General features: G+C 47.9%; 1 protein-coding gene and 1 pseudogene across 1 annotated transcript; both read right to left on the bottom strand.

Moving 5' to 3' along the window:
- Nucleotides 1–18406: 18406 nt before the first annotated feature.
- On the bottom strand, nucleotides 18407–32571 carry LOC133361298 (zinc finger protein ZFP2-like; the record flags this gene model as incomplete). Its single annotated transcript, XM_061580241.1, has 3 exons — nucleotides 18407–18578; nucleotides 24137–24615; nucleotides 32164–32571. Coding segments are annotated over 3 exons (1059 nt in total), but the record flags the coding sequence as incomplete, so codon positions are not given.
- Nucleotides 32572–38415: 5844 nt separating this feature from the next.
- The window catches only part of LOC133361319 (zinc finger protein 208-like), a 56144-nt pseudogene continuing 29824 nt past the window's right edge, over nucleotides 38416–64735 (bottom strand).

The raw sequence follows: 64735 nt of genomic DNA, 5'->3' as shown, positions 1-64735 counted from the left end.
CGACCCGGGCTCCTGCCGATCACCACCATCACCTTCCAACGCCGCCCTTGGCGTGACAAGGTCACACAACTCCGTGATGACGGTTTTTAGGGTCGCCAGTTGCTCCGCCATCCGGGTCCATCTTAAATCTTCGTCCTTCAACGCAGATGGGTCGGGCGCAGCGGCAACCTCCTCCACACCTGGGCCCTCACGGATCTCTCCCTCCGCCGAAGTGAAGCCGACCTCAGGAGGAAGATCGTCGTCGTCCGATGATGAAGCCGACGCCGGAGATGGGATATTCTTCTTCCTCAGTTGTTTCGCCATGCCGTTTCACTTCTGACTCCAGTGTAATAAAAGGACTCGAACACTTCTTTCTGTCTTCGTGTCTTTATTCAGGTTCACGTCTTTACCCACACGGCACTCTGTTATAACTCCTGTGTTTGTAGCCCCCGGCTATTCACTGCTATTATAGCTTCCTCTCCCCTCTGACTCTCTGCTTCATCTATTGTAACCTCCTCCCTGCAGACTTGCTGCTACCCCTATGTGCAGACCCTCTGGCTGTCACTGTATGCAGACCCGCTGCCCACTCTCTCTGTGCAGCCCCGCTGCTGACTGCAGCCTCCTTGCTGCTTCGGGTCGGTCACCGCTGGCCTACGGTGCCGATCCTCGCTTCCCCCGTGTTCGTGGCGATCTCGCCACACCCCGCTTCGCCCTACGTGGCCTTCCTCTGTTCCTGGCTCCCCGTCACTCCCCCTGCTCTTCCGGTTCCCCTCCTTCTATACTCAACCCCTCTCCCCCCACGTGACCTAACTCCTCCCCCCCTGACGGCACCTCAGAAGGGCCGTTTACAACCGCATTACACAATTATTTGAATAACACTTTGGTGGTATTAGGATCAAGCTGTCCACTATTCGATGAATGTTCCATCTCAATGGCATCAAATAGCAATATTCAGTATGAATATGTAAAATAATCGCAAAAACCCAATATTAGCCCGTGAAATAATGAATCGTTACAATTGTAATGACTCCAAACTCTTTTATTTAGCCTTTAACGCGGTTTCAGACCCCAGGCGTCACGATATAGCAACGACGACGACGAGACAGCAACCAGCCAACACAGCCCCAAACCTCGTTCCTCCCCCTCTCTCATTCTCGGCGTGAACCTCCGTCCACACTTGGTCTCGCCTTCCCTTCTCGAACTCTCTCTATCTTGTTGTCACCACTTGTCCCTTAGTTGACGCATTGTCTTTACATCACCCACCTCTATGACCTCTACCTGACCCCGCCATGGGCGGAGCAACTTGGGGGACATTCCCGGTGGCACCTGTAGGCAATACAACCATGCCCTGTCCCCCACTGCCCATGGAAGCACGTGTTCCCGCCGGCCCGTGTTCTTTTCATTAGCGGATTGCGCTCTGGTGGGGAAAGGTCCTCGTTATGAATCGTTTTGCAACGTTCAGGTCCAGAATACCGAAGTATACCGGGAATCACCTGTACTTAAGAACATGCAAATTGATAACACTATAAACAATAACACTAAACATTAAACGACAAAAAATATATCAACTGGTTTTATAATTTATAGCACCATAAACGGAGGTACGGTATTTAAATCTCATTATAAGTATTAAAATCGCACTCTACACATATGTATGTAAATTATCTGTTCAATCGAACCGGGGGTCGGATATGTGAACTGTGGGGGGTACAGGGCAAGAATCGCATTCAAATTTTAGAATAACAAAATGGTCGTATTGGCATTTTAATGGGCTTGAATGTATGTTATGTGCAAATGCAAATCGTTAGTCGTAAAGGCGAGGGAGGGGTTAAGAGGTGCACGTTTAATCCAGTGTTAACATTTATTTTAGTTTTTGATCAAAGGCGTTATCCCATCACGGGACACCAACATGCTGCGTATATAACAGTTACAGAAGCAACTAAAGCAGCGACTTCTGCTTCTGCTCCAATTGCTGCCCGGCTGTTTGTAGCCGGCTCTGCTCTCGTGGGACCCTGTGATTCTAATGCTTCTAATGAGATTATAATACCTTACCTCCGTTTACATGGTTATATATTTAAACTCTACTTTATATTCGTTTAATGTTTAGTATTATCGTTAATAGTGTTACAGTTTACATGTTATAGAGTATAGTTTATCCATGGTATGTTTCGGGATTAGGGACTGGTACGTTTAGAAACGATTAGCAACGGGGACCTATCCCCTCAAGGAACATGATAATGGCGGATGCTGCCGATAAAGGGCAGACTTGTGTGACGGAGATCCTCCACCTGAAACTCGCTTAAAACACGTTTTTGCAATGAACATTGTAAAATAAAAAATGGACAAACATATGTTAAAAATACGTTTTTATTCATCTGCAATCATTTTTACGTTAAAACTCGAACCGAATGTTTATGTCCTATGTTCAAACAGTTACAGTACAATGCAAACCATATCCGTTCCAGGAATACCAAAGCGTTAAAGTTTCATTCCCCATGATGTCCTTATTAGTTCACCACGTTTGTTCACTGTGCGTCTTGTTGAAGTCAAGGCCAAATATCCAACGAACGCGTCATCAATGTACATCCTAAAGTCGATTATTACCAACCAAAAAAAGCTTTATACTTGAAAATAAACCCGTTTAAAATGTTGAGTAAAGATCTAACTCGAGATGCATTCCAACTTTAGCTAAACAGAAAGACTTAAACACTACAATATTAACGGGAATTGAACCATCTCACAACCACTGCTCATCACACCACTTCATCAAGTAATCTGATAACATCACAAATCAACACCTGCACGTCAAGAAACTCTCAAACGAACTGTAAAACTAAAGGTTCAGAATTACACACAAAAGTACTCAAGGCGGCTTAATAGGTATAACCGCATGCAACATTATATTTCAGTCACCACTAGCTCTCGGATTGATCCTCGAGCCACTCCATTACATCCAGCCATTGTGGTGCCACAACGACGGGGCCGCTCTGCCGAACCAGGGAGCCGCCCGGCTTCCCCCACCGCACTGCCCCCCATCACCCGCCCCACATAAGCACACACCCGCACGCACCCCCCCCCCCCCATAGAGCTGGAAGGGAAGGTCACCTGATCGACCGGTTTTTATCCGAGAGACCCTTATCGGGATTAATTCTCACGGTTTCCGGCGATCAGGGAATTGGATGACCTCCCCGTGCTACGTGGCACCGCGGCGCTGCGGCCGGCCTTAATATGGTAGGTCGTGGCGTGGGGCATTCGGCCACCGCGGTTGAGGCGCATTTCCCCCCACACACACTCCCACGGGTCGACGGGGCGAGCAGGGGAGGCACGGGACAGCATGAATAGCGGGGTCACAGGGGCTGTTGCGCATAGTCATGGAGGGTTGGGATAATTGCGCTTGAGCGCGCAAGCCCCATTGGTAGGAAGGGTAAGGGAGTAATTAGGATTTACGCCTTGCACGCAGCACACTGATTAGCATATCAACAGCGCCTGGGGACTGCGGTGCGCGGGCTTGGGGTGCACGAGCCCATTGTTCAGCGCAGCATCCCCTTTGGGAGGTAGGGAGGATAAATAGAGGAGCGCAGAGGGGAAATCGCTCTCTTACTCCAGCGCCAGGCGACCAGACGCAGCTCGAGCCAGCGACCCGGACGTCCGTGCGACGCACCGAGGCACGCGGTTAACAGAAGGATCAGCGGACCGCCGTGGACACTTAACAGTGAGTAAGAAGGGGAATTAGAATCAGAGCCGATAAATAGGGAATAGGTACAGGTTTAGTGGAATAGGCCAGCCTCGTCGACTCACTGATTCAACATCAATTCGCAGGTGGCATATAATAAATCATTAATAGCGAAGCGTGGTCTCGCGTGATCTTGTCGTGCAGTGTGAGCGTGTGGGTGCGCTGTGTGCACAGTGGTTCGCCACGGGAGTGAGCGCTGCGCGGAGCTGAGCGCGCGGGTTGCGTGTGGGAACGCGTGTGGTACTGTGTGTGCGTAAGCTCGCGGCGTGCGTAATCGGCGTACCCCAGGTGCGCGATTGTAACGTGAGCGGCCAGCGCGGCGCAGAGAAGCGCAAGAGTGAGTGCCGTACAGAGCTGTGTGTGTGGGTGTGCGCGTACGTAATTAACCATGCCTGCTACGCGGACCCGCGGTGGAGTGGAATCCTCGGGCGACGGCTCCCACCCCATGGGTGAGGAACTTAGCAGCGGTTCGCTTAGCAGCGGGGGGGCGATTGATGATGCTAGCCCGGCCGTTAGCATTATCGAGGGAGGGATCTCGGGGGCTAGCGACCCCCACAAATTGGTGTCGGAAGCGGTACGGACCCCCGCGTTACCTCACGCTAAAATAAGACTAATATTTACCGGCCGGGGGGCCCCTTCGTGGAAGGCATTCGCCCGCAATCTCTTAGGGGCCAAGGAAATTAATGGATGGACGGACGCGCAGGCAGTACGTCAACTTAATATGAATCTTGATGGGCGGGCAGCCGATTTTGTAGAAGCGTTACCCGCGAGCGCACAGACACAGCTAGAGGAGCTGATGCGCCGACTCGATCAGCGGTTTGGCACGCGTGACGAGGAGGAAGCAAAATCGGCCTTAGAGGCGCGCCGGCGCCAACCTGGCGAAGATCTACGTGATTACGCCGAGGATGTGCGCGAGTTAACAAAGATCGCACGCCCGGGGTACGCAACTGATGTTATTGAGGAACTGGCCGCCGAGAAAATCCAGCGGTACCTGTCTCGCACGGCGTGGTGGCAGCCAGACATGAGCTGCCCACGTCTTCCCTTTAACGCCCTTGTCGAGCGCTCACGTAAGTGTGAAAGAATTCACAGCGAACGCGCGCAGCTCCGGGGGCTGGGACGAGAGCGCGCCATTGCGAGCCTGCTCTCGGAAGACGAGGAGGAGGAACAGGAGCTCGCGAGGACGGTAAGGGGCCGGGAAAGAGAGCCTCCAGTGTCCCGCGAGACAACTCCGGGATGGGTTGCCGGTATACAAACGGGTATAAAGGATGTCTCCGGCCAGGTAACCCAGATAGACAACAAGGTAAACCAAGTAGGTGAGAGGGTAACCCAGGTACGCGAGGAAACGAATAAAAATATGACCCAACTGCAATCCTCCGTTGAGACCATCCGATCCGAAATGGGGGACCTACGCGCCACGGTGGGAGGGTTATCTGGGAGGGTAGCCCGACTAGAGGCAGAGGGTGGACAGCGGCGTAATGGGGGGGGAGGGAGCGGACAGGGGACCCGCTACGGAACCGCCCCCCCTCCCCGGGCATGTTATATGTGCGATCGCCGAGGGCATCTAGTGAGAGACTGTCCTGAAATCACCCGAGCTAGGCAGGCGCGGGGGTTAAACTCCAACGCCTCCTAGTGAGCGGACCAACTAGGGGTGCAATCGACGCGGTCCCGATACAAATAGACGATAATGAGAATAATGGCGAGCGAGTGATCTCCACACAGGTTCCAGCAACAACGCCCACGGAAACGGTGACTCCTGGCGACTGGCTGCGGGAGCTGGTGGCGGGGATCACGGGGGCCACGTCGCTGGTGGAAGGGGAGGTAAACGGGGTGCGTACCCGAATCCTGCTGGACACGGGGGCGGTGGCCTCGCTCGTGAGCGCAGCGCACTGCAGCGCGATCGGGGTCGACGTGCGTCACCTGCAGGCACCGGACCGCGCGCTGCACACTGCGAGCGGAGCCGGAATGGGGCTGCTGGGGAGAGCCACCCTAGAGGTCCGCATAGGCAGTCAGGTGTGCACCCAGGAGTTCTACGTGTCGAGTGCGTTGTGTCACGAGTGTATCGCAGGTACCGACCTCTTAGAACGGCTGGGACTCAACGTGCAACCCCGCCAGCGATGCGCCACCATGGAGAGCAACGGCGAGCGGATACCATTCTTGGGACGAGAACCGACGCGCCCCCGCTTCGCACCTGTGGCCGCTATCCTGGCGACGGCAGTCACCATCGGCCCGCTCACCGAGATGCTGGTGCCGGTGGCAACATCCCCCATCGACCCCGCGCTCCGACCATCAGGAGAGGTAATGCTAACTCCTCACCCGGAGTTGGCAAAACGGTATGGGTTAGTGGGATCCGCCACATTGGTAAACGCAGATGGGGACCGATTGTTTATGCGGATGTTTAACCCCCACAATACCCCAGCGATACTGCGACGGCGCACCCCAATAGCCACCGTACACCCCCTGCACGCACGCCACTCTAACGACTCGGTGTTCGCACTCTGGGCTGAGGACCCCGGGCGTCCTGAGGGTGACCAGGACCTGGCCTGGCGAGTCGGCCCGACTCCCCGAGCCGAGGTCGTTCCCCTGCTCGACGCGTTACATGTTCCATGGGCGGATTTACCTAAGGGAGAGGCCGATCGGTTGCGCGAGTTACTGCGGGAGTATGCCGACGTGTTCAGCGAACACGACTCGGACGTGGGTCGGACCGACCTTGTTAAGCATCAAATTGACACCGGTGCAGCCCGACCCATCAAACTCCCTGCGTACCGAGTGGGCGCACCCGAACGCGTCCAAATCAAAGAGGCAGTTGGGGACATGCTTCGCGATAACATAATTCAGCCCTCGGCGAGCCCCTGGTCAGCCCCGGTGGTACTAGTAACGAAAAAGGATGGGTCAACCCGATTCTGCGTCGATTACCGTAAACTAAACGCAGTCACGCTCGGCGATGCCTTCCCCATACCTCGCATCGACGACACCTTCGACAGTCTCGCAGGAGCGCGGTATTTTTCCACCCTCGATCTGGCGTCCGGTTACTGGCAGGTGGAGATGACGGAGGAGGATCGGCCAAAAACAGCATTCACCACCCCGATGGGCCTGTTTGAGTTTCGAGTGTTGCCGTTCGGACTCACTAACGCGCCCGCGACGTTCCAGCGGTTGATGGAGTTGGTGATGCGGGGCTTGCAGTGGGAACAGTGCCTGATTTACTTGGACGATGTGATAGTGTTCAGTAGATCTTTGTCTGAGCATTGGTCCAGGCTTCGAGAGGTGTTCCAGCGGCTGCGAGCGGCTCATCTCAAGCTCAAGCCACGTAAGTGTTACATCGCACAACGCGAGGTGGGGTACCTCGGGCATCGCGTCAGCGAGGCAGGCGTGCGCACCGATCCGGAGAAGGTACGCGCCGTAGTGGAGTGGCCACGGCCAAGGAATCTGACGGAGATCAGATCATTTTTGGGGCTCGCCACCTATTATCGTCGATTTGTAAAGGGATTCAGCGAGATTGCACGCCCCCTCACCCAACTCACCTCCCCTAAGCACCCCTACCAGTGGACGGGGGCCTGCCAGACGGCCTTCACCACTCTCAAAGACCACCTCACCCACGCCCCCACCCTCGCTTTCCCCGATTTTACCACCGATTTTATTTTGGACACCGACGCCTGCAGCAGCGGGCTGGGCGCGGTGTTGTCACAGGTACAGGATGGGACGGAACGAGTCATCGCGTACGCCAGCCGGACCTTGAGTGGGGCCGAGCTGAACTATTGCGTGACCCGCCAAGAGTTGTACGCCGTGATTTTCGCATGCAAACAGTTCCGGCCGTATTTGTACGGCAGGAGATGTCGCGTACGCACTGACCATTATGCTCTGCAGTTTCTTCTTACATTCAAGGAGCCGCGGGGGCAGATGGCCCGGTGGTTGGCGCAGTTGCAGGAGTACAACCTGCAAATCGAGTATCGGGCTGGCCGGACGCATGCAAACGCGGACGCCTTATCGAGGCGACCCACGGTGTACGCCGAGACGAGGGCGGAGGAGGCCTGCCCGTGTTTCACGGCGGGACGCTGCCGGCAGGCAACGGACCCCCGAGAGGCCGCGGCCACTGACCCCCCCCCAGCGAGGGAGAGTGCAGTGTGCGCCACAGAAACCCTCACAGGTGGCACTGAGGATCCCGTCGACCGCCCGGCAAGCGCGGGACCCGCGGCTCGGGACCCGATCGGACGGATCCAGGAGGACGTCGGCTGCGCCTTCCCGGGCCTAAACGACGAGCAGCTGAGACAGACCCAGCAGCGAGATCCGGATCTGGCGGCAGTGGAGGCGGCACTGCGGGAGGAAAAGAGCGCCCTACCCGGACCCTGGAGCGGTTTGTATGCCCGGTTGTGTGTGCGGAACGGAGTGGTACGGGAGTTAACCGAGGCCGGCCAGCCGGGGGGCATCTGTGTTCCTGCCCAGGTGCGACCCCAGCTGCTACGGCTGGTGCATGACCACCCACTCGGGGGCCATGATGGGGAACGGCGCACCCGGGAGACCCTGCGTCGCCAGTATCTCTGGCCCAAATTGGCACAAGATGTGGCCGCCTGGGTGCAGGGCTGCCGGGCCTGTCAGCAGTGTGGGCAAAAGCCGGCGAGGTACCAGGTACCCCTGAGGCCGTTCCGAGTCAGTCGGACGAATCAGTTGGTCGGAATCGACCTGCAGGGGCCCTTTCCACGATCCCACCGGGGCAACCGATATATTCTCGTAGCGGTGGAATACTTCACCCGCTACCCCGTGGCGGTGGCTATCCCAGATAAAACAGCCCTTGTAGTGGCCCGGGCCTTCGTGGAAAACTATGTACTTAAGTGCGGGATCCCCGAACGAGTCATTACCGACCAGGGTAGTGAATTCGAGGCCGAATTATTTCAGGCGCTGTGCCGAGAGTTCGGGATCCAGAAGGACCGAACCACGGCGTATCACCCCCAGGCGAACGGGATGGTAGAGAGGATGAACCAGACTCTGGCCGGGAAGCTTAAACGCATGGCGGCCGCGAATCAACAGGACTGGGACGAACACCTTCCCTATGCCCTGTTCGCCTACACCACCGCCGTTCACACCTCTACAGGACAGACCCCGTTCCTAATGATGTTTGGTCGCGAGTCTCGCCTGCCCGCAGATCTGCTGTTCGGTGTTCCTCCGCCACAACGGGAGGAAGGGAGCCACCCCGTGGAGCACTTGCTGGAGACCCTGCGAGGGGCCAGGGGCCGAGCCTGCCCGCACGGAGAGGCCGCGCACCAGCGGCAAGAGCAGGGCGCCCGACCCCGTATGGAGCCCCCCTTCTACACTGCGGGCTCCGAGGTGTGGCTGTACACTCCCCGCGTCGGTGCCGGACAGGTGGGGAAGCTGACCACCTACTGGCGAGGACCCTGGATTGTGAGACGGCAGATCTCACCATGGACGGTGCTGATTCAGGGAGGAGAGAGGGGCCGGGAGATGGTGGTCAACATCCGCCGACTGAAGCCGTGGCGAGCAGCCCCCGAGGGGGGGAGCCCCGCCGTCCAAGTACCCCGAAACCCCGGGGTCCCCCCACCCCCCGTGCCCGGGGGCCTCGCGCAGTACATGGGCCCCACGGAGCCCCGGGCTCCGAGGGGCCCCGGGCGGGGCCGGGGGCGACGAGGACGGCGACCCTTAAACCCCACCGCCTCTGAGTTTGTTCCCCAGCCCGCAGGTGCCAGAGGCCGAGGGGAGCCGTTGGAATGGAGGAGGAGACCACCGCCGGAGCCCCAGGAGACGGAGCCGCCACCCCCGAGGCCAGCCACAAGGGCCGGGCGAATCCCGCGGACCCCGCGGCGATACCTCGTGGGGGCAACCCAGGCGAGGTGCTCCAGTCAACCCGGGACGGGGACTGGCACCCCGGGGGGCTATGTGGTGCCACAACGACGGGGCCGCTCTGCCGAACCAGGGAGCCGCCCGGCTTCCCCCACCGCACTGCCCCCCATCACCCGCCCCACATAAGCACACACCCGCACGCACCCCCCCCCCCCCATAGAGCTGGAAGGGAAGGTCACCTGATCGACCGGTTTTTATCCGAGAGACCCTTATCGGGATTAATTCTCACGGTTTCCGGCGATCAGGGAATTGGATGACCTCCCCGTGCTACGTGGCACCGCGGCGCTGCGGCCGGCCTTAATATGGTAGGTCGTGGCGTGGGGCATTCGGCCACCGCGGTTGAGGCGCATTTCCCCCCACACACACTCCCACGGGTCGACGGGGCCAGCAGGGGAGGCACGGGACAGCATGAATAGCGGGGTCACAGGGGCTGTTGCGCATAGTCATGGAGGGTTGGGATAATTGCGCTTGAGCGCGCAAGCCCCATTGGTAGGAAGGGTAAGGGAGTAATTAGGATTTACGCCTTGCACGCAGCACACTGATTAGCATATCAAAAGCGCCTGGGGACTGCGGTGCGCGGGCTTGGGGTGCACGAGCCCATTGTTCAGCGCAGCATCCCCTTTGGGAGGTAGGGAGGATAAATAGAGGAGCGCAGAGGGGAAATCGCTCTCTTACTCCAGCGCCAGGCGACCAGACGCAGCTCGAGCCAGCGACCCGGACGTCCGTGCGACGCACCGAGGCACGCGGTTAACAGAAGGATCAGCGGACCGCCGTGGACACTTAACAGTGAGTAAGAAGGGGAATTAGAATCAGAGCCGATAAATAGGGAATAGGTACAGGTTTAGTGGAATAGGCCAGCCTCGTCGACTCACTGATTCAACATCAATTCGCAGGTGGCATATAATAAATCATTAATAGCGAAGCGTGGTCTCGCGTGATCTTGTCGTGCAGTGTGAGCGTGTGGGTGCGCTGTGTGCACAGTGGTTCGCCACGGGAGTGAGCGCTGCGCGGAGCTGAGCGCGCGGGTTGCGTGTGGGAACGCGTGTGGTACTGTGTGTGCGTAAGCTCGCGGCGTGCGTAATCGGCGTACCCCAGGTGCGCGATTGTAACGTGAGCGGCCAGCGCGGCGCAGAGAAGCGCAAGAGTGAGTGCCGTACAGAGCTGTGTGTGTGGGTGTGCGCGTACGTAATTAACCATGCCTGCTACGCGGACCCGCGGTGGAGTGGAATCCTCGGGCGACGGCTCCCACCCCATGGGTGAGGAACTTAGCAGCGGTTCGCTTAGCAGCGGGGGGGCGATTGATGATGCTAGCCCGGCCGTTAGCATTATCGAGGGAGGGATCTCGGGGGCTAGCGACCCCCACACCATCTCTCGGGATCCAACTGCATGGGATCGAAGGTGGAAACTTCTTCAGGACTCATTGCAGCACCTTGAATTTCAGCTTTTGATTTCAGTTTCCATTCATTGTGGACCTTCTGATGCCTGTTCATGGATGATGACTGTGAAAATGCCTTCCCACACACAGGGCACAGGAATGGCTTCTCGCCCGTGTGTGTTCTCTGATGAGTTTGAAGAGTTGATGAGTCTGCAAATGCCTTCCCACACACATGGCACAGGAATGGCTTCTCGCCCGTATGTGTTCTCTGATGACTCTGAAGATGTGATGACTGTGCAAATGTCTTCCCACGCACAGAGCATATGAATGGCTTCTCGCCCGTGTGTGTTCTCTGGTGTCTCTGAAGATGTGATGGCCATGAAAAGGACTTCCCACACACAGAGCAATTTAATGGCTTCTTGCCTCCGTGTACGTGGGGCTGTGGAGAGCGTCTCTGCTCCATGTGAGCGTAGTAACAGCAGCGGTGTAATCGAGTCAAAAGTACGCTATCTGCCGCAAGGATGTTTAGCGTTGAGTTTTTGATTTTGTTAACTGCTAAAACAAGAACGACACTCGCATCTAACCGAGACGCAAAAAAATCCCGTAAATTTGACGAACACGTTTAAGAGTTTATCCGCGAAAATAGACATTTACTTGGAGATTCACGGTATATCGATGTCTGGAACCCGTCTGAAGATGTCGCCACGAACTCTCCCGACGCAAAGTCGCCTAACTGTCGACACAGCAATTGTGCTCGCCAGGCTGCGTTGTCTCGCGGTTGAAGGGCGATCAGCAGAGCGACGAGTCGAGCGTCCAACCTCATCAAGTTCCCTCTCGAAATGGCATTGAGCTCTGCTTCTGAGCCGCCTTATAACTCCCCCCCTAGGATCCAATCCTTTGTCTTTCAGGATATTTGCATTCGATTGTTAATTTTGGAAGGTACAATCCGCATGTCTATTAACATACCGAAGGGTAATGTGCCCATTGTGCTTCATGCATGAATATGTAAGTGCATCTCAGTGTGTAATTGTGCGCTTATTTTGAATAAATGGAAAAACTTTGTCCTCGATTTAAAGTGAATGCAGAGAAATTAGCATGTAACTTTAGAAAAGGAAGAGAGCGGCCTTCTCGACGAGGGAGTGAAACCCAATAGGTAATATTATTTTACAGCGTTACAATGGATAGGTTGTAGTTCATAGGTTATAATATTATGTTTCACTATGATAGAGCTTAACATGTGAGAGTCTACAATATCAGAGTTGATAAAATGCGACGATCAAGGGCGTCAATCGGGTGAGTTTGAACAGAGGCTTTAATCAAAGGCGTCATCCCATCACGGAACACCACCTCCCTGCGTTTATTACAGCAACAGAAGCAACTACAGCAGCAACAACAGCAGCAACATCACATTTCGAGGGCAACGCGGCTACTTCCGATTCTGCTGCCCAGCTGTTTGAAGTCGGGACCTGCTCTCGCAGGACCCCACACGTCTTTGGAAATGATTGCGATGATCATGTCTGAGCTGAGAATTAAGTCACTCAAGATTACTTTTTTAACCATAACTTTAGGTAGGTTAGTGTCATCGGGGCTCTGTGAATACTACTCATGAATGAAATCACACTCCTGTATGACCTACATTGTACTAATTTTGGTTGATCGAGTAGAACAAGGCACATAACATGTCCAGACGAATTCTTGTCAACAACAGTGTCCTTAAATATGATGCTAAAATAAATGTTAACACTGGATTAAACGTGCACCTCTTAACTCCTCCCTCGCATTTACGACTAACAATTTGCATTTGCACATAACATACATTCAAGTACAGTAATTTGCTAAAACGACCAAATTGTCATTCTAAAATTTGAATGCCATTCTTACCCTCGACCCCCACAGTTCACATATCCGACCGTCGGTTCGATTGAACGGACAATTAACAAACATGTGTAGAGTTCCATTATAATACTTCTAATGAAATTAAAATACCGTACCTCCGTTTATGGTGGTATAAATGATAAAACCAGTTGGTAGCTTTTTTTGTCGTTTAATGTTTAGTGTTATTGTTTATAGTGTTATCAATTTACGTGTTTTTAAGTACAGGTGATTCCCGGTATACTTCGGTATTCTGGACCTGAACGTTGCACCGTCTCTCTGGGGACCCGTGTGGTGTGTGTAGCGAGTATCACTGGGTGGGCGGTTAGTGTGGTGATAGTGGTCACGGTCGGCACCGATGCACGACCACCGCCACCACCCCTACTGGGCGGTGGACCTGCCACCACAAAGCAGCACGCGGCGGAGGAGTGAGGCGATCGCTCTCGCCACGCGAGCGAGGCCCCCTCGCTTCCTCTTCTTTTCGTGCATCTCCACCTGCACCTCTTCCATCTTCTCCTCCGTCTCGTCCTCCTCCATCCCCTCTTCTTCATCCCCCACCACCATCTTCTCCTCCACCTCCTCCTCCTCTTCCTGTGCCACCTCCATCTTCTCCATCTTCTTCTCCTCCGCTAGCACCATCTCTTCCTCCTTCATCTCCTCCTCACCTTCCGGCACCACCATCTCCACCACCGTCTTCTCTTCCTCCTCCACCACCATTGTTTCCCCTTTGTCCGTCGTCTCCATGTCCTCCACCACGACCATCTGTTCATCCTTTGTTGTCTCCTTGTCCTCCATCTCCGTATTGTCTTTCTCCTCTCCCTCCGTGTTCTCCTCCATTGTCACCATCACAATCTCGTCCTCCTTTGCCTTCTCTTCCTCCGATTTCTCCTCCTCCTCTGTCTCGACCTCATCCTCCATCATCTCCTCCTTTACCTCTTCCTTCGTCTCCTTCTCCACAACTTCTGTCTTCGCTCCGAAAGCCTGGACGAGTGAGGAGGAGGGCTGAGCTGGCTCAGATCTGTGAAGAGACAACACGACACCGTTCTAGATTTGAAGCTTTCGTGACTGCAATGATTCATATTCTTAGGTTTTTTCGGTAAAGTCACGTAGGTAAAAAAACATAAAAAAGTAAAATTAAATAACATAAAAAATAAAAATCACGACGTTTATGAGGCAACACAAGCTTCCGTCTTCAGGTGGAACCGTCACAGCCACGACATCTGTATTAGGTAAATGAGAGATTGCAGAAGCTACCACTTCGTTTATATGATGGTTGGAGAAGGTGGTGGGGCAAGGGCCGCATACTTTTATTAATATGGTAAGGTGAGGCTTAAGACTAAGAATAGACTGTGTGGTGCCACAACGACGGGGCCGCTCTGCCGAGCCAGGGAGCCGCCCGGCGTCCCCCACCGCACTGCCCCCCATCACCCGCCCCACATAAACACACACCCGCACGCATCCCCCCCCCCCCCCCATAGAGCTGGAAGGGAAGGTTACCTGATCGACCGGTTTTTATCCGAGAGACCCTTATCGGGATTAATTCTCACGGTTTCCGGCGATCAGGGAATTGGATGACCTCCCCCGTGCTACGTGGCACCGCGGCGCTGCGGCCGGCCTTAATATGGTGTGGTCGCGGCATGGGGCATTCGGCCACCGCGGTTGAGGCGCATTTCCCCCCACACACACCCCCACGAGTCGACGGGGCAAGCAGGGGAGGCACGGAACAGCATGAATAGCGGGGTCACAGGGGCTGTTGCGCATAGTCATGGAGGGTTGGGATAATTGCGCTTGAGCGCGCAGGCCCCATTGTTAGGAAGGGTAAGGGAGTAATTAGGATGTACGCCGCCAACGTCGCTCACTGATTAGCATATCAACAGCGCCCGGGAACCGCCGTGCGCGGGCTTGGGGTGCACGAGCCCATTGTTCAGAGCAGCATCCCCTTTGAGGTAGGGAGGATAAATAGAGGAGCGCAGAGGGGAAATCGCTCTCTTACTCCAGCGCCAGGCGACCAGACGCAGCTCGAGCCAGCGACCCGGACGTCCGTGCGACGCACCGAGGCACGCGGTTAGCACCAGGATCAGCGGACCGCCGTGGACACTTAACAGTGAGTAAGAAGGTGAATTAGAATCATAGCCGATAAATAGGGAATAGGTGCCGGTTTAGTGGAATAGGCCAGCCTCGTCGACTCACTGATTGAACATTAGTTACCAGGTAATAAATCATTAATAGCGAAGCGTGGTCTCGCGTGATCTTGTCGTGCAGTGTGAGCGTGTGGGAACGCGTGTGGTACTGTGTGTGCGTAAGCTCGCGGCGTGCGTAATAGGCGTACCTCAGGTGCGCGATCATAACGTAAACGGCCAGCAGACGGCGAGCGCTGCGCAGAGCGGTGCAAGAGGGGGTATCGCGTGTGGAGCTGTATGCGTGTGTGCGCGCACGTTCACTACGTGTATGATACAGGTGCGCGATCGTAACGCGAGTGGTCAGTGTTGAGTGAGTGCCGTGCAGAGCTGTGTGTGTGGGTGTGCGCGTACGTAATTAACCATGCCTGCTACGCGGACCCGCGGTGGAGGGGAATCCTCGGGCGATGGCTCCCACACCATGGGTGAGGAACTCAGCAGCGGTTCGCTTAGCAGCGGGGGGGCGATTGATGATGCTAGCCCGGCCGTTAGCATTATCGAGGGAGGGATTTCGGGGGCTAGCGACCCCCACAAATTGGTGTCAGAAGCGGTACGGACCCCCGCGTTACCTCACGCTAAAATAAGACTAATATTTACCGGCCGGGGGGCCCCGTCGTGGAAGGCATTCGCCCGCAATCTCTTAGGGGCCAAGGAAATTAATGGATGGACGGACGCGCAGGCAGTACGTCAACTTAATATGAATGTTGATGGGCGGGCAGCCGATTTTGTAGAAGCGTTACCCGCGAGCGCACAGACACAGCTAGAGGAGCTGATGCGCCGACTCGATCAGCGTTTTGGCACGCGTGACGAGGAGGAAGCAAAATCGGCCTTAGAGGCGCGCCGGCGCCAACCTGGCGAAGATCTACGTGATTACGCCGAGGATGTGCGCGAGTTAACAAAGATCGCACGCCCGGGGTACGCAACTGATGTTATTGAGGAACTGGCCGCCGAGAAAATCCAGCGGTACCTGTCTCGCACGGCATGGTGGCAGCCAGACATGAGCTGCCCACGTCTTCCCTTTAACACCCTTGTCGAGCGCGCACGTAAGTGTGAAAGAATTCACAGCGAACGCGCGCAGCTCCGGGGGCTGGGACGAGAGCGCGCCATTGCGAGCCTGCTCTCGGAAGACGAGGAGGAGGAACAGGAGCTCGCGAGGACGGTAAGGGGCCGGGAAAGAGAGCCTCCAGTGTCCCGCGAGACAACCCCGGGATGGGTTGCCGGTATACAAACGGGTATAAAGGATGTCTCCGGCCAGGTAACCCAGGTACGCGAGGAAACGAATAAAAATATGACCCAAATGCAATCCTCCGTTGAGACCATCCGATCCGAAATGGGGGACCTACGCGCGACGGTGGGAGGGTTATCTGGGAGGGTAGCCCGACTAGAGGCAGAGGGTGGACAGCGGCGTAATGGGGGGGGAGGGAGCGGACAGGGGACCCGCTACGGAACCGCCCCCCCTCCCCGGGCATGTTATATGTGCGATCGCCGAGGGCATCTAGTGAGGGATTGTCCGGAAATCACCCGAGCTAGACAGACGCGGGGGTTAAACTCCAACGCCCCCTAGAGAGCGGACCAACTAGGGGTGCAATCGACGCGGTCCCGATACAAATAGACGATAATGAGAATAATGGCGAGCGAGTGATCTCCACACAGGTTCCAGCAACAACGCCCACAGAAACGGTGACTCCTGGCGACTGGCTACGGGAGCTGGTGGCGGGGATCACGGGGGCCACGTCGCTGGTGGAAGGGGAGGTAAACGGAGTGCGTACCCGAATCCTGCTGGACACGGGGGCGGTGGCCTCGCTCGTGAGCGAAGCGCACTGCAGCGCGATCGGGGTCGACGTGCGTCACCTGCAGGCACCGGACCGCGCGCTGCACACGGCGAGCGGAGCCGGAATGGGGCTGCTGGGGAGAGCCACCCTAGAGGTCCGCATAGGCAGTCAGGTGTGCATCCAGGAGTTCTACGTGTCGAGTGCGTTGTGTCACGAGTGTATCGCAGGTACCGACCTCTTAGAACGGCTGGGACTCAACGTGCAACCCCGCCAGCGATGCGCCACCATGGAGAGCAACGGCGAGCGGATACCGTTCCTGGGACGAGAACCAACGCGCCTCCGCTTTGCACCTGTGGCCGCTATCCAGGCGACGGCAGTCACCATCGGGCCGCTCACCGAGATGCTGGTGCCGGTGGCAACATCCCCCACCGACCCCGCGCTCCTGACCATCAGGGGAGGTAATGCTAACTCCTCACCCGGAGTTGGCAAAACGGTATGGGGTCGTGGGATCCGCCACGTTGGTAAACGCAGATGGGGACCGATTGTTTATGCGGATGTTTAACCCCCACAATACCCCAGCGATACTGCGACGGCGCACCCCGATAGCCACAGTACACCCCCTGCACGCACGCCACTCTAACGACTCGGTGTTCGCACTCTGGGCTGAGGACCCCGGTCGTCCTGAGGGTGAGCAGGACCTGGCCTGGCGAGTCGGCCCGACTCCCCGAGCCGAGGTCGTTCCCTTGCTCGACGCGTTACATGTACCATGGGCGGACTTACCTAAGGGAGAGGCCGATCGGCTGCGCGAGTTACTGCGGGAGTATGCCGACGTGTTCAGTGAACACGACTCGGACGTGGATTTCCTTATTAGTTCACCACATGTGTTCACTGTGCGTCTATGTTGAAGTCAAGGCCAAATAAATCCAACGAACGCGTCATCAATGTACATCCTGAAATCGGATATCTAAAGTCGATTAATACCAATCAAAAAAAGCTATTCACTTTTTGATTTAAAGCTTTCGTGACTGCAGGGATTCATCTTCTTGGTTCTTTCGGTAAAGTCACGTAGAAGGGAAGTAATAAAATAATAAAAATAAAAGATAATAAAATTAGGTGAAAACCACCTGAGGACGGCTGCTTGCGTTGTGGCCGAAACGTCGTGAGAATAATTTTATTATGTTTTATTTTTATTATTTTATTACTTCCCTTCTACGTGACTTTACCGAAAGAACCAAGAAGAAAAAAGCTATATACTTGAAAAAAAACGTTTAATACCTCCAGACGCATTCCAACTTTAGCTCAACAGGAACACTTAACGACTACAATTGAACCCTCTCACAACCAGTGCTCATCACACCACTTCGGCAAGTAATCCGATAATATTACAAACCACCGCTGGGCACGCCATTAAACTCTCACAAAAACTGTAAAACTAAAATGGTCAAAATTACACACAAAAGTACTCGATACGGCTTAAAAGGTATAACCACATGACATAATATTTTTTCAGTCACCCCGAGCTCTCTGGTTGACTCTCGAGCCACTCCATTACATCCAGCCATCTCTCGGGATCCAACTGCATGGGATCGAAGGTGGAAACTTCTTCAGGATTCATTCCAGCACCTCGAATTTCAGCTTTTGATTTTAATTTCCTATCATTGTGGACCTTCTGATGCCTGTTCATGTTTGATGAGCGTGCAAATGCCTTCCCACACACAGGGCACAGGAATGGCTTCTCGCCCGTGTGCGTTCTCTGATGAGTTTGAAGAGATGACGATTGTGCAAATGCCTTCCCACACAGAGGGCACAAGAATGGCTTCTCGCTCGAGATTTAAATACCGTACCGCCGTTTATGGTGCCATAAATTATAAAACCAGTTGATACATTTTTTTGTCGTTTAATGTTTAGTGTTATTGTTTATAGTGTTATCAGTTTACGTGTTTTTAAGTACAGGTGATTCCCGGTATACTTCGGTATTCTGGACCTGAACGTTGCGAAACGATTCATAACGAGGAACTTTCCCCGCCAGAGCGCAAGTGGCTAATGAAAAGAACTCGGGGCAGCGGGAACACGTGCTTCCATGGGCAGGGTGGGGACAGGGCATGGTCGCTCTCTTCTCTCCAGGCCAGCGGACCAGCCGCGGCTCCAGCCAGCGACCCGGACGTCCGTGCGACGCATCGAGGTACGCTGTTAGCGCAGAGAGCAGCGAACCTCCGCGGGCACCAAACAGTGAGTGGGGAGGTGAAGTAGGGTAGCGTAAGCCGATAAATAGGGAATAGGTACAGGTTTAGTGGAATAGGCCAGCCTCGTCGACTCACTGATTCAACATCAATTCGCAGGTAGCATATAATAAATCATTAATAGCGAAGCGTGGTCTCGCGTGATCTTGTCGTGCAGTGTGAGCGTGTGGGTGCGCTGTGTGCACAGTGGTTCGCCACGTGAGTGAGCGCTGCGCGGAGCTGAGCGCGCGGGTTGCGCGTGGGTACGCAGTGATTCTGTGGTGCTGCGGCTCGCCTCGGGGGAGCGCTGCGCAGAGCGGTGCGAGAGTGGGTGTCGCGTGTGTTCACTCCGTGTGTGATACAGGTGCGCGAGTATAACGTGAGTTGAGTTGGAGTGCGCGGAGCGGCGTGTGTGTGGGCGTGCGTGCGTTCGCTCCGCGTGGGTTGCAGGCGCGCGATTAGGAAAGGGAAGTATCGTAGTAGAGAGGGGCAGAATACTAATCGGTAATTAACCATGCCCATTACGCGGACCCGCGGTGGAGGGGAATCCGCGGGCGACGGCTCCCACACCATAGGTGAGGAACTTAGCAGCGGTTCGCTTAGCAGCGGGGGGCGATTGATGATGCTAGCCCGGCCGTTAGCATTATCGAGGGAGGGATCTCGGGGGCTAGCGACCCCAACAAATTGGTGTCGGAAGCGGTACGGACCCCCGCGTTACCTCACGCTAAAATAAGACTAATATTTACCGGCCGGGGGGCCCCTTCGTGGAAGGCATTCGCCCGCAATCTCTTAGGGGCCAAGGAAATTAATGGATGGACGGACGCGCAGGCAGTACGTCAACTTAATATGAATCTTGATGGGCGGGCAGCCGATTTTGTAGAAGCGTTACCCGCGAGCGCACAGACACAGCTAGAGGAGCTGATGCGCCGACTCGATCAGCGTTTTGGCACGCGTGACGAGGAGGAAGCAAAATCGGCCTTAGAGGCGCGCCGTCGCCAACCTGGCGAAGATCTACGTGATTACGCCGAGGATGTGCGCGAGTTAACAAAGATCGCACGCCCGGGGTACGCAACTGAGGTTATTGAGGAACTGGCCGCCGAGAAAATCCAGCGGTACCTGTCTCGCACGGCGTGGTGGCAGCCAGACATGAGCTGCCCACGTCTTCCCTTTAACACCCTTGTCGAGCGCGCACGTAAGTGTGAAAGAATTCACAGCGAACGCGCGCAGCTCCGGGGGCTGGGACGAGAGCGCGCCATTGCGAGCCTGCTCTCGGAAGACAAGGAGGAGGAACAGGAGCTCGCGAGGACGGTAAGGGGCCGGGAAAGAGAGCCACAGAGACCCAGCGAGACGACCCCGGGGTGGGTAGCCGGGTTACAGGCCGGCATGGGAGATATGATAACCCAAGTAGGTGAGAGGGTAACTCAGGTACGCGAGGAAGCAAATAAAAATATGACCAAACTGCAATCCTCCGTTGAGACCATCCGATCCGAGATGGGGGAACTAGACTCCACGGTAGGAGGGCTAACTGGAAGGATAGCGCGACTAGAAGCAGAGTATGAGCAGCAGCGCACTGGGGGAGGAGGGAGTGGGCAGAGAGCCCACTACGGAGCCGCCACCCCTCCCCGGGCGTGTTATGTGTGCGATCGCCGAGGGCATCTAGTGAGGGACTGTCCTCAGGTCGCCCGAGCTAGACAAGAGCTAAGGTCAAACACTAAGGCCCCCTTAGAGAGGGGACCACCGGGGGGTGAAATCGACGTAGCCCCGACACAAACAAGGTGTGAGAATAATGGCGAGCGAGTGATCTCCACACAGGTTCCAGCAACAACGCCCACAGAAACGGTGACTCCTGGCAACTGGCTGCGGGAGCTGGTGGCGGGGATCACGGGGGCCACGTCGCTGGTGGAAGGGGAGGTAAACGGAGTGCGTACCCGCATCCTGCTGGACACGGGGGCGGTGGCCTCGCTCGTGAGCGCAGCGCACTGCAGCGCGATCGGGGTCGACGTGCGTCACCTGCAGGAACCGGACCGCGCGCTGCACACTGCGAGCGGAGCCGGAATGGGGCTGCTGGGGAGAGCCACCCTAGAGGTCCGCATAGGCAGCCAGGTGTGCACGCAGGAGTTCTACGTGTCGAGTGCGTTGTGTCACGAGTGTATCGCAGGCACCGACCTCCTAGAACGGTTGGGACTCAACGTGCAACCCCGCCAGCGATGCGCCACCATGGAGAGCAACGGCGAGCGGATCCCGTTCCTGGGACGAGAACCAACGCGCCGCCGCTTTGCACCTGTGGCCGCTATCCTGGCGACGGCAGTCACCATCGGCCCGCTCACCGAGATGCTGGTGCCGGTGGCAACATCCCCCACCGACCCCGCGCTCCGACCATCAGGGGAGGTAATGCTAACTCCTCACCCGGAGTTGGCAAAACGGTATGGGGTTGTGGGATCCGCCACGTTGGTAAACGCAGATGGGGACCGATTGTTTATGCGGATGTTTAACCCCCACAATACCCCAGCGATACTGCGACGGCGCACCCCGATAGCCACAGTACACCCCCTGCACGCACGCCACTCTAACGACTCGGTGTTCGCGCTCTGGGCTGAGGACCCCGGTCGTCCTGAGGGTGAGCAGGACCTGGCCTGGCGAGTCGGCCCGACTCCCCGAGCCGAGGTCGTTCCCTTGCTCGACGCGTTACATGTACCATGGGCGGACTTACCTAAGGGAGAGGCCGATCGGCTGCGCGAGTTACTGCGGGAGTATGCCGACGTGTTCAGCGAACACGACTCGGACGTGGGTCGGACCGACCTTGTTAAGCACCAAATTGACACCGGTGCAGCCCGACCCATCAAACTCCCTGCGTATCGAGTGGGCGCACCCGAACGCACCCAGATCAAAGAGGCGGTTGGGGACATGCTTCGCGATAACATAATTCAGCCCTCGGCGAGCCCCTGGTCAGCCCCAGTGGTACTAGTAACGAAAAAGGATGGATCAACCCGGTTCTGCGTCGATTACCGTAAACTGAACGCAGTCACGCTCGGCGACGCCTTCCCCATACCCCGCATCGACGACACTTTTGACAGCCTCGCCGGAGCGCGATATTTTTCCACCCTCGATCTCGCGTCCGGGTACTGGCAGGTGGAGATGGCGGAGGAGGATCGGCCGAAAACCGCATTCACCACCCCGATGGGATTATTCGAGTTTCGAGTACTCCCGTTCGGACTCACCAATGCGCCCGCGACGTTCCAGCGGCTGATGGAGTTGGTGATGCGGGGCTTGCAATGGGAACAGTGCCTGATTTACTTGGACGATGTGATAGTGTTCAGTAGATCTTTGTCTGAGCATTGGTCCAGGCTTCGAGAGGTGTTCCAGCGACTGCGAGCGGCTCATCTCAAGCTCAAGCCACGTAAGTGTTACATCGCACAACGCGAGGTGGGGTACCTCGGGCATCGCGTCAGCGAGGCAGGCGTGCGCACCGATCCGGAGAAGGTACGCGCCGTAGTGGAGTGGCCACGGCCAAGGAATTTGACGGAGATCAGATCATTTTTGGGGCTTGCCACCTATTATCGTCGATTTGTAAAGGGATTCAGCGAGATTGCACGCCCCCTCACCCAACTCACTTCCCCTAAGCACCCCTATCAGTGGACGGGGGCCTGCCAGACGGCCTTCACCACTCTCAAAGACCACCTCACCCACGCCCCCACCCTCGCTTTCCCCGATTTTACCACCGATTTTATTTTGGACACCGACGCCTGCAGCAGCGGGCTGGGCGCGGTGTTGTCACAGGTACAAGATGGGACGGAACGAGTCATCGCGTACGCCAGCCGGACCCTGAGTGGGGCCGAGCTGAACTATTGCGTGACCCGCCAAGAGTTGTACGCTGTGATTTTCGCATGTAAACAGTTCCGGCCGTATTTGTACGGCCGGAGATGTCGCGTACGCACTGACCATTATGCTCTTCAGTTCCTTCTTACATTCAAGGAGCCGCGGGGGAAGATGGCCCGGTGGTTGGCGCAGTTGCAGGAGTACCATTCATAATCTATAAATATATTCCGTCTTTTGTTATTCGATGACATCTAGCAGTGAAAATCGTGATTGTAATATGACCATGTTGTAATCGTAATAATTTATATCCGACCTTTGCATATGGTTATAAATTAAAACACTAGTTTATAATCGTTTAATGTTTAGTGTTATCGTTTATAGTATTACAGTTTACATGTTATAAAGTAAAGTTTATCCCCGACATACTTCGGGATTAGTGACTGGTACGTTGATGAACGATTAACTACGGGGACCTTTCCCCTCAAGGAACACGTGTTAATTGGGTAGACAGCCAAGATGCTGCCGGTTAAGGGCACACTTGTGTGATGGAGATCCTCCACCTGAAATTATCTTAACATGTTTTTGCAATGAACATTATAAAATAAAGAACGGACAAACATTTGTTAAAAATACGTTTTTATTCATCTGCAATCATTTTTAAGTCAAAACTCGAAGGGAATATTTATTATGTCCTATGTTCACACATTTCCAGTACCATGCAAACCATTTCCGTTCCAGGAATACCAAAGCGTTAAAGTATCATTTCCCATGATTTCCTTATTAGTTCACCACATTTGTTCACTGTGCGTCTATGTTGAAGTCAAGGCCATATATCCAACGAACGCGTCATCAATGTACATCCTGAAATCGGCTATCTAAAATCGATTAATAAAAAAAAATTTATAAAAAAAAAGCTCTACACTTGACACAAAATCTTTAAAATGTTGAGTAAAGATTTACCTACAGACGCATTCCAACTTTAGCTCAACAGGAACACCTAACGACTACAATGAACCCTCTCACAACCAGTGCTCACCACACCAATTCGGCAAGTAATCCGATAACATTACAAACCACCACTGTGCACGTGATTGAGGTATAGCCACATGACATAATATTTTTTCAGTCACCCCGAGTTCTCGGGTTGATCCTCGAGCCACTCCATTACATCCAACCATCTCTCGGGATCCAACTGCATGGGATCGATAGTGGAATTATCTTCAGGAATCATTGCAGCACCTTGAATTTCACCTTTTGATTTCAGCTTCCTATCATCGTGGACCTTCTGATGCCTGTTCCGTTTTGACGACTGTGCAAATGCCTTCCCACGCACAGAGCACAGGAACGGCTTATCGCCCGTGTGTGTTTTCTTATGAGTTTGAAGAGTCGATGAGTCTGCAAATGCCTTCCCACACACAGAGCACAGGAATGGCTTCTCGCCCGTGTGTGTTCTCTGATGAGTTCGAAGAGTTGATGAGTCTGCAAATGTCTTCCCACACACAGGGCACAGGAATGGCTTCTCGCCCGTGTGTGTTCTCTGATGACTCTGAAGATGTGATGATCGTGCAAATGTCTTCCCACACACAGGGCACAGGAATGGCTTCTCTCCCGTGTGTGTTCTCTGATGACTCTGAAGATGCGATGACTGTGCAAATGTCTTGCCACACACAGAGCACAGGAATTGCTTCTCGCCCGTGTGTGTTCTCTGATGAGTTTGAAGAGTTGATGCCCGTGCAAATGCCTTCTCACACACAGAGCAAAGGAAAGGCTTCTCGCCCGTGTGTGTTCTCTGGTGACTCTTAAGACTTGATTGCCGTGAATATGCCTTCCCACACACAGAGCAATTGAATGGCTTCTTGCCTCCGTGTGCGTGGGGCTGTGGAGAGCGTCTCTGCTCCATGTGAGCGTAGTAACAGCAGCTGTGTTATTGAGTCAAAAGTACGCTATCGGCCGTAAGGATGTTTAGCGTTTAGTTTTAGATTTTGTTAACTGCTAAAACAAGAACGACACTCGCGTCTAACCGAGACGCAAAAAAATCCCGCTAATTTGACGACGAACACGTTTAAGATGTTATCCGCGAAAATAGACACTTACTTGGAGATTCACGCTATATCTGTAACCCGTCTAAAGATGTCGCCACGAACTCTCCCGACGCAAAGTCGCCTAACTGTCGACACAGCAATTGTGCTCGCCAGGCTGCGTTGTCTCGCGGTTGAAGGGCGATCAGCAGAGCGACGAGTCGAGCGTCCAACCTCATCAAGTTCCCTCTCGAAATGGCATTGAGCTCTGCTTCTGAGCCGCCTTATAACTCCCCCACGAGGATCCAATCCTTTGTCTTTCAGGATATTTGCATTCGATTGTTAATTTTGGAAGGTACAATCCACATGTCTATTAACATACCGAAGGGTAATGTGCCCATTATGCTTCATGCATGAATATGTAAGTGCATCTCAGTGTGTAATTGTGCGCTTATTTTGAATAAATAGAAAAACACGTTCCCATGCCCTCCATTGTCCTCGATTTAAAGTGAATGCAGCCCCGTGGCGTTGCCAAAAATCGCCGAGCTTCGGGAGTGAGCACGTACAGACGCGTAGTGACCACACTTGCAATACAATCACTCTAACATCAGTAACCAAAATCCGATCTGGTACGTGGTCTCCGCTTGGTCTGGTTTGTATCCGTCATCACTCTGGAGACAAACAGCGAGGCATGGTTTGGCCAGCCACCACCTCGTTTGCCAAAACGACTTTAATAGCTGCTCTCAAACAACACTATCACCAATGGTTGTTTACAGGCTAGGCTGTTAAGCGGACAATCAGTCGTTTTGGGCAAGGCTTATGGGAAAATACACACCTCTGTTATCCCATAAACACAATACACAGCATCGGTAAGGCTGCCTTGTTGGGAGATGTATTTTTGGTAAGGTGCTGCAACTGGAGTTGTGACTGGGTTATCACACGGATTCCGAAAAGAAGCTTAGACGATACGATCCACTGCGCTCCATCTCCCCACATGAACGACGACATTCTGAGTTTTAAAAAAGTGGAATATATATTTGTAAATACGTTTTTTTAAATAATGTGTATTGTATCTATGTTACAATGTGTGATTGTTATACTCTTTATTTGTGTATACTGTATATACTTATATGGCTATTCGATTCCATTGATACTACACATTCATCCAACAGTGGAAAGTGTGATTCTAATACGAGTGGGATTCGAATAATTGTAATTCGATTCTAATCCTGCATATCCTACCCCCGGTTGGCATATTAACTTACCATACGTACAACCACAGTGTGATTCTAATTAGCTCAGTGCGATTCTAATGATTAGTATGCGATTATAATCCCACACCTCCAATTATGTGGTTCTGCACTATAACAGTTAATCGTATTTTAAAGCGTAACAATGGCTAGGTTGTAGTTCATAGGTTATAATATTATATTTCACTATGTTAGAGTTTAACATGTGAGAGTTTACAATGTCAGAGTTGATCAAGAGCGTCAATCTTGATCGACGCAGAAGCAAATACAGCAGCAGCAACATCACATTTCGAGGGCGACGCAGCTACTTTTGATTCTGCTGCTTCCGCTGCTCAGATATTTGTTGCCAGGCCCTGCTCTCGCGGGACCCCACACGTCTTTAGAAATGATTGAGATGAAGATGTCTGAGCTGATAATTAAATTAATAAAGAGTACTTTGTTTGTGTGTATAGGTCTGTGTCATCGGGGATCAGCGAATACTGCTTATGAATGAACTCGCACTCCTTTATGACCGACATTGAACTAATTTGGTTGATCGAGACGAACAAGGCACGTGCCATGTCCAGACGAATTGATATTAACAATATTGTCCTTAAATATAATGCTAACACTGGATTAACGTTAACACTGGATTAAACATGCACATTTTAAACCCTGCCTCGCATTTATGACTAACGATTCGCATTTGCACATAACATATATTCAAGCACAGTAAAATGCGCATACGAACATATTGTTACTAGAATAATTTTAATTCGATTCTAACCCTGCAAACCCCCATAGTTCGCATATCCGTCCCCCGATTCGATTGAACCTACACTTTACATACATATGAGCGATTAAAATGCTTCTAATGACATTCTCATACCGTAACTCCGTTTATGGTGGAATCTATTATAAAAAAAATTAAAGTCGTCGTTGAATGTTTAGTGTTATTGTTCATAGTGTTATCAGTTTACATGTTATAGAGTACAGGTGATCCCCCGTATACTTCGGGTTTCGGGACCAGAGCGTTGCGAAACGATTTCTAACGAGGAACTTTCCCTGCCAGAGCGCAAGCCGCTAATGAAAAGAACACGGGGCGGCGGGAACACGTGCTTCCATGGGCGGTCGTAGACAGGTTGTGTTGCCCAAAGGTGGCACCGGGTACGTCCCCCAAGTTGCTCCGCCCATGGCGGCGACAGGTAGAAGTCATAGAGGTAAAATGGCCGCAGTGTGTACCCATGTAGTTATGTCCGTCCCCACCCAGACAGCTCATCGCCATGTCCTGTACAGCCCAAGTCTGGTGTGTCCAACGTGGTGGGGCTCTCGGCAACGGAAACCGTACTCCAAACGAAATGTGTTGTGGCGCCCACGGTTTCTGAGGCCCGGGGTGCCTCAAGGATCCGCCACGTGCGAGGAACCGGTGCCTGGAGCCTGGTCAAATTCTTCAAAAGAAGCCAGGGACCTGCCTAATCCTTCAAGGCTGTGGTGCGAGCCCTTGACGCCCCGAAATGCACAAGATTCTACCATGGGCGCGGGACGGGCGTCGAGAACCAGGTCAAAATGCGCAAGGTTGCACTTGTAGGCTCCACGCCCAATATCAATGCTGTATATTGCTATTCGGTGCCATTGCGATGGAACATTCTACCAGCAGTGGGCAGCTTGATTCTAATACGACCATGGGGCGATTTTAAGAATTTTGATGCGATTCTAAATCTGGCACCACCCAGGCCGCATTTACGACTCCCGATGTGCATCTACATATAACATACATTCTAGCTCAGTGTTATTCGAATACTACCATAGTGATATTCTAGTCATTTTAATCCGATCATAATCCTGCACCCCCCAATTCGCATATTCGACCACCGGTTCGCATGTCCAAATGCCATAGATGCATATTACATTCGTACATACGAGCACAGTTCGCTTGCACGTACGCTATACATACATATGCGCAGAGTGTGATTCTAATACGATCACGTTGTAATTCTAATACTTGTAATGAGATTATAATACCGTACCTAATTAAACGAATTTATAGTATTTTAATGTTTCGTGTTATCGTTTATAGTGTTATAGTTCACGTGTCATAGCGTACAGGATTCCCTGTATACTTGATGATCAGGGACCGTAACGTTGTGAATCGATTCATAATAGGGACCTTCCCCTCCTGAACTACACATGTTAATGGGGAGACAGCCAACATGAAACCTGTTAAGGTCAGACTTGTGACGGAGATGCTCCACCTGAAACTCGGCTCCACACGTTTTTGCTATTAACATTTTAAAATAAAAACGGACAAGCAGTTGTTGAAAATAATATTTTATTCATCTGCAAGAATATTTACAGTACTTCAACTCGTATCAAAAGTTTATGATGTCCTATGTTCAAACAGTTACAGTACAATCTTGTTTTGAAGCTGTCGTGACTGCAGGAGTCCATACTCTTTGGTTCTTTCGTTAAAGTCACGTAGGTAGAAAAATAATAGATCACATTATTGATCTATTATTATCTATTATTTTGTCTACCTATATGACGTTACCGAAAGAACCAAAGAGTATAGCTACAGTACAATGCAAATCAAGTCACTTCCAGGAATACCAAACCAAAGTATAATTCGCCATTGATCTCCTTATTAGTTCACCACGTTTATTCACTGTGCGTCTGTGTTTAAGTCAAAGCCAAACATCCAACGAACGCGAAATCAATGTATATCCTGAAATCAGTTATCTAAAGTAGCGTATTACCATCCAAAAAAGCGATATAAAGGAAAAAAACAAGTAAAATATATCGAGTAAAGTTGTAACTACAGACTCATTCCAACAGGAACACTCGACCACGACAAGATTGTCAGGAATTGAACGGTCTCACAAACACTGCTCCTCGCACCACTTCAGCAAGTAATTCGATATTAGAAACCACTAACCGCACGTGACGAAATATTCTAACAAACAGCAAAACTCGAGTATCAAAATCACTGATACATCCATTGTAACGTATTACTTGGTCTAAAACATACACAATTGCACACAATGTGGCTTAATAGGTCTCACCAAACCTAAAATTATTGCAGTTATCCTTTGCTTTAGATTTAACTTTCGAGCGACTCCATTACATCCAGCCATCTCACGGGATCCAATTTCATGGGCTCGAAGGTTGAATCTTTTTCAGGACTCATTTCAGCACCTTTTTTGTAACCGGGCCCTGCTCTCACGGGACCCCACACGTCGTTGGAAATTATTGCGATGATCATGTCTGAGCTGAGAATTAAGTGGCTAAAGATGACTTTGTTTAACCATAACTGTGTGTGTAGTTTAGTGTTATTGGGGCTAAGTGGGTACTACTCATGAATGAACTTGCACTCCTTTATGACCGACAATTGTACTCATTTTGGTTGATCGAGTAGAACAAGGCACGTGCCACGTCCAGACAAATTATTATCAACAATAGTTGCCTAAAATATGATGCTAAAATAAACGTCAACACTGGATGCAACGTGCACCCATTAACCTCTGCCTCGTATTTACGACTAGCGATTGCACTTGTACATAACATACATGCAATCACAGAAAAATGCTAATACGACCATGTCCTGGAAACCATGGCAAGGTCATCCCATGAGGACTGCCTGGATGAAAACCAGCATGGAAGGGGCCCATTGTGGGGCCGGCTATGCTAATGACATAGTCCCGTGTGTGTGTGATGTGAGGTCTCCTGGCAGCAGTCATTCTCCGCTGTAGTCCTGGCATCTGCTGCTCAGCTTCATTCCCCAGCTGTGGTCCCAGTGGCACCGTCTCTCTGGGGAACCGTGTGGTGTGTGTAGCGAGTATCACGGGGTGGACGGGTAGTGTGGTGATAGTGGTCACGGTTGGCATCGATGCACGACCACCGCCACCACCCCTACTGGGCGGTGGACCTGCCACCACAAAGCAGCACGCGGCGGAGGAGTGAGGCGATCGCTCTCGCCACGCGAGCGAGGCCCCCTCGCTTCCTCTTCTTTCCGTGCATCTCCACCTGCACCTCTTCCGTTTTCTCCTCCGTCTCATCCTCCTCCATCTCCTCTTCTTCATCCCCCACCACCATCTTCTCCTCTACCTCCTCCTCTTCCTGCGCCACCTCCATCTTCTCCATCTTCTTCTCCTCCGCTAGCACCATCTCTTCCACCTTCATCTCCTCCTCAACTTCCGGCACCACCATCTCCACCACCGTCTTTTCTTCCTCCTCCACCACCATTGTTTCCCCTTTGTCCGTCGTCTCCATGTCCTCCACCACGACCATCTGTTCATCCTTTGTTGTCTCCTTGTCCTCCATCTCCGTATTGTCTTTCTCCTCTCCCTCCGTGTTTTCCTCCATTGTCACCATCACAATCTCGTCCTCCTTTGCCTTCTCTTCCTCCGATTTCTCCTCCTCTGTCTCTACCTCATCCTCCATCATCTCCTTCACCTCTTCCTTCGTCTTCTTCTCCACAACCTCTGTCTTCACTCCAAAGGCCTGGACGAGTGAGGAGGAGGGCTGAGCTGGCTCAGATCTGTGAAGAGACAACACGACACCGTTCTAGATTTGAAGCTTTCGTGACTGCAATGATTCATATTCTTAGGTTTTTTCGGTAAAGTCACATAGGTAAAAAACATTAAAAAGTAAAATAAAATAAAAAATAAAAATCACGACGTTTCGGAGGCAACACAAGCTTCCGTCTTCAGGTGGTACCGTCACAGCCACGACAGCTGTATCAAGTAAATGAGAGATTTCAGAAGCTACCACTCCGTTTATATAATGGTTGGAGAAGGTGGTGGGGCAAGGGCCGCATACTTTTATTAATATGGTAAGGTGAGGCTTAAGACTAAGAATAGACTGCATATTCTTAGTCTTGACTCAACCTGTAACAGGGAGACCACCACTAGACATGGTAAAACTGTGCATATCCGACCCCCGATACGAATGTCCAAATTACATACATACATACATACGAGCATCGTGTGATTCTAATATGGCCACATTATGATTCTAATCATTCTTTTGTGATTCTAATACCACTCTTCAACATATGGTGTTCTAAACTATAACACTAGTTTATAGTGTTATTTTCACAGCATTATAATGTATTGTTTATAGTTTATAGGTGATATTGTTCACAACATTAGAATAATTATAATAGACCAAAGAGTTATTCAAATAATTTTAATCCGATCCTGCACCTTCAGTTTCACATATCTTCTATATTCAAGCAGAGTAAACGCTAATACGACCATAATGTTATTCAAATAGTTTAATTCGGTAATCCCATTTATTCAAAATAAGCGCATAATTACACACTGAGATCCACTTACATATGCATGCATGAAGCACAATGGGCACATTACCCTTCGGTATGTTAAAAGACATGCGGATTGTGCCTTCAAAAATTGACAATGGAATGCAAATATCCTAAAATGCAAAGGATTGGATCCTAGGGGGGGAGTTATAAGGCGGCTCAGAAGCAGAGCTCAATGCCATTTCTAGAGGAAACTTGATGAGGTTGGACGCTCGACTCGTCGCTCTGTTGATCGCCCTTCTACCGCGATTTTGCGTCGGGAGAGTTCGTGGCGACATCTTCAGACGGGTTCCAGACATCGATATACCGTGAATCTCCAAGTAAGTGTCTATTTTCGCGGAACGTGTTCTTCGTCAAATTAGCGGGATTTTTTTGCGTCTCGGTTAGACGCGAGTGTCGTTCTTGTTTTAGCAGTTAACAAAATCTAAAACTCAACGCTAAACATCCTTGCACGTCAAAAACTGTAAATGGTCAAAATTATAACCAAAAAGTACTCGATACGGCTTAATAGGTATAACCACATGACATAATATTTTTTCAGTCACCCCGAGCTCTCTGGTTGACTCTCGAGCCACTCCATTACATCCAGCCATCTCTCGGGATCCAACTGCATGGGATCGAAGGTGGAAACTTCTTCAGGACTCATTGCAGCACCTTGAATTTCAGCTTTTGATTTCAGTTTCCTATCATTGTGGACCTTCTGATGCCTGTTCATGGTTGATGACTGTGCAAATGTCTTCCCACACACAGAGCAAAGGAATGGCTTATCGCCCGTGTGTGTTTTCTTATGAGTTTGAAGAGTTGATGACTGCAAATATCTTCCCACACATAGAGCACAGGAATGGCTTCTCGCCCGTGTGTGTTCTCTGATGAGTTTGAAGAGTTGATGAGTCTGCAAATGTCTTCCCACACACAGGGCACAGGAATGGCTTCTCGCCCGTGTGTGTTCTCTGATGACTCTGAAGATGTGATGACTGTGCAAATTTCTTCCCACACACAGGACACAGGAATGGCTTCTCGCCCGTTTGTGTTTTCTGATGGTCTTGAAGATGTGATGACTTTGCAAAAGTCTTACCACACACAGGACACAGGAATGGCTTCTCGCCCGTTTGTGTTTTCTGATGGTCTTGAAGATGTGATGACTTTGCAAAAGTCTTACCACACACAGGGCACAGGAATGGCTTCTCTCCCGTGTGTGTTCTCTGGTGTCTCTGAAGATGTGATGGCCATGAAAATGTCTTCCCACACACAGAGCAATTGAATGGCTTCTTGTCTCCGTGTGCGTGGGGCTGTGGAGAGCGTCTCTGCTCCATGTGAGCGTAGTAACAGTAGCGGTGTTATCGAGTCAAAAGTACGCTATCGGCCGCAAGGATGTTTAGCGTCGAGTTTTGGATTTTGTTAACTGCTAAAACAAGAACGACACTCGCGTCTAACCGAGATGCAAAAAAATCCCGCTTATTTGACGACGAACACGTTTAAGAGTTTGTCTGCGAAAATAAACACTTACTTGGAGATTAACGGTATATCGATGTCTGGAACCCGTCTGAAGATGTCGCCACGAACTCTCCCGACGCAAAGTCGCCTAACTGTCGACACAGCAATTGTGCTCGCCAGGCTGCGTTGTCTCGCGGTTGAAGGGCGATCAGCAGAGCGACGAGTCGAGCGTCCAACCTCATCAAGTTCCCTCTCGAAATGGCATTGAGCTCTGCTTCTCAGTCGCCTTATAACTCCCCCCCTAGGATCCAATCCTTTGTCTTTCAGGATATTTGCATTCGATTGTTAATTTTGGAAGGAACAATCCGCATGTCTATTAACATACCGAAGGGTAATGTGCCCATTGTGCTTCATGCATGAATATGTAAGTGCATCTCAGTGTGTAATTGTGCGCTTATTTTGAATAAATGGAAAAACACGTTCCCCATGCCCTCCATTGTCCTCGATTTAAAGTGAATGCAGCCCCGTGGCGTTGCCAAAAACCGCCAAGCTTCGGGAGTGAGCACGTACAGACGCGTAGTGACCACACTTGCCACACAATCACTCTAACATCAGTAACCAAAATCCGATCTGGTACATGGTCTCCGCTTGGTCTGGTTTGTATCCGTCATCACTCCGGAGACAAACAGCGAGGCATGGTTTGGCCAGCCACCACCTCGTTTGCCAAAACGACTCTAATAGCTGCTCTCACACAATACTATCACCAATGGTGGTTTACAGGCTAGGCTGTTTAGCGGACAATCAGTCGTTTTGGGCAAGACGTATAGGAAAATACACACCTTTGTTATCCCATAAACACTATAGAGCATCGGTAATGCTGCCTTGTTGGGGAGATGTAGTTTGGGTAAGGTGCTGTCACTGCAGTTAGGCGATGTGACTGGGTTATCACACGGATTCCGAAAAGCAGCTTAGACAATACGATCCACTGCGCTCCATCTCCCCACATGAACGACGACATTCTGAGTTTTAAAAAAGTGGAATATATATTTGTAAATACGTTTTTTAAATAATGTTTATTGTATCTATGTTACAATGTGTGATTGTTATACTCTTTATTTGTGTATACTGTATATACTTATATGGCTATTCGATTCCATTGATACGACACATTCATCCAACAGTGGAAAGTGTGATTCTAATACGAGTGGGATTCGAATAATTGTAATTCGATTGTAATCCTGCATATCCTACCCCCGGTTGGCATATTAACTTACCATACGTACAACCACAGTGTGATTCTAATTAGCTCAGTGCGATTCTAATGATTAGTATGCGATTATAATCCCACACCTCCAATTATGTGGTTCTGCACTATAACAGTTAATCGTATTTTCCAGCGTAACAATGGATAGGTTGTAGTTCATAGGTTATAATATTATATTTCACTATGTTAGAGTTTAACATGTGAGAGTTTACAATGTCAGAGTTGATCAAGAGCGTCAATCTTGATCGACGCAGCAGCAACATCACATTTCGAGGGCGACGCAGCTACTTCTGATTCTGCTGCTTCCGCTGCTCAGATATTTGTTGCCAGGCCCTGCTCTCGCGGGACCCCACACGTCTTTGGAAATTATTGAGATGAAGATGTATGAGCTGATAATTAATTTAATAAAGAGTACTTTGTTTGTGTGTGTAGGTCTGTGTCATCGGGGATCAGCGAATACTGCTTATGAATGAACTCGCACTCCTTTATGACCGACATTGAACTAATTTGGTTGATCGAGACGAACAAGGCACGTGCCATGTCCAGACGAATTGATATTAACAATATTGTCCTTAAAAATAATGCTAACACTGGATTAACGTTAACACTGGATTAAACATGCACATTGTAAACCCTGCCTAGCAATTATGACTAACGATTCGCATTTGCACATAACATATATTCAAGCACAGTAAAATGCGCATACGAACATATTGTTACTAGAATAATTGTAATGCGATTCTAACCCTGCAAACCCCCACAGTTCGCATATCCGTCCCCCGATTCGATTGAACCTACACTTTACATACATATGAGCGATTAGAATGCTTCTAATGACATTCTCATACCGTAACTCCGTTTATGGTGGAATCTATTATAAAAAAAAATTAAAGTCGTTGAATGTTTAGTGTTATTGTTCATAGTGTTATCAGTTTACATGTTATAGAGTACAGGTGATCACCCGTATACTTCAGGTTTCGGGACCAGAACGTTGTGAAACGATTTACAACGAGGAACTTTCACCGCCAGAGCGCAAGCCGCTAATTAAAAGAACACGGGGCGGCGGGAACACGTGCTTCCATGAGCGGTCGTAGACAGGTTGTGTTGCCCAAAGGTGACACCGGGTACGTCCACCAAGTTGCTCCGCCCACGGCGGCGACAGGTAGAAGTCATAGAGGTGACATGGCCGCAGTGTGTACGCATGTTGTTATGTCCGTCCCCACCCAGACAGCTCATCCCCATGTCCTGTACAGGCCAAGTCTGGTGTGTCCGACGTGGTGGGGCGCTCGGCAACGGAAACCGTACGCCAAAAGGAAATGTGTTGTGGCGCCCACAGTTTCTGAGCCCCTGAGGCCTGGGGTGCCTCAAGGATCCGCCACGTGCGAGGAACCGGTGCCTGGAGCCTGGTCAAATTCTCCAAAAGAAGCCAGGGACCTGCCTAATCCTTCAAGGCTGTGGTGTGAACCCTTGACGCCCCGACATGCACAAGATTCTACCATGGGCGCGGGACCGGCGGCGAGAACCAGTTCAAAATGCGCAAGGTTGCGCTTTTAGGCTCCACGCCCAATATCAATGCTGTATATTGCTATTCGGTGCCATTGCGATGGAACATTCTACCAGCAGTGGGCATCTTGATTCTAATACGACCATGGTGCGATTTTAATAATTTTGATGCGATTCTAAATCTGGTACCACCCAGGCCGCATTTACGACTCCCGATGTGCATCTACATTTAACATACATTCTAGCTCAGTGTTATTCGAATACTACCAAAGTGTTATTATAATCATTTTAATCTGATCATAATCCTGCACCCCCCAATTCGCATATCCGACCACCGGTTCGCATGTCCAAAGGCCATAGATGCATATTACATTCGTACATACGAGCACAGTTCGCTTGCACGTACGCTATACATTCATATGCGCAGAGTGTGATTTTAATACGATCACGTTGAAATTCTACTGCTTGTAATGAGATTATAATACCGTACCTCTGTTTTTGGTGTTATAAATGATGAAACTAGTTTATAGTATTTTAATGTTTCGTGTTATCGTTTATAGTGTTACAGTTCACGTGTCTTAGCGTACAGGATTCCCTGTGTACTTGATGATTAGGGACCGTAACGTTGTGAATCGATAAATAATGGGGCCCTTTCCCCTCCAGGAACACATGTTAATGGGGAGACAGCCAAGATGCTGCCGGTTAAGGGCAGATGTGTGACGAAGATCCTCCACCTGAAACTCGCTTAAAACACGTTGTTGATATGAATACATAAACGGACACACATTTGTTTAAAAAAATCGTTTTTATTCATCTGCAATCATTTTAAGTCAAAACTCGAACCGAATGTATTATGTCCTATGTTCACACATTTCCAGTACCATGCAAACCATTTCCGTTCCAGGAATACCAACGCGTTAAAGTATCATTCCCCATTATTTCCTTATTAGTTCACCACATTTGTTCACTGTGCGTCTATGTTGAAGTCAAGGTCATATATCCAACGAACGCGTCATCAATGTACATCCTGAAATCAGCTATCTAAAATCGATTAATACCAATCAAAAAAAGCCATACACATGAAAACAATCTTTAAAATGTTGAGTAAAGATGTATCTACAGACGCATTCCAACTTTAGCTCAACAGGAACACCAAACGACTACAATTGAACCCTCTCGCCACCAGTACTCATCACACAACTTCAGCAAGCAATCCGATAACATTACAAACTACCACTGTGCACGTCATTAAACTCTCAAAAATTACACACAAAAGTACTCGATACGGCTTAATAGGTATAACCACATGCAACATTATTTTTCAGTCACCCCGAGCTCTCGGTTTGATCCTCGAGCCACTCCATTACATCCAGCCATCTCTCGGGATCCAACTGCATGGGATCGAAGGTGGAAACTTCTTCAGGACTCATTGCAGCACCTTGAATTTCAGCTTTTGATTTCAGTTTCCTATCATTGTGGACCTTCTGATGCCTGTTCCTGGTTGATGAGTGTGAAAATGCCTTCCCACACACAGAGCACAGGAATGGCTTCTTGCCCGTGTGTGTTCTCTGATGACTCTGAAGATGTGATGACTGTACAAATGCCTTCCCACACACAGGGCACAGGAATGGCTTCTCTCCCGTGTGTGTTCTCTGATGGTCTTGAAGAGTTGACGAGTGTGCAAATGCCTTACCACACACAGGGCACAGGAATGGCTTTTCACCCGTGTGTGTTCTCTGGTGTCTCTGAAGATGTGATGGCCATGAAAAGGACTTCCCACACACAGAGCAATTGAATGACTTCTTGCCTCCGTGTGCGTGGGGCTGTGGAGAGCGTCTCTGCTCCATGTGAGCGTAGTAACAGCAGCGGTGTTATCGAGTCAAAAGTACGCTATCGGCCGCAAGGATGTTTAGCGTTGAGTTTTGGATTTTGTTAACTGCTAAAACAAGAACGACACTCGCGTCTAACCGAGACGCAAAAAAATCCCGCTTATTTGACGACGAACACGTTTAAGAGTTTGTCCGCGAAAAAAGACACTTACTTGGAGATTCACGGTATATCGATGTCTGGAACCCGTCTGACGATGTCGCCACGAACTCTCCCGACGCAAAGTCGCCTAACTGTCGACTCAGCAATTGTGCTCGCCAGGCTGCGTTGTCTCGCGGTTGAAGGGCGATCAGCAGAGCGACGAGTCGAGCGTCCAACCTCATCAAGTTCCCTCTCGAAATGGCATTGAGCTCTGCTTCTGAGCCGCCTTATAACTCCCCCTCTAGGATCCAATCCTTTGTCTTTCAGGATATTTGCATTCGATTGTTAATTTTGGAAGGTACAATCCGCATGTCTATTAACATACCGAAGAGTAAAGTGTCCATTGTGCTTCATGCATGAATATGTAAGTGCATCTCAGTTTGTAATTGTGCGCTTATTTTGAATAAATGGAAAAACTTTGTCCTCGATTTAAAGTGAATGCAGAGAAATTAGCATGTAACTTTAGAAAAGGAAGAGAGCGGCCTTCTCGACGAGGGAGTGAAACCCAATAGGTAATATTCTTTTACAGCGTTACAATGGATAGGTTGTAGTTCATAGGTTATAATATTATGTTTCACTATGATAGAGCTTAACATGTGAGAGTCTACAATATCAGAGTTGATCAAATGCGACGATCAAGGGCGTCAATCGGGTGAGTTTGATCAGAGGCTTTAATCAAAGGCGTCATCCCATCACGGAACACCACCTCCCTGCGTTTATTACAGCAACAGAAGCAACTACAGCAGCAACAACAGCAGCGACAACAACAGCAGCAACATCACATTTCGAGGGCGACGCTGCTACTTCTGATTCTGCTGCTTCTGCTGCCCGGCTATTTGTAGCCGGGCACTGCTCTCGCGGGACCGCACACGTCTTTGGAAATGATTGCGATGATCATGTCTGAACTGAGAATTAAGTGACTAAATATTACTTTGTTTAACCATAACTGTACGTAGGTTAGTGTCATCATGGCTCAGCGAATACTACTCATGAATGAACTCACATTGTTTAATGACATAATTTGTAATCATTTTGGCTGCCCGTGTAGGACAAGTCACCTTCCTTGTCTAGACGCATTCTAAACACAACACTGTACTTAAATATATTGCTAAAATAACGTCTACACCCGATTCAACATGCAGCTCCAACTCGGCCATGAGCAACCCACAGCACGCCCAGAGGGAGGAGAACACGAGGGAGACGGCCTCAACTTGAAGAGAAAGTTGACAAACTCACGGATGCCATCACCCAGCTGCTGCAACGCCTGTCGGATGAGACGCTGCGTCCCGCGGCACCAACCAGGCGAGTAAATGAAGAGCTGAGCCCGAATCGGAGGTCGCCATCGAAACATCAGCAGCAGTCGATAGCGTGATTCTAATAGGACCACGTTGTTATTATCATAAATTTAATGCGATCAAAACCGCGCACCTCCCATTTTGCATTTACGACTCGCGATATGCATCTACATATAACATACATTCTAGCTCAGTGTAATTATAATACGACCATAGTGTTATTGTAATAATTTTAATCCGATCCTAATCCTGCATCCCTTCAGTTCGTGCATCTCAGTGTGTAATTGTGCGCTTATTTTGAATAAATGGAAAAACTTTGTCCTCGATTTAAAGTGAATGCAGAGAAATTAGCATGTAACTTTAGAAAAGGATGAGAGCGGCCTTCTCGACGAGGGAGTGAAACCAAATAGGTAATATTCTTTTACAGCGTTACAATCAGGGGCGGTTTCTTCATTAGGGCGATTGGGCGACGCACCACCAATGTCATTCAACCACAGTCACGCTAGCCGTCACTGCAAGCCTCTGGATATAGTCCAATCAGCGTCATGCTACGTTCTGTGGAGTACCGCCTCTTTTGGGGCGATTTTACTCCGGCTGAGAATCGCCCCGAGTGGCCCCATAGACTTACATTGAAAGATGTTTTTTTTCGAACGGGGGCGCTCCAATGCATTCTCTATGGCTCCGGTTCGCATGTCCAACGGACATACATATTACATACATACGACCATAGTATGTATGTATGTAATATGCATACATATGTGCAGATTCTATTACGATCACATTGCGATTATAAAACTTCTAATGATATTCTAATATTGATTTTAAGCTTTTGTGACTGCAGGAATTAATACTCGTTGGTTCTTTCGGTAAAGTCACGTAGGTAGAAATGAAACAAGGTAAATCACGTCTCGGACGAAACACAAGCGCCCGTCTTCAGGTGAGAATCGCGATATCCGCGATGTCTGCTGCGAGCAGCGCGATGTCTGCTGCAGACATCGTTTCGGGCGCTTGTGTTGCGTCCGAAACGTCGTTATTTATTTTGTTTTATTTATACCTACGTGACTTTACCGAAATAACCAAAGAGTATAGATATTCTAATACTGTCCCTCCGTTTACGGTCTTATAAATTATATAAAATAAACTAGTTTATATTCGTTTAATGTTATCTTTAAAGCGTTACAGTTTACATGTTTTAGAGTACAAGTGATCTCCAGTATACTTCGGAATTAGGGAACGGAACGTTGCTAAACTATTTATAACGGGGACCTTTCCCCTCTAGGAACACATGTTGATGGTGGAGACAGCCAAGACGTTGCCGGTTAAGGTCAGACTTGTGTTGCTGCAGTTGCTGCTGCTGCAGTTGCTGCTGCTGCAGTTGCTGCTGCTGCAGTTGCTGCTGCTGCAGTTGCTGCTGCTGCTGCAGTTGCTGCTGCTGCAGTTGCTGCTGCTGCAGTTGCTGCTGCAGTTTCTGCTGCTGCAGTTGCTGCTGCTTCTGCTGTTGCTGCTGCTGCTGTTGTTGCTGCTTAATATGCTTCAGTTCCAGTGGTGTTACGTGATGGGATAACAAACTTTGATTAAATACTTTTATCAAACGAGTCATTACAATTGTAACGATTCATTATTTCACGGGCTAATATTGGGTTTGTGCGATTATTTAACATATTCATACTGAATATTGTTATTTGATTCCATTGAGATGGAACATTCATCCAGCAGTGGACAGCTTGATCCTAATACCACCAAAGTGTTATTCAAGTAATTTTAATCCCATCCTGATCCTGCACCTTCCGTTTCACATATCCCGCCCTTGGTTCGCACGTCCATATTACATACATACATGTTACATACATACATGTTACATGCATGCATGTACCATGTTACATACATACATGTTACATGCATACATGTTACATGCACATATACTTACTACAAACAGATATGTTACATACAGACATGTTACATACTTACGACCGTAGTGTGATTCGAAGAGGACCACGGAGTGATTCGAGTAATTCGAATGCGATTCGAATATCACACTTCAATGTAGGTTGTTCTAATCTATAACACTAGTTAATTATGTTATTGTATAGTGTTATAATGTATAGCTCATAGGTTATATTGTTAGAGTTCACAAATTTAGAGTTTACTAACAATACTAATTTACAGTAATTTTTAGATTACTGTATATGTGAATGTTTTTAAGTTACCATTGTTGAAGTTCATAATGTTAAAGTTCACAGTGTGAGAATTTACAATGTGAGAGTATATCCAAGACGTCGATCGATGGCGTTGGTCTGGTAGGTTGGTGTCACGGGACACCAACATGCTGCCGATATAACAGTAACAGAAGCAACTACAGCAGCTACGAAACCATTCGATGGCAAATCAGCGACTTCTTCTTCAATCTGAGAGTTTGTGGCCGTGCTGTTCTCGTGGGACCCGACACGGATTTGGAAATAATTGCTATGATCATGTCTGAGCTGGGATGAGCGACTAATGTTTACTTTGTTTAATCATAACTGTGTGTAGGTTAGTGTCATCGGGGCTTAATGAATACTACTCATGAATGAACTCATACTTCTTTCGGATATAAATTGAAATCGTGTTGGTAGAACAAGTCGCCTGCCTTTTCTAGACGAATTGTTATCTTCAAATGCGTCCGAAAATAAACTGCTAATATACACAGCATAGGGAAGGCTGCCTTGTTCGAGAGATGTAGTTTGGCTAAGGCGCTGTGGCCGGGTGATGACACGGATTCTGAAACAATGGCGTTAAACACTCGCTGCTTGGCCCTGTCGACAGCAGCGAAGGCTGTCATATACCGCCGCAATTACGAGTTGGCTGTTTGATGTGTATAGTTGAAGGTGCTAGGTGTTGTCTTCTTCTAACAACTACTAACGTGCGTGTGTTGTCTGTTTTTACGATTTGTCCATTGATGTTGTTTTTTTTATTGCGGCGTTTTTTTGTTAAGTTCTGTCACTTGAGTGTAGCAGTTTGTTTAAGAATTCGTCACGTGAGCGTGGTGTTTTACTTGTGGGAATTTCGCTTTGTCACAATTTGTGATTGTTATAATAATTGTAATGATTCATAATCTCATGAGTTAAGAATGGGTTTGTGCGTGATTCTTATACGATCACACTGTGATTCTAATGCTTCTAATGATATTATAATACCTTACCTCCGTTTAAATGGTTATAAATTAAAACACTAGTTTATAATCGTTTAATGTTCAGTGTTATCTTTTATAGTATTACAGTTTACATGTTATAGAATACAGTTTATCCCCGACATACTTCGGGATTAGGGACTGGTACGTTGATGAACGATTAACTACGGGGACCTTTCCCCTCAAGGAACACGTGTTAATCGGGTAGACAGCCAAGATGCTGCCGGTTAAGGGCACACTTGTGTGACGGAGATCCTCCACCTGAAATTATCTTAACATGTTATTGCTAGGAACATTATAAAATAAAGACCGTACAAACATTTGTTAAAAATACGTTTTTATTCATCTGCAATCATTTTTACGTCAAAACTCGAAGGGAATATTTATTACGTCCTATGTTCACACATTTCCAGTACAATGCAAACCATTTCCGTTCCAGGAATACCAAAGCGTTAAAGTATCATTCCCCATGATTTCCTTATTAGTTCACCACATGTGTTCACTGTGCGTCTATGTTGAAGTCAAGGCCATATATCCAACGAACGCGTCATCAATGTACATCCTGAAATCGACGATCTAAAGTCGATTAATACCAATCAAAAACAGCTATATACTTGACAAAACCCGTTGAAAATGTTGAGTAAAGATGTACCTACAGACGCATTCCAACTTTAGCTCAACAGGAACATATAACGACTACAATTGAACAGTCTCACAACCAGTGCTCATCACACCACTTCGGCAAGTAATCCGATAACATTACAAACCACCACTGGGCACGTCATTAAACTCTCACAAACTGTAAAACTAAAATAGTCAAAATTACACACAAAAGTACTCGATACGGCTTAAAAGGTATAACCACATGACATAATATTTTGTCAGTCACCCCGAGCTCTCTGGTTGACTCTCGAGCCACTCCATTACATCCAGCCATCTCTCGGGATCCAACTGCATGGGATCGAAGGTGGAATTATCTTCAGGACTCATTGCAGCACCTTGAACTTCAGCTTTTGATTTCAGTTTCCTATCATTGTGGACCTTCTGATGCTTGTTCATGGTTGATGACCGTGCAAATGCCTTCCCACACACAGAGCACGGGAATGGCTTCTGGCCCGTGTGTGTTTTCTCATGAGCTTGAAGATTTGATGGGTGTGAAAATGTCTTCCCAAACACAGAGCACAGGAATGGCTTCTCGCCCGTGTGTGTTTTCTCATGAGCTTGAAGATTTGATGATTGTGCAAATGTCTTCCCACACACAGGGCACAAGAACGGCTTCTCACCGGTGTGTGTTCTCTGGTGAGTTTGAAGAGTTGATGAGTGTGCAAATGTCTTCCCACACACAGGGCACAAGAACGTCTTCTCACCCGTGTGTGTTCTCTGATGGTTTTGAAGAGTTGACGAGTGTGCAAATGTCTTCCCACACAAAGGGCACAGGAATGGCTTATCGCCAGTGTGTGTTCTCTGGTGAATCTGAAGATGTGATGGCCGTGAAAATGTCTTCCCACACACAGAGCAATTGAAGGACTTCTTGCTTCCGTGGACGTGGGGCTGTGGAGAGCGTCTCTGCTCCATGTGAGCGTAATAACAGCAGCAGTGTTATTGAGTCAAAAGTACGCTATCGGCCGCAAGGATGTTTAGCGTTGAGTTTTGGATTTTGTTAACTGCTAAAACAAGAACGACACTCTAACCGAGACGCAAAAAAATCCCGCTAATTTGACGACGAAAACGTTTAAGAGTTTATCCCCGAAAATAGACACTTACTTGGAGATTCACTATATATCGATGTCTGGAACCCGTCTGAAGATGTCGCCACGAACTCTCCCGACGCAAAGTCGCCTAACTGTCGACACAGCAATTGTGCTCGCCAGGCTGCGTTGTCTCGCGGTTGAAGGGCGATCAGCAGAGCGACGAGTCGAGCGTCCAACCTCATCAAGTTCCCTCTCGAAATGGCATTGAGCTCTGCTTCTGAGCCGCCTTATAACTCCCCCCCCTAGGATCCAATCCTTTGTCTTTCAGGATATTTGCATTCGATTGTTAATTTTGGAAGGTACAATCCGCATGTCTATTAACATACCGAAGGGTAATGTGCCCATTGTGCTTCATGCGTGAATATGTAAGTGCATCTCTCAGTGTGTAATTGTGCGCTTATTTTGAATAAATGAAAAAAACATTGTCCTCGATTTAAAGTGAATGCAGAGAAATTAGCATGTAACTTTGGAAAAGGAAGAGATCGGCCTTCTCGACGAGGGAGTGAAACCCAATGGATAATATTCGTTTACAGCGTTACAATGGATAGGTTGTAGTTCATATGTTATAATATTATGTTTCACTATGATAGAGCTTAACATGTGAGAGTATACAATATCAGAGTTGATCAAATGCGACGATCAAGGGCGTCAATCGGGTGAGTTTGATCAGAGGCTTTAATCAAAGGCGTCATCCCATCACGGAACACCACCTCCCTGCGTTTATTGCAGCAACAGAAACAACTACAGCAGCAACAACAGCAGCGACAACAACAGCAGCAACATCACATTTCGAGGGCGACGCAGCTACTTCCGATTCCGAGTGGGGACCTGCTCTCGCAGGACCCCACACGTCTTTGGAAATGATTGCGATGATCATGTCTGAGCTGAGAATTAAGTCACTCAAGATTACTTTGTTTAACCATAACTTTAGGTAGGTTAGTGTCATCGGGGCTGTGTGAATACTACTCATGAATGAAATCACACTCCTGTATGACCGACAATTGTACTAATTTTGGTTGATCGAGTAGAACAAGGCACGTGCCATGTCCAGACGAATTCTTATCAACAACAGTGTCATTAAATATGATGCTAAAATAAATGTTAACACTGGATTAAACGTGCATCTCTTAACCCCTCCCTCGCATTTACGACTAACGATTTGCATTTGCACGTAACATACATTAAAGCCCATTAAAATGCTAATACGACCATATTGTTATTCTGAAATTTGAATGCAAGTCTTGCCCTGTACCCCCCCACCCCACGGTTCACATATCCGACCCCCGATTGAACAGATAATTTACATACACATCTGTATGTCCCCCAAGTTGCTCCGCCCATGGCGGGGTCAGGTAGAGGTCATAGAGGTGGGTGATGTAAAGACAGTGCATCAACTAAGGGACAAGTGGTGACAACAAGATAGAGAGAGTTCGAGAAGGGAAGGCGAGACCAAGTGTGGGCAGAGGTTCACGCCGAGAATGAGAGAGGGGGAGGAACGAGGTTTGGGGCTGTGTTGGCTGGTTGCTGTCTCGTCGTCGTCGTTGCTATATCGTGACGCCTGGGGTCTGAAACCGCGTTAAAGGCTAAATAAAAGAACCCTCTGCAGTCTGACTACGGAGTCATTACAATTATAACGATTCATTATTTCACGGGCTAATATTGGGTTTGTGCGATTATTTTACATATTCATACTGAATATTGCTATTTGATGCCATTGAGATGGAACATTCATCCAATTGTAGACAGCTTGATCCTAATACCTCCAAAGGGGTATTCAAATAATTTTAATCCCATCCTGATCCTGCACCTTCCGCTTCACATATCCCACCCTTGGTTCGCACGTCCATATTACATACATACATGTTACATGCATACATACTACATAGAGACATATCTCATGCATACATATTACATACAGACATGTTACATACATACATATTACATTCATGCATATTACATACAGACATGTTACATACTCACGAGCATAGTGTGATTCTTAGAGGACCACGGTGTGAAGCAAAGAATTCGAATGAGATTCGAATATCACACTTGTTTATGATGTTATTTTATAGCGTTATAATGTATCGCTGTTAGCTTATATTGTTAGAGTTCACAACATTATAGTTTACTATAACACTAGTTTGTAGTGTTATTTTAAAGCGTTACAATGTATAGCTCATAGTTTTAAAGGTTACATTGTTAGAGTTTATAATGTTAGAGTATACAATGTGAGTTTAAAATCTGAGAGTTTGTGAACGTGCCCTGTTCTCGTGGGACCCGACACGGATGTGGAAATAATTGCTATGATCATGTCTGAGCTGAGATGAGCGACTAATGTTTACTTTGTTTAATCATAACTGTGTGTAGGTAAGTGCCATCGGGGCTTAGTGAATACTACTCATAAATGAACTCATACTTCTTTCGGATATAAATTGAAATCATGTTGGTAGAACAAGTCGCCTGCCTTTTCTAGACGAATTGTTATCTTCAAGTGCGTCCGTAAATAAACTGCTAAAATACACAGCATAGGGAAGGCTGCCTTGTTGGGGAGATGTAGTTTGGGTAAGGCGCTGTGGCCGGGTGATGACACGGATTCTGAAACAATGGAGTTAAACACTCGCTGCTTGGCCCCGTCGACAGCAGCGAAGGCTGTCATATACCGCCCCATTTACGAGTTGGCTCTTTGGGGCTGTATGTGAATAGTTGAAGGTGCTCGGTGGTGTTTTCTTCTAACAGCTACTAACGTGCGTGTGTTGTCTGTTTTTAGGATTTGTCCATAGATTTTGTTCTTTTTATTGCGGCGTTTTTTTGTTAAGTTCTGTCACTTGAGTGTAGCAATTTGTTTAAAAATTCGTCACGTGAGCGTGGTGTTTTGCTTGTGGGAATTTCGCTTTGTCACAATTTGTGATTGTTATAATAATTGTAACGATTCATAATCTCATGAGTTTATAATGGGTTTGTGCGTGTATTTATATAAATATATTCCGTCTTTTGTTATTCGATGACATCTAGCAGTGAAAATCGTGATTGTCATATGACCATGTTGTAATTGTAATAATTTTTATCCGATCTTTGCACGTACACTTTACATACATATGAGCATAGTGCGATTCTTATATGACCACACTGCTTTTAATGATTCTAATGATATTATAATACCTTACCTCCGTTTATATGGTTATAAATTAAAACACTAGTTTATAATCGTTTAATGTTTAGTGTTATCGTTTATAGTATTACAGTTTACATGTTATAGAGTTCAGTTTATCCCCGACATACTTCGGGATTAGTGACTGGTACGTTGATGAACGATTGACTACGGGGACCTTTCCACCTCAAGGAACACGTGTTAATCGCGTAGACAGCCAAGATACTGCCGGTTATGGGCACACTTGTGTGACGGTGATCCTCCACCTGAAATTAGCTTAACATGTTTTTGCTAGGAACATTATAAAATAAAGAACGGACAAACATTTGTAAAAAATACGTTTTTATTCATCTGCAATCATTTTTACGTCAAAACTCGAAGGGAATATTTATTATGTCCTATGTTCACACATTTCCAGTACAATGCAAACCATTTCCGTTCTAGGAATACCAAAGCGTTAAAGTATCATTCCCCATGATTTCCTTATTAGTTCATCACGTTTGTTCACTGTGCGTATATGTTGAAGTCAAGGCCATATATCCAACGAACGCGTCATCAATGTACATCCTGAAATCAGCTATCTAAAATCGATTAATACCAATCAAAAAAAGCCATACACTTGACAAAAAATCTTTAAAATGTTGAGTAAAGATGTACCTACAGACGCATTCCAACTTTAGCTCAACAGGAACATATTACGACTACAATTGAACCCTCTCACAACCAGTGCTCATCACACCACTTCGGCAAGTAATCCGATAACATTACAAACCACCACTGGGCACGTCATTAAACTCTCACAAACTGTAAAACTAAAATGGCTAAAATTACACACAAAAGTACTCGATACGGCTTAAAAGGTATAACCACAGTAACATAATATTTTTTTTCAGTCACCCCGAGCTCTCTGGTTGACTCTCGAGCCACTCCATTACATCCAGCCATCTCTCGGGATCCAACTGCATGGGATCGAAGGTGGAAACTTCTTCAGGACCAATTGCAGCACCTTGAATTTCAGCTTTTGATTTCAGTTTCCTATCATTGTGGACCTTCTGATGCCTGTTCATGGTTGATGACCGTACAAATGCCTTCCCACACACAGAGCACAGGAATGGCTTCTCGCCCGTATGTGTTTTCTGATGGCGTTGGCAGTTTGCTGAAAGTGAAAATGCCTTCCCACACACAGAACACAGGAATGGCTTCTCGCCCGTGTGTGTTCTCTGATGAGTTTGAAGAGTTGATGCCCGTGTAAAGGCCTCCCCACACACAGAGCACAGGAATGGCTTCTCGCCCGTGTGTGTTCTCTGATGACTCTGAAGATGTGATGACTGTGCAAATGTCTTCCCACACACAGGGCACAGGAATGGCTTCTCGCCCGTGTGTGTTCTCTGGTGACTCTGAAGATGTGATGAGTGTGCAAATGCCTTCCCACACACATGGCACAGGAATGGCTTCTCGCCCGTGTGTGTTTTCTGGTGACTTTGAAGATGTGATGACTTTGCAAATGTCTTCCCACACACAGGGCACAGGAATGGCTTCTCGCCCGTGTGCGTTTTCTTATGATCTTGAAGAGTTGATGACCGTGCAAATGTCTTCCTACACACAGAGCACAGGAATTGCTTCTCGCCCGTGTGTGTTCTCTGGTGTCTCTTAAGATTTGATTGCCGTAAAAATGTCTTCCCACACACAGAGCAATTGAATGGCTTCTTGCCTCCGTGTGCGTGGGGCTGTGTAGAGCGTCTCTGCTCCATGTGAGCGTAGTAACAGCAGCGGTGTTATCGAGTCAAAAGAACGCTATCGGCCGCAAGGATGTTTAGATTTTGTTAACTGATAAAACAAGAACGACACTCGCGTCTAAGCGAGACACAAAAAAATCCCGTAAATTTGACGACGAACACGTTTAAGATTTTATCCGAGAAAATAGACACTTACTTGGAGATTCACGATATATATCGGTGTCTGAAACCCGTCTGAAGATGTCGCCACGAACTCTCCGAACGCAAAGTCGCCTAACTGTCGACACAGCAATTGTGCTCGCCAAGCTGCGTTGTCTCGCGGTTGAAGGACGATCAGCAGAGCGACGAGTCGAGCGTCCAACCTCATCAAGTTCCCTCTCGAAATGGCATTGAGCTCTGCTTCTGAGCCGCCTTATAACTCCCCCCCTAGGATCCAATCCTTTGTCTTTCAGGATATTTGCATTCGATTCTTAATTTTGGAAGGTACAATCCGCATGTATATTAACATACCGAAGGGTAATGTGCCCATTGTGCTTCATGCATGAATATGTAAGTGCATCTCAGTGTGTAATTGTGCGCTTATTTTGAATAAATGGAAAAACTTTGTCCTCGATTTAAAGTGAATGCATAGAAATTAGCGTGTAACTTTAGAAAAGGAAGAGAGCGGCCTTCTCGACGAGGGAGTGAAACCCAATAGATAATATTCTTTTACAGCGTTACAATGCATAGGTTGTAGTTCATAGGTTATAATATTATGTTTCACTATGATAGAGCTTAACATGTGAGAGTATACAATATCAGAGTTGATCAAATGCGACGATCAAGGGCGTCAATTGGTTAAGTTTGATCAGTCTTTGATCAAAGGCGTCATCCCATCACGGAACACCACCTCCCTGCGTATATTACAGCAACAGAAGCAACTACAGCAGCAACAACAGCAGCGACAACAGCAGCAACATCACATTTCGAGGGCGACGCAGCTACTTTTGATTCTGCTGCCCAGCTGTTTGTAGTTAGGACCTGCTCTCGCAGGACCCCACACGTCTTTGGAAATGATTACGATGATCATGTTTGAGCTGAGAATTAAGTCACTCAAGATTACTTTGTTTAACCATAACTTTAGGTAGGTTAGTGTCATCGGGGCTGTGTGAATACTACTCATGAATGAAATCACACTCCTGTATGACCGACATTGTACTCATTTTGGTTGATCGAGTAGAACAAGGCACGTGCCATGTCCAGACAAATTCTTATCAACATCAGTGTCCTTAAATATGATGCTAAAATAAATGTTAACACTGGATTAAACGTGCACCTCTTAACCCCTCCCTCGCATTTACGACTAACGATTTGCATTTGCACGTAACATGCATTAAAGCCCATTAAAATGTTAATACGACCATATTGTTATTCTAAAATTTGAATGCTATTCTTGCCCTGTACCCCCCCCCCCCCCCCACAGTTCACATATCCGACCCCCGGTTCGATTGAACAGATAATTTACATACATATCTGTATGTCCCCCAAGTTGCTCCGCCCATTGGCGGCGTCAGGTAGAGGTCATAGAGGTGGGTGATGTAAAGACAGTGCCTCAACTAAGAGACAAGTGATGACAACAAGATAGAGAGAGTTCGAGAAGGGAAGGCGAGACCAAGTGTGGGCGGAGGTTCACGCCGAGAATGAGAGAGGGGGAGGAACGAGGTTTGGGGCTGTGTTGGCTGGTTGCTGTCTCGTCGTCGTCGTTGCTATATCGTGACGCCTGGGGTCTAAAACCGCGTTAAAGGCTAAATAAAAGAACCCTCTGCAGTCTGAGTCCGGAGTCATTACAATTGTAACGATTCATTATTTCACGGGCTAATATTGGGTTTGTGCGAATATTTTACATATTCATACTGAATATTGCTATTTGATGCCATTGAGATGGGACATTCATCCAGCAGTGGACAGCTTGATCCTAATTCCACCAAAGTGTTATTCAAATAATTTTAATCCCATCCTGATCCTGCACCTTCATGTTTCACATATTCCACCATTGGTTCGCACGTCCATATTACATACAGACATGTTACATACATGCATGTACCATGTTACATACATACATGTTACATACTTACGAGCATAGTGCGATTCGAAGAGGACCACGGAATGATTATAATAATTCGATTGAGATTCAAATATAACACTTCATTGTACGGTTTGCTAATCTATAACACTAGTTAATAATGTCATTTTATAGCGTTTTAATGTATAGCTCATAGGTTATATTGTTAGAGTTCACAGATTTAGAGTTTACTTTAACATTTGTTTACGGTAATTTGTATATTCTTCAAATGTATATGTTAATGTTTTTAAATTATACTAGCTGTACTACCCGGCTTCGCCCGGGACTTGTATCCACCACGCCCGGCCGCCTTTGTCTCCCCAGTGGCGATGTGAATACGCCACACCAGTTAATCGTTTGAGGCTGAGTCGACCTAGGGGAGGTTCAAATAATCGTCACCGGTGGTGGCCGTGAGCGGGAATCGAACTCGGTTCGCCGGGTTTGTAGCGCAGCGTAGCGTTAACCACTACACCCACCGCTCCTCACACACCACACACGCACAGACACACACACAGACACACACACACACAGACACACGCAGACACACACAGACAGACACACACACACACAGACACACAGACAGCACGCTAACCACTACACTACCGCTCCCCACACACCACACACGCACACACACAGACACACACACACAGACACACACACAGACACAGACAGCACGCTAACCACTACACTACCGTTCCCCCTACACAACACACGCGCGCGCGTCCATAGGTACACATACACGCGCTTGCTGCAGACACACACGACTGTGAGGGTGCGTACGGCAGTAAACGTGTTGGTTGCAGGTGCGCGATTAGGAAAGGGAGGTATCGTAGTAGCGTGAAGAGGGGCAGAATACTACTCGGTAACTAACCATGCCTATTACGCGGACCCGCGGTGGAGGGGAATCTTCGAGCGACGGCTCCCACACCATGGGTGAGGAACCCAGCAGCGGTTCACATAGCAGCGGGGGGGGGGGGGGGGCGAGTGATGATGTTAGCCCGGCCGTAAGCATTATCGAGGGAGGGATCTCGGGGGCCAGCGACCCCGACACAACGACGAAACAGCAACCAGCCAGGACCCGATATTCCACAAAAACAGCCCCGGACCTCGTTCCTCCCCCGCTCTTATTCTCGTTGTGAATCTACCCCCACCCTTTGTCCCGCCTTCCCTTATTTAACTCTTTATATCCTAGTAATAGGTTTTAAAAATAAAACATAATAAAATAATTCTCACGACGTTTCGGCTACAACGCAAGCAGCCATCCTCAGGTGAAGAATGAAACACAACCAAGCTTGGAGCGTATATTTAAGCTGGGTTGGAGGGTGAAGAAGAGCGCCTTGACAAATTAATTTGCATATCAAGAGGAATTTAGCATATTTATGGGAAATGCGTAGGTGGGCGGGGGGGGGGTTTCAAAGTCATATTATTTTCCTTCTACGTGACTTTACCGAAAGAACCAAGAAGATGAATTTAAATGCGATTAAAACCGCGCACCTCCTAGGTTACATTTACGACTCCCGATGTGCATCTACATATAACATACATTCTAGCTCAGTGTAATTCTAATATGACCATAGTGTTATTCTAATCATTTTTATTAGATCCTAATCCTGTACCCTCCAGTTCGCATATCAGACCCCCGGTTCGCATGTCCAACGGACATACATATTACATACATACGAGCACAGTTCGCTTGCACGTATCCTATTATACATACATATGCGCAGAGTGTGATTCGAATACGATCACATTGTGATTATAATACTTCTAATGGTATTCTAATATTGATTTGAAGCTTTCGTGACTGCAGGAATTAATACTCGTTGGTTCTTTCGGTAAAGTCACGTAGGTAGAAATGAAACAAGGTAAATCACGTTTCGGACGAAACACAAGCGCCCGTCTTCAGGTGACAATCGCGATGTCCGCGATGTCTGCTGCGAGCAGCACGATGTCTGCTGCAGACATCGTTTCGGGCGCTTGTGGTGCGTCCGAAACGTCGTGATTTATTTTGTTTTATTTCTTCCTACGTGACTTTGCCGAAAGCACCAAAGAGTATAGATATCCTAATACTGTCCCTCCGTTTACGTTCTTATAAATTACATAAAAAAACCTACTTTATAGTCGTTTCATGTTTAATGTTATCTTTAAAGTGTTACAGTTTACGTGTGTTAGAGAACACGGGTGCCCGCTCTGCCTGTCGCCGTGGAGACTTGTGCGCTGTGAGGGCTCACACCCACCGTAAACACCCGTTCCGCGATCCCTTTAAACGAACGTGATCACCCGCTCGCGGCGGTCGCGCGTGTGCGTTCAAAGTCATTCGCCCTCCGAGCCCCGTTCAGAGCGTGTGATCGCTGCGCGGGGCTGTGTGAGGGGAGGCGTCGCATTGGATTGGCGGAGAGGCAACGATGTGTTTACAGGCGTACGGGAGCCGGCGACGAGCCATGTCCCTCTCGCGAACCAGGGAGGGGAACCGTCGGGCGACAGTCCTTACCCCGCGAGCGATGAGCCCAGCGGCGGCAGCAGCTGTTCGCAGACCAGCGAGGGGTCGGGGAACGGCGGGACCCCTGCAGTCGGCGCCCAGCAGGGAGAGGCCTCGGGGGCCAGCGGCAAAGACAGGACCACGGTGTGAAGCTAAGACTTCGAACGAGATTCGAATATCACACTTCAATGTACGGTGTTCTAATCTGTAACACTAGTTTATGATGTTAGTTTATAGCGTTACTAGCTGTACTACCCGGCTTCGCCCGGGACTTGTATCCACCACGCCCGGCCGCCTTTGTCTCCCCAGTGGCGATGTTAATACGCCACACCAGTTACTTGTTTTGAGGCTGAGTCCCTCCCTCACCGCTCTCCCTCCCTCACCGCTCTCCCTCCCTCACCGCTCTCCCTCCCTCACCGTTCTCCCTCCCTCACCGCTCTCCCTCCCTCACCGTTCTCCCTCCCTCACCGCTCTCCCTCCCTCACCGCTCTCCCTCCCTCACTCCTCTCTCCCTCCCTCACCGCTCTCCCTCCCTCACCGCTCTCCCTCCCTCACCGCTCTCCCTCACCGCTCTCCCTCCCTCACCGCTCTCCCTCCCTCACCACTCTGTAGAGGACGTGAAACTTTGATGAATTTATCTCAGAGTCGCGTGGTGGGTGTCGAGGCCTAGCACCGTGTAGATCCTCCGACATCGCCTGATTTTCCCACCCGGCTGAGGCAGGGTACGGGTGCCATTCCCCCCCCCCCCCCCCGCGCTACAATAATACTGTCTAATCGCTATAATTTTATAATCTACCGACCCTATAATAGTAATTGCACACATTGTGGTGGGGGGGGAGTGAAGAGGACGTGAAACTTTGCTGAATTTACGTCAGAGTCGCGTGTTAATGCGTGCGCCTATTTTTAACGGGAATAAAAAATGGCGTCCACCCCGCGGCGAAGGCGTCGCTACCCGTTGCCAGGGGCAACCGCCGTCCAATGAAACTGCGTATGGTCCGGCGACACACAGACACACACACAGACAGACAGATTCGCGATTTTATATATATATAGATAATGTATCGCTCACAGCTTATATTGCTAGAGTTCACAACATTATAGTTTACTATAACACTAGTTTGTAGTGTTATTTTAAAGGGTAAGGCGCTGTGACTGGAGTTAGGCGATGTGACTGGGTGATCACACGGATTCCGAAACACAGCGCAGACGATACATTCCACCGAGCTCCGTCTCCACACATGGACAGCGACATTCTAGTTTTAAAAAATGAATAGAAATGTTTATATTTCTATTCATGTGTATTGTATATATGTTATAATGTGTGATTGTTATACTCTTTAAATGTGTGTATATACTGAAAATAGCTAATCAATTCAATTGATACCACACATTCATCCAACAGTGGACAGTGTGATTCTAATCATTGTAATTCGATTAGAACAACCTACATTGAAGTGTGATATTCAAATTATTCGAGTCACTCCGTGGTCCTCTTCGAATCACACTACGGTCGTAAGTATGTAACATTCATGCATGTAACATGTTTGTATGTAGTAAGTATATGTGCATTTTATATGTCTATTTGTAGTAAGTATATGTGCATGTAACATGTCTGTACGTAGTAAGTATATATGCATGTAACATGTCTGTATGTAGTATGTCTGTATGTAGTGTGTATGCATGTAACATTTATGCATGTTACATGTTTGCATGTAACATGTATGCATGTAACATGTATGCATGTATGTAATATGGACGTGCGAACCAATGGTGGGATATGTGAAACGGAACGTGCAGAATCAGGATGGGATAAAAATTATTTGAATAACACTATGGTGGTATTAGGATCAAGCTGTCCACTGCTGGATGAATGTTAATCCCAATGGCATCAAATAGCAATATTCAGTATGTATATATAAAATAATCACACAAACCCAATATTACATACATACATGTTACATGCACAGGTTGTTCTAATCTATAACACTAGTTAATAATGTTATTGTATAGCGTTATAATGTATCGCTTGAGGCCCGGGGTGCCTCAAGGATCCGCCACGTGCGAGGAACCGGTGCCTGGAGCCTGGTCATATTCTCCAAAAGAAGCCAGGGACCTGCCTAATCCTTCAAGGCTGTGGTGCGAACCCTTGACGCCCCGACCATGGGCGTGGGACCGGCGGCGAGAACCAGTTCAAAATGCGCAAGGTTGCGCTTTTAGGCTCCACGCCTAATATCAATGCTGTATATTGCTATTCGGTGCCATTGCGATGGAACATTCTACCAGCAGTGGTCAGCTTGAGTCTAACACGACCATGGTGCGATTTTAATAATTTTGATGCGATTCTAAATCTGGCACCACCCAGGCCGCATTAACGACTCCCGATGTGCATCTACATTTAACATACATTCTAGCTCAGTGTAATTCTAATACTACCAAAGTGATATTCTAATCATTTTAATCCGATCATAATCCTGCATCCCCCGTTCGCATATCCGACCACCGGTTCGCATGTCCAAAGGCCATAGATGCATATTACATGCATACGAGCACAGTTCGCTTGCACGTACGCTATACATACATATGCGCAGAATGTGATTTTAATACGATCACGTTGAAATTCTACTGCTTGTAATGAGATTATGATACCGTACCTCTGTTTTTGGTGTTATAAATGATGAAACTAGTTTATAGTATTTTAATGTTTCGTGTTATCGTTTATAGTGTTACAGTTCACGTGTCTTAGCGTACAGGATTCCCTGTATACTTGATGATTAGGGACCGTAACGTTGTGAATCGATAAATAATGGGGCCCTTTCCCCTCCAGGGACATGTTAATGGGGAGACAGCCAAGATGCTGCCGGTTAAGGGCAGATTGTGTGACGAAGATCCTCCACCTGAAACTCGCTTAAAACACGTTGTTGATATGAATACATAAACGGACACACATTTGTTAAAAAAACGTTTTTATTCATCTGCAATCATTTTTAAGTCAAAACTCGAACCGAATGTATTATGTCCTATGTTCAAACAGTTACAATACAATGCAAACTATATCCGTTCCAGGAATACCAAAGCGTTAAAGTATCATTCCCCATTATTTCCTTATTAGTTCACCACATTTGTTCACTGTGCGTCTATGTTGAAGTCAAGGCCATATATCCAACGAACGCGTCATCAATGTACATCCTGAAATCGGCTATCTAAAGTCGATTAATACCAACCAAAAAAAGCTATATGCTTGTAAAAAAACCCGTTTAAAATGTTGAGAAAAGATCTAACTAAAGATGCATTCCAACTTTAGCTCAACAGGAAGACTTAAATTGTCCGGAATTGAATCATATCACAACCACTGCTCATCACGCCACTTCGGCAAGTAATCCGATAACATTACAAACCACCACTGTGCACGTCATTAAACTCTCACAAAAACTGTAAAGCTAAAACGGTCAAAAATAAACACAAAAGTTATCGATACGGCTTAAAAGGTATAACCACATGACGTAATATTTGTTCAGTCATCCCTGACTCTCTGTTTGATCGTCGAGCCACTCCATTACATCCAGCCATCTCTCGGGATCCAACTGCATGGGATCGAAGGTGGAAACTTTTTCAGGACTCAATGCAGCACCTTGAACTTCAGCTTTTGATTTCAGTTTCCTATCATTGTGGACCTTCTGATGCGTGTTAAGATTTGACGACTGTGAATAATTCTCACGACGTTTCGGCCACAACGCAAGCAGCTGTCCTCAGGTGAAAACCAGGTCTGTCGGGGAGACAGCGTCTGAATGAAACAGGACACGAGCTTGGAGCATATATATAAGCTGGGATGGGAGGGGGGGAAAGGGCGCTTCGACGAAAGAATTTGCATATTAAGAGGAATTTAGCATATTTATGGGAAATGCAGGAATGTGATTAGTACTACACTTCAATGTACGGTGTTCTGATCTGTAACACTAGTTAATAATGCTATTGTATAGCCTTATAATGTATAGCTCATAGGTTATATTTTTAGAGTTTACTATAACACTAGTTTACAGTAATTTGTATATTCTTCAAATGTATATTTTAATGTTTAAGTGATATTGTTGGAATTCAAAATGTTAAAGTTCACAGTGTGAGAGTTTACAATGTAAGAGTATATCAAAGGCGTCGATCGTTGGCTTCGATCTGGTAGGTTGCATCAGAGTGTTTCATCAAAGGCGTTATCCCATCACGGGACATCAATATACTGCCTATATAACAGTAACAGAAGCAACTACAGCAGCTACGAAACCGTTCGATGGCAAAACAGCGACTTCTGCTTCTGCTCCAACTGCCGCCCGGCTGTTTGCACGCCGACTCTGCTCTCGTGGGACCCCACATGTCTATGGAAATAATTGAGATCTAAGCTGACATTTGAGCGACTAAAGTTTACTTTGTTTAAACATAACTTAGTGTAGGTTAGTGCCATCGGTGTTAGCGAATACTACAGAATAATTAGCTCACTCATTTATGGCATAATTTGTCATAATTTTGGTTGATTAAGGAGAACAAGACACAGGCCATGTCGACGAATTATTATCATATACAGTGTCTTTAAGTATATTGCTAAAATAACGTCAACACTCGAATAAACTTGCAGGTCTTAGCCCTCTCATATCGTTGCTTCGCAGATGCTCGAGATTGAGTGTCCTGCTGTGGTCCGAATTGTTTACTGCGATAACATTTGGCTGTTCAAAGCAGTCTGGAACCGTGAATTGTGCAGCTTGGAATAATTGAGGACTTCACATCTATTTTGTTGGTTCTCGAAAACTGAGGCCAATAAGTAGGAGGCAAATCACGAGCGAAAGCGATAGCACTTGCCAAGAATGTGTTCATTAATCGAGAACGAAAGTAAGAAGTTATAAGGCTGTCATATACCGCACCATTTACAAGTTGGTTCTTTGAGGCTGTATAATGTGTATAGTTGAAGGTGCTAGGTGTTGTCTTCTTCTAACAGCTACTAACGTGCGTGTGTTGTCTGTTTTAGGATTTGTCCATTGTTGTTCTTCTTATTTTTGGTCTTTTTGTTGTTTTTTATTGAGGTTTTTTTCTTGAGTTCTGTCACTTGAGTGTTGCAGTTTGAGAATTGGTTATGTGAGTGGTGTTTTGCCAAGTGGGAATTTCGCTTTCCTAAAATGTGTGACGATTCATGAGCTCATTATATTATAATGGGATTGTGCGTGTATTTATATATAAAGATACCGTCTTTTGCTATTCGGTGACATTGAGATGAGACCTTCATCTTGCAGTGAAAATCGTGATTGTAATATGACCGTGTTGTAATTGCAATTATTTGTATCCGATCCTTGCACGTACACTATACATACATATGAGCAGAGTGCGATTCTAATACACCACAATGTGATTCTAATGCTTCTAATGAGAGTATAATACCTTACCTCCGTTTATATGGTTATACATTTAAACACTACTTTATAGTCGTTTAATGTTTAGTGTTATCGTTTATAGTATTACAGTTTACTTGTTATAGAGTACAGTTTATTCCCAGCATACTTCGGGATTAGGGACTGGTACGTTGATGAACGATTAACTACGGGGACCTTTCCCCTCAAGGAACACGTGTTAATCGGATAGACAGTCAAGATGCTGCCGGTTAAGGGCACACTTGTGTGACAAAGATCCTCCACCTGAAATTAGCTTAACATGTTTTTGCTAGGAACATCATAAAATAAAGAACGGACAAACATTTGTTAAAAATACGTTTTTATTCATCTGCAATCATTTTTACGTCAAAACTCGAACCGAATATTTATTACATTTCCAGTACAATGCAAACCATTTCCGTTCCAGGAATACCAAAGCGTTAAAGTATCATTCCCCATGATTTCCGTATTAGTTCACCACATTTGTTCACTGTGCGTCTAAGTTGAAGTCAAGGCCATATATCCAACGAACGCGTCATCAATGTACATCCTGAAATCGGCTATCTTAAGTCGATTAATACCAACCAAAAAAAGCTATGTACTAAAAAAACCGTTTAAAATGCTGAATAAAGATGTACCTACAGACGCATTCCAACTTTAGCTCAACAGGAACACTTAACGACTGCAATTGAACCCTCTCACAACCAGTGCTCATTACACCACTTCGGCAAGTAATCCGATAACATTACAAACCACCACTGTGCACGTAATTAAACTCACAAAAACTGTAAAACTAAAATGGTCAAAATTACACACAAAAGTACTCGATACGGCTTAATAGGTGTAACCACATGACGTAATATTTTTTCAGTCACCCCGAGCTCTCGGTTTGATCCTCGAGCCACTCCATTACATCCAGCCATCTCTCGGGATCCAACTGCATGGGATCGAAGGTGGAAACTTCTTCAGTACTCATTGCAGCACCTTGAATTTCAGCTTTTGATTTCAATTTCCTATCATTGTGGACCTTCTGGTGCCTGTTCATGGTTGATGACCGTGCAAATGCCTTCCCACACACAGGGCACAAGAATGGCTTCTCACCAGTGTGTGTTCTCTGATGAGTTTGAAGAGTTGATGACCGTGCAAATGCCTTCCCACACACAGGGCACAGGAATGGCTTCTCGCCCGTGTGTGTTCTCCGATGACTCTGAAGATGTGACGAGTGTGCAAACGTCTTCCCACACACAGGGCACAGGAATGGCTTCTCGCCCGTATGTGTTCTCTGATGACTCTGAAGAGTTGATGACTGTGCAAACGTCTTCCCACACACAGGGCACAGGAATGGCTTCTCGCCCGTGTGTGCTTTCTGATGAATCTGAAGATGTGATGACTGTGCAAATGCCTTCCCACACACAGGGCACAGGAATGGCTTCTCGCCCGTGTGTGTTCTCTGATGAATCTGAAGATGTGATGACCTTGCAAATGTCTTCCCACACACAGGGCACAGGAATGGCTTCTCGCCCGTGTGTGTTCTCTGGTGGCTCTGAAGATGTGATGGCCGTGAAAAGGACTTCCCACACACAGAGCAATTGAATGGCTTCTTCTCTCCGTGTGCGTGGGGCTGTGGAGAGCGTCTCTGCTCCATGTGAGCGTAGTAACAGCAGCGGTGTTATTGAGTCAAAAGTACGCTATCGGCCGCAAGGATGTTTAGCGTTTTGGATTTTGTTAACTGCTAAAACAAGAACGAAACTCGCGTCTAACCGAGTCGCAAAAAATCACGTCAATTTGACGACGAACACGTTTAAGAGTTTATCCGCGAAAATATAAACTTACTTGGGGATTCACGGTATATCGATGTCTTGAACCCGTCTGAAGATGTCGCCACGAACTCTCCCGACGCAAAGTCGCCTAACTGTCGACACAGCAATTCTGCTCGCCAGGCTGCGTTGTCTCGCGGTTGAAGGGCGATCAGCAGAGCGACGAGTCGAGCGTCCAACCTCATCAGGTTCCCTTTCGAAATGGCATTGAGCTCTGCTTCTGAGCCGCCTTATAACTCCCCCCCTAGGATCCAATCCTTTGTCTTTCAGGATATTTGCATTCGATTGTTAATTTTGGAAGGCACAATCCGCATGTCTATTAACATACCGAAGGGTAATGTGCCCATTGTGCTTCATGCATGAATATGTAAGTGCATCTAAGTGTGTAATTGTGCGCTTATTTTGAATAAATGGAAAAACACGTTCCCCCTGCCCTCCATTGTCCTCGATTTAAAGTGAATGCAGCCCCGTGGCGTTGCCAAAAATCGCCGAGCTTCGTGTGTGAGCACATACAGTCGCGTAGTGACCACACTTGCCACACAATCACTCTAACATCAGTAACCAAAGTCCGATCTGGTACATGGTCTCCGCTTGGTCAGGTTTGTATCCGTCATCACTCAGGAGACAAACATCGAGGCATGGTTTGGCCAGCCACCACCTCGTTTGCCAAAGCGACTTTAATAGCTGCTCTCAAACAACACTATCACCAATAGTGGTTTATGGGCTAGGCTGTTAAGCGGATAATCAGTCTTTTTGGGCAAGGCGTATGGGAAAATACACACCTCTGTTATCCCATAAACACAATACACAGCATCGGTAAGGCTGCCTTGATGGGGAGATGTAGTTTGGGTAAGGTGCTGTCACTGGAGTTCGGCGATGTGACTGGGGTATCACGCGGATTCCGAAAAGCAGCTTAGACGAAACGACCCACTGCGCTCCATCTCCCCACATGGACAACGACATTCTAAATTTTAAAAAAAATTGAAAACATATTTTTAAATACCTATTTGAAAACACGTTCCTTCGGAGTGGGCAGGTAGGAACTTGGTTGGACAGCGCATTCGTGCGATCCGTGTTGGATACCGTAGTCATGTTGGAGGTTGTAGCTGTTACTATTGCATCTGATGATGATTGTTGATTTATTGCTGTAGGTCTTTAAGTTCATGCTGCTGCTGCAGCAGGTTGCGCCTGTGCTGTGACGCCACCTCCTGCGTGTACCACGCGCGCCAATCCACCTGACCTGGTCTTTGAACGGCCACGATGTTGTCGTAATGGCGCACCAGGTGCATGATGTTGAGCAGGGCATAGACGCCGCAGTCGAGAAAGGTCACCTGCGGGCGTTGCACCGGGGAAACCCGGGGCAGCACGTTGGCCACCTCGACAGGACCGTCTTGCATGAAACAAATGGCGTTCCCCGTTGAGTGGCTGGCCCTTATCAAGATGTCAATATTGAAGGCTCGGGCGGGTAAAATCGCTCCCAGTATAAGATTCAAATACTGTCAATAATAGCTGTATTATAATAAAATACTGTCAATTATCCATTTTCACACTCACGATGTATGTATCATGTCAGAATAATTTATAAATAAGAAATGCCAAATCTATGTTTTTCAAATTAAGAAATGGCAACCTCGTGTCTTACCCACAAATGTAGCAACTACCCAAAACGTTGAGTAGGCACGTAAAATAAATTCATCAACTGAAATTGATTATGCTCCTGACAAATAACAAGTCACGTGAGATTAGATTATTTACAATGCATGTACATTACATGGCAATGTTCATCATCATCATCAGCCATGCTCAATCTACTGCTGGGAGAAAAGGTTCCCCAATATTTTCCCCAATATTGTCACCATTCCTCATGATCCTGCGATCCACCCAGCTCATGCGCATGAGATGATCTCATTGCTTCATCTCTGTGGTGGTTATTTTCTCACACGTGTTTTCTCCATCGGTTGACATTCCATCCCAAGTTCTGTCCACTTGCTATTATCCCTTTTGATTTAAAGCTTTCGTGACTGCAGGGATTCATCTTCTTGGTTCTTTCGGTACGTGACTTTACCGAAAGAACCAAGAAGATTATCCCTTTTAGTCACGATGTGTCTTGGCCAAGCCGAATTTAAACTCTACTTGCATTTTTGCAATGTTGCATTGAGGAGAAAGTAAAGTAACCAAAAAATAACTGTACGAATTAAAATAGAGATAGTCAAAAGGAAATAAAAAATAATGAAATAATGACTGTAAATCTATCACAATTTATTGAAAAACTGGAAAGTGTGCTGGGAGTGGGGGGAGGGAACTCCAGTTGAATCGTAAACATGGCCACAGGCAGCCATTGCCACCATGCAAACATGCCCAGTTAGGGATGTTCATTTAATTTTTAAGGGTTTTACGATAATTGCATGCACAAAAGCCTATAAAAAAAAAAAACATTACCAATCTTCACTACACCCACAATGACCGGAGTGAAATATGGTCACAACAAGCTCAATGACTGACATGGCATGGTTAGGCCTTCATCTAGCAGTGGCTTGACCAAATGGTGTACGTTTATTATATTGTTTATATTGTATCTATAATGATCAGAACAATGACATTGCAACATGCGTCTGTAAAAATGCGTGCCATGCGCCAAGCAGTTTGATCAAGCACTCAAAAAGTAGAAGATTATAGATTCCATGACTTAGGAGTCAATACAATATTCCATAAGCAAACGGTACAAATCGATAATAAAAGTGCAGGAGATACAAAACACTGAGTACGCTTCGCCAGTACTCTAACTTACAATACGATATTATATGTGCATAGGCAGCTTACTCTGCGTCAAGAGATACGAGAAAAAAGCTTATCAATATCAATATACTCATGGTGTTTTTAGTGATAAAGCAAATATCTGTGGAGTCACGTACCGCCTTGAAGACTCTTAATAGAAGACTCTTAATATTTACGTTGAAGCCTATTCGCCATTGCTTGAAGCAGCATCGGTGGGGGAGGGAGAGAGCACAGAGGTGGTGGGGTGGGAAAGGACTGGCACCAAGATGGCCTCGAGTGGCATGGGAGAGTTAACGCAGCGAATAAGATGCACGACAGACAGACAAATAATCCCTGGTGGGCAGTGTGGAACCTGTTGTTCCTACCTGTATGTAGAAAAAATAACTTGACTTTAGGTAGCCAGGCAGACAGCCCCCTTAACTATCGCCCCCCCTCCCTTAGGCCCCTCCCCTGAACACCCCCCTTCCATTATGCCCCTCCCCTGAACACCCCCCCCCCCATATCCTTAGGCCCCTCCCCTGACCCCCCCCCCTTAGGCCCCTCCCCTGACCCCCCCCCCCCCCCTCAGGCCCCTCTCCTGAACACCCCCCCCCCCATATCCTTAGGCCCCTCCCCTGACCCCCCCCCCTTAGGCCCCTCCCCTGACCCCCCCCCCTCAGGCCCCTCTCCTGAACACCCCCCCCCCCCATATCCTTAGGCCCCTCCCCTGACCCTCCTCCCTTAGGCACCTCCCCTCTCCCATACCCGGAAGTAGGTCTCCACCAATCAAAGAGCTGTTTATGTTATATATTTATTTATTTATGCACGACAAACAAACAGACAGTCAGACAAACAGACAGACAATAAATCCCTGGTGGGCAGTGTGGAACATTGTTCCTACCTGTATAATGTGGTGTATATATGTTACCATGTGTGGTTGTTATGATTTTTGTATGTGTATATATATATACTGTATATAGCATTTCGATTGTAACGATTCATATTATAATGGGTTTGTGCGTGTATTTATATATAATATGCCGTCTTTTGCTATTCGATGACATTGAGATGAGACCTTCATCTTGCAGTGTAATACGACCGTGTTGTAATTTTTATCATTTTTATCCGATCCTTGCACGGAGACTATATATACATATGAGCAGAGTGTGATTCTAATACGACCACACTGTGATTCTAATGCTTCTAATGAGATTATAATACCTTACCTCCGTTTATATAGTTCTAAATTTAAACACTAGTTCATAGTCTTCTTGGTTCTTTCCGTAAAGTCACGTAGAAGAGACGTAATAAAATAAGTCTCATTAGAAGTATTAAAATCGCACTCTATAGATATGTATGTAAATTATCTGTTCAATCGATCCGGGGGTCGGATATGTGAACTGTGGGGGTACAGGACATGAATCGCATTCAAATTTTAGAATAACAATATGGTCCTATTAGCATTTTACTGTGCTTGAATGTATGTTATGTGCAAATGCA

Source organism: Lethenteron reissneri, chromosome 72 (assembly GCF_015708825.2).
Source record: "Lethenteron reissneri isolate LAM-NWPU_2019-01 chromosome 72, ASM1570882v1, whole genome shotgun sequence".
Taxonomy (NCBI): Eukaryota; Metazoa; Chordata; class Hyperoartia; order Petromyzontiformes; family Petromyzontidae; genus Lethenteron; species Lethenteron reissneri.
Note: the sequence above shows the minus strand (reverse complement) of the source record. Positions and strands in the feature narration are given on the sequence as shown.